Source organism: Colius striatus, chromosome 11 (genome assembly GCF_028858725.1).
Source record: "Colius striatus isolate bColStr4 chromosome 11, bColStr4.1.hap1, whole genome shotgun sequence".
Taxonomy (NCBI): domain Eukaryota; kingdom Metazoa; phylum Chordata; class Aves; order Coliiformes; family Coliidae; genus Colius; species Colius striatus.
Window position 1 is genome coordinate 19,945,857 of NC_084769.1, and position 72,089 is coordinate 20,017,945.

Genomic DNA, 72,089 nt, shown 5'->3' on the forward strand with positions numbered 1-72,089 from the left:
TACTTTGCTTTCCAAGAGAAATGTAACAAAACTGAGGTAGAAATAATGGTGGGGGCACTCCAGCCTGGAAGATTTCTAATGGATGCTAAATGAAGATTGCATTAAGGACAACAGAGCCGTACATACACAACAAAAACTCAACTTTACAGTTTGGGAAGGGAAATAAATGTACTTTGAGGGTTCCGTTTTGCCTTGTTATTTCTACTGCTTGTTTGGTCACAGTCCACTGCGTTGCTATAAACAGCTCTGCAACTCATAGCTCTGCCAGCAACCTACACTGATCCCACTCCCTACAGCTTCACCAAAATAACCTCAAAACTATGACTAGAGCCATGCAACAAAGGCCAGCAGTCACAGCTTAAGGTAATTTGCCTCTCCAAGTCCTACCAAATCTTACGTTTGACTGTTTCGGATGCTAACGTAAACCGATTAAGTGGCTCTTTTTTCATCTATGCACCTTTTAAAGACTGTATCACGTAATAATCAAGACGCAATATGCTGAAAACTCTTACAGTTTACCAACAAGAAAAATCCTTCTGCTCTGGTTTGATCTGACAAATTGGCAAAAGAACCATTTTTGAACACTGGGAAATCCTTCTGTTTCTATTTTTAAAAACTGTAAAGCTTCAGCCATATCACGCTTTAGTTTGTTTTGTTTTGTTTTTTTTCCTGGATACATTCAAAGTAATTTTCCTTGCCATTTTCCAATTGTTGAGGTAAACATACATATTTAATATAAAGTAACATTGAAGCCTAGCCTATAACTCTCAGCAGTACATAGTGCTTTCAACACATTCCTTTGAGGTACTGTACAAATCACAATCACTTTCCTGAGTTTTTGCAGACAGAACATTAAAAGAAATGAACTGCAGAAATTAAGGTCCAGATTACCATTACCCTGTTTTACCTGTTCTTAGTTTAACACCGCAGAACAGACAGGATTGAGGAATACTGTTGCTCTTAGAATAGCAAAAATCTGGTTCTCTGTCGCAACACAACCGTTCATCTCTTTAGTCCAATAATGTTTGAAGTTAAAGCTCTTTATATTAGCACATGCCACCAATGTAATTGTGAGGCAAACAAAAAATAAAGCACCACTTCAGGCACTTGACAGCAACTAAATCTCAAGAACAGCAGAATGGAATCAACACACAGGGTTCATGTCCTTCTGAAATCAACCCACTTGCACCTTGCTCCTTGGTGAGTATTGTCTAGCTTGAACAGAACTGAGCATCAACATGCGCTTTCTGTCATGTGTGGCTTTTTCAGATCAGCAGCTCTTGTTTGATGCACTTTTCCTTCAAGTCTACCCTGACTCTTTAGAGGCAAGGTAAATTGTAGTCTTCCCAGTACCCTTCGCAATTTTAACACTACTGAAAAGGGTTCTCTACCCTATGTAGCAGGTTCTGTGTGTGCCAACATTCACTACATTTTTTTTTAAAGTAGTATCACTGACTGCAACCAAACATTTTGTTCCATTCAACATACGTATCAAGCTCTTTTTGAGATATGCTAGGCTGTATCTTGCAGAAAGCATTTTCAAAGTCTTGATATGTAACTGGCCTCAACTGGCTGGGCATAATGGCTGAAAGGTCTGTGGCTGGCATGGCGTGGAGTGGGCCCACCACGGCTTCCTGACATAAGTGAGCCACATCTAGTCCAGAAAAGCCTTCTGTGCGCTGGACAAGCAGTGCAACCTCCTTGTCATTGAGACAGTAATTGTGCTGTGAGAGCAGTTGTACTATTATCTGGTGTCTCGCTGTGCTGTCAGGAAGTGGGATTAAAAGTCGTTTCATGAAGTACCTTCGAAGAGATTCATCAATTTCTTCCGGTTTACTCGTGGCGCAAATTACTACTATTTGGTCCTCAGCAGAAGTCAGTACAGTGTCCAGCTGCATAAGGAACTCGGTTCTCATCCGACTTACTGGACTGTGTTCTTCACTCACTTGAGAGGAAAGGAGCATATCAATGTCACTAACAAAAATCACTGAGGGTTGGCGACACCTTGCCACGAGGAAGGAGGCATGGACAATTTTTTCTCCTTCTCCTAACCACTTTGTGACAAGGCCAGAGCCAGTAATTTTGAAAAATGTGGCCCCCAGCTGACTAGCTATACATCTGCCCATTAATGTTTTGCCTGTTCCCCGAGGTCCAAATAAAAGAATGCTCCGAGGTAGAGCAGTCAGTCCATTGAATGCATCTGACCTTAATACTGGCCATAAAACCTCCTCCTTAATGACAGCCTTTACTAGATCCAGGCCAGCGATGTCGCTCCAGTCCACGGGAGGTCCTTGGTTGATAATCTCGTTGGTAACAAGGTCAATGAGGTGTGTATCAGTATTCTTCAGTTGCTCGTCCACAGAGTGGTTGGATGAGGTAGCTGCACGAAGTCCCGGGCCTTGCATGGGGTGAGGGAGGAGCTGCCTGTGCTCGTCACCATGCTCATTCATTACTGGGGAGGTATACTTCCCAAATGAGTCACTTGATCTTGAACTCAGTGAGTTTTTAGCAGTACTATAGGAGGGGGGTGTTAGAGCCCTACTGGACTGGCTGCTGAATTTCCTTTGCTGTTCAGAGGACATTAGCTGCTTTGTTGGCTTAAATGCTAAGGATGATGTTTCAGCACTTCTGTCAAAACCATTCCCCCTGTTTGCATTTGAAATGCTGTTGTCGGGCATTCGATACATGGGACTCTGTGTAGATCTCTGTTGGCCATAGCTGTAATTTCCATAACTGGAGTCCATTTCTCCTTGCCCTGCCATGTAGAAAGCTTTCCTTTTGAGAGAGCTGGCTGAACTGTTTGTCAGGGCAGATGGCGCGATGGGAGTCAGACCGTGCCCCTGGTAAGAGTAGCTGGGGACAGTGGTTGGGGGCAGAGGGGTGGGAGCAGGGATTCCTGAAGGCAGGTATGCTGAGGGTGGCGGGGCACCCCCAGGGCTGTACCCAGGGCCAACAGCAGTTTGAGGAGGATAACTGGCAGAAGAGTAGCTGTAACTGGAGAGATTGGAGGTCCCATTGTAGCCAGGGACGAGGGTTGGTGGCGGCGGCGGTGGTGGTGGCTGTAAAAGTCCCGAGCTGTGCAGGGGGGATGGATGAGGAGACGGAAGTGCAGGCGTCGGCTGGCCGCTGTAACTGGTATGCAAGTACGAGCCATTGTATCCTGCAGCGTATTCCTGAGATGGGAGCCCTGAATGAAGACTGGGAACAGTGTGGCTTCCGCAGGTACTGCTGGAGTAACTGGGTTCTGCTAGGTTACTGGCCACCCCAGGAGAGCTCCCGATGCTGGCTGAGACATCTGCGGGAGGGAGGGCTGCACTTACCCCAGCTTTGCTGGCGGCGATAACGTCTGGGACACAGTTCATGGCATACACGCTCTCTGAGTTCAGCGACGGCTGCCAGGGCTCGCTTTCATTCTTCCGACCGTTCACCAGCCCTGAGGGAGCTTCAGAGTAATTGCTGAGAATGGGTCGCTCAGCTGGGCCTTCCAAAATACCAGAGTATTTTTCTGCATACTTTTTCAGAAGATTGGAGGCGGTGAGAGCCGAGATGTCATCGTTGGCCCAGGCGTACTGGTAGGTGCGCTGCAGGTGCCCCCGGTAGGCTTCCACCTTGTGGGCAGGGGACCGGGTGGTTGAAGTGATATCAAAGTGCTGTTCTGGCCACTGGGCATGCTCTGGCGTCCACTGCATCTTCAAGCCTAGAGTGGCAGGAAAAAACAAAGTTAGCAGCAAACTCAGCCTTTTAAAGACATTTTTAAATGAGTTCTCAAATGCAGCAACTGTCAGCTTCTTCAGCTCTTTAAAGCGTTGTACTTAACACCATCGATCTTTAAGGAAAGAAAATGCAATGCTCTTATGAGGCATCAGTTTATTGGAGATACACACAGAGACACATTTTTTGCCAATTCAGTAGGGGGTTATTTGTCGGTTTAAAAAGATATAGGTAATGTCATATTTCTCCAAGTAATTAAATAAGACTCGGTAAATTTTAAATAGTCTGAGTGCAGATTTATTGTTAACTTACGAGGCATCCAACTGCTCTGTCCTCTCTCATCACTGTTTTATATTTTAACCAATATAAAAATATGAGACACAGCTGACAGATCACATCTAGGATACCTCTCTTATTTGGTACTGAACACCTAGTTAGCACAGTATAATGCACCCTGCGCAGAACAATATGACACAGACATAGCAGGTCATTCCATAATCCAACTCTCATCTAAAGTGGTCCACGACAGTTTCAAATCTGCTTCGTGGAGTGCAGCAAAGCAATCTCCCAGGCAGCGCTCCGTCGCTTTCATCACACAAAGCCTACAACTCGGTATGAATTACAACTGGCTCCTTTCTGCCTCTCAGTTCTGTTGTTGAGGCTCTGGAAAAAAAAACAAGCATGACTTGTCTGTCTTCCCCCCCCTCCCCGCCTCACAGCCTCTAGGGTACAAAGAAAGAGGGTTAAAAAAAAAAAAAGAAAGAAAAAAAAAAAGATAAAGAAAAGGAAAAAGAAATGAAGCCAAGTCCCTAAAAGTTCTGTGTCTTTCACAGCTGGCTGTAAAATGAAATGCCTACTGCTAAAAAAAAAAAAAAAATTAAGAAAAGAAAAGAAAAAATGAAAATGTCATTTTAAAACAATTAATCTTGTAAATAATGTGATGTGAATTATTCCCCCCCCCCCCACGTAATCCACCACACACCCATAAGAGCAATTTACAAGCGTTAAGATAACCCCCTCCGACTTGTACCTATGCATGGTAGATACATTGATGATTTTTGTACAGCTGGATCAAACAGACCTCCTTAATCTCCCTCGTATTACCAAAAGTGATTTTTGCAAACAGTCTTGTGCCCTCTGGCACAGATTCGCCGATAAAGAGAAGGCCTAGTCGAAATGAAGCATCTGTGGCACTACCTCCCCTCTGAATTACTGCAGTCTATTTTGACAGCTTCTACCCCCTCCTGTTTTTCTCCCCAACCCCTTTAGCTCTTCATTGCCTGACTCTGGCATCTGACATGGCCAGCTTAGCCTCGCTGAGCTAAACCTAACACAGCACACAGTTTGGTAACAGAATGGCATGTTTATTCCCTTCTGACTCCCTCTTCCTTGTTTGCAAAACCACTGCACCAGACACTGGAAGTTAATTAGCAGGATGATGCTGTGCTAATTGTGTTAATTTACAAGGTTTTAGTCAAAGAGAATCATGCCAGGGCTGGCACTGCTGTCATGCTTCTGACTTAATGATTAAGAAATACTGAAAACAAGGTGGGAAGGATTGCAGTAATTACACAATAAATGAATAAAGCAACAGCTTCATTTGCAATTATATTTTATTGCAGTTGCACTCATTTGCATTTGGATTCTTCATTTTTATTTTTGGATTCACGTATCTTCAAATCACCAAATGATTTAAATTTAGTCTGAAAACTGCAAAGTACCACTAATGGAGCCTTATATTTCATTAGTACAAGTACTGCAAATCTCAGTCCATGTGAGCATGCCATTGATTACGTGTGGATTTTTATTTTCCCTGAGCATTCTCTTTCTCCCTCATTTTTCAAACACTTTGACAACTTGAGAAAAATGTCTGTTAACAATTACAGAGTTATCCCATAAAAGTTAATTTGAAGAAGTGCTTTTGACAAATGCAGCTTTGAGATTGAGTTTTTGGTAGATTTATTTCTTTCATTTAGCGTTAACACAATCTTTTTTTGCTAATTGTTTCTGATATTTCAACCATGGCCCTTCAGGGGAAGTAAATATATCACAAAATTGGATGAAATTATAGATCATGCTTATGCAAAAAAAAATTGCAATTTTAATGAGAAACTATCAGAAGCTTTTCAGAAATTATACTTTGCTACATTTGGCTAGAAATCTGAGGAGCAAATCACCAAGAGTTAATTGCAAGTAATCAATATCCAAAATTCTTCTACTGTCATGAGATTTACTTCAAACTTTTTTAAAATGAAAGAATATTAATGTTCTTGTAATTTGGAACTGCCTAACAGACATACAAGTTCATTGTATCTATTAAAAAAAAAAAAAAACAAAGAGAAAAAAGAACCATCCAAACAAAACCTATCTGTGTTCTGCAATATTGGGCTTATAAGGTTACCAAAATATTGACAGCTTCTATTACAGACATGCAGAACTTAAGTAGATTGATGTTTCACTTACACACTTAAGGAGCTGATGCCATGAGAAAAGACTCTTCACAAAGAATACATTAAAGCTGCAGTGAAACTTTTGAAAAAGAAGATAAAATAAGCATGGATGGAACAGAGAACCTGGCTGGGCTGGTACTTGTACTGTAGTTAATGGATACGTTTTTGGCACATTGTCTTTAATGACTTGTAAAAGGAAGACTATTCAATTTAAAGATAAAAGAATACAGTAGGTCATAGCACAACAACATATGTCATACACTACCCACTTAGCAAGCTTTTCAAAATGCCTCTCATAAATACTTTAAACATTTCATCAATTGGTCTTTTTTTATTTAGAATGGATCATGTGCTTTTAAAATAAAATAGTTCTATTTGTAGTCACAATGGGGAGATGTATTTAGATGGTGTAAAATTCAGTTATTTGAAGTTTATTTGTCTAGATTAATTTATTTTCCTTATTACGAGTCTGCAAAAAAAGTCAGAAAATCTGAATTATCTGTTATAAGAGGAGGGGGAAAATCACATCATCAGCGTTCTTTATTTGGAATAATTGCTAGATAGACCAGTAGTTTCACACTGTCATGCTATCTTTGGATATGCTCATTGCACAATAATTGAAAGTTTATTTATTGATGCATATTAAATACCAATGCATTTACAAAGGCTGTAAAGGCAGGATTAGGCTTTGATTAGATAAGCTTAAGAGAACAGGACTGTTCTCATCACATGAAACATGAGCATTTATTCCAGCACATTGCAATCATTAGTGTTATTTGGAAGCATAGGTTAATAGTTAACCATAAGCATATTTTTTGCATTAGTTAGCAGGGAAGAAAACTGTATTTACATGGCTTCCACTGAAACAGCCTGGACCGAGGGGCACAAGGAGCCATTTCCTCAATTTGATACTTATCAGTAAAGCATCAAAATTTTGCTAGGTTTGACTTCATTTGTTAATAGTTCAATAATTGTTTTGACAAAAGTCAAATGTCCAAACTGGGGAAAAAAAAAAAGAAGTTGTGGTTTCTTTTAATTATGCAAATACTTCCCCCCTCCCGTCCCCCAATTGCTTAATGTTTGCTGCCACTTCCTCTCCACGTTTTAAATTGTATTTTTTTTAGTTGCTTTGTGCTTGGGCCGGCACACCTTCCTGCATTTCTTTTGTTGGGAATACAAATGCTGATAAATATCTAAAATCAGGTAAATAAGTGCACTTTAGGAGGCTGAGGGGTTTTTTTTTGTATAATTTAAACTCTGACATATACCATGGTCTTGTAGATAGTGTATTAGCTCAATAATTTTCTGAAAATTCAGAGGCAAAGCTGAATGCATTTTCTAAAAAATGCTTAGCTAACTTAGGAATCCTCTGAGCTATCGACATTTTTGAACTGTATAAACTATGCTGGTATGGGCTGTAAAAGGCAAAAGGAAAGGATTCTGTTCTTTAAGTACAGGTATGTACTTATCAGAGAATTGCTCTTAAGATAAATTTAATACATTACATAGGAGAGGCAGTGTAGGCTTTTTTAGCAGTATCTATGTTTCCTTGTCCTGACAGCCTTACTGTACACATTTCCTCCATAATTTTTCCAGTTGTATCTGAATCACATTTAAAGTAATTATAGTCAACAATTTCATCATTTGATTATTTTGATCCAAGTATTTCTGTTCTAATGTTGTCCATTTAGCCTGAAAATTTAAAAAAATCGAATACATAATACTTCCATCAGTTTCACATATAGTAATTCCATATGTCAGAAATCCACATACGTATTTAGATTTATGAATTAAAATAAACAACCGCCTCAAAAAAAAAAAAAAAGGAAAGAATGCCACCGTTAGGGGAAAAACAGCATTGTAATCTGAACACAAAAAGGAACAAACAACATTATATACATCCTGGGTTTCCAGCAGGGTCCAATCCTGCTGAAAGCCCGAATGAGTTTGTGCATAAAAAGAACCCTGCTCTGTTGGTACCCTCAGTATCAGGTCAAACTGCTCAGCACTGCAACTGATATAACCCTGTAAGGAAGATAAAAAGAAATAACTAGCCATCCTTTCACGTTAAATAGGAGAGTTTCTGTTGAAGGCATGGAAGTCTAGGAATATTAGCTAGGACCATGCTGGGTGAAAACACAACAAAGGACTTAAGATGTCGCATAGACAAGTCCAAACAGTGACAATCACCTTCCAATTAACTAACTTGGTTAGCAATGTTCTGCTTTAGACAAAAGACACTGGGACTTTACTAAACCTCTCATCTGTTCTCATCTGTAATAAAATAATCAAGCTAAAATTATGTCATATACACCTGTGTTTTTCTGAAGATACCGACAGAGGTTGCATTGCACTTCCAGAGATGCTGGAGAAAAAAACCTAAAAGACACGGTGCTATGGTGCACAAATAACTAGAAACAGGGCAGCACTTGAACCTTCCCAACCAGTTACTAAAATTTCAGTTCAGACTAGGGGCCTCCAATCACTCCTTCAACATACCTGAGGCAAAAGAAAATAATTCTTGTTCTGTTGTGGTATCTCTGTTTTTGCCCTGTTCATCCCTGGAATGCCTCAGGTCCTATCTAGCACAGGTCTGCAGGTTCCTTTAAAAACATCAGTAGCTCAATGAGATTCTTAACTTTAGGCATGTAGTTAAATATGATCTGAGCCATTGCTTAATGTGCTGTAGATTGTACCAAGGGCAAACAAGACAATGAAATGCTTCTGATAACTGTCCCTAACAGACTTGTAGGAGCATACTCGCAAGATAGGAAACAACTGCAAAACCACAGCTCTGAGTACCACCAACTCTCATTCCTCCAAGACTTGTAAGTGAATGTGATCCTCATCGCTTTGGATTCCTTACGGATTTAGCTAGAGACACCAAAAGACCACTGTCCCTACTCACGAAACTACTACTGTCAGCTCTGTCTCCAATTATTCAGACATTAAGTAAGTATTTACACAATGGACCATAATGATTTTAGCCAAGGGACTGCTTCTTGTGAATGTGCAGAGATCAGCTCTGCCAAAACAGCTATCAACTTAAATAGGCACTTCACTGGGAATGTGCCAGGAATCCTCAAACCTCTTAACTTTAGTGAGAGCTGAAGGTGTTAGTACCTTGAGGATCAGTCCCTGAATCCATGTTTTAAAAATCCTTCTTAAGCATGGGACAGAGTTGAATAAATGACTCATGCTGTAACCACTGTTCAAGACGTAGGGGACACAACTCCCTGGGTTTGTACTAAATATGATAATGTTTTGTAAGAGTGTATACTGTCATATGTCCCATAACAATAAAAATTAATTCAAGATAAAACATTTCATTTACACTCCATTTTTTATTAATAAGCATAATTTCAGCTGTTTGAAGATAGTACAACTGATCTCTCTTAATTGGAAACAGGAGGGATTTTGAAGAGTGGATTGAGTTAATTATGTTTAGCAGGGAAAAAAAAAAGCAGCAAGAAAACGATTCCCACATTTATTTTCTAATTACTCAGTGAAGACCTCTGCTCCAGTCCATGAGGAACTCCTTTGACGTCAAAGGACGCGGTGGGAGGATGAGCCTCCAACTGAGTTGCCCAGCTGTACAGGCCAACTTTGGAAGTTTTTTCAGTAAATGGCAGTCACAAACTCAAGAAAATCAGCCTCGAAAGTGCACTTAGCGTTTTCTTGGTAGGGATTCGTTCTTCCTCTTAGTATATATAGCCTATGCATGCCATGTGCATCAGTGGGAGCAAGCTGTTGGCAGGGTATTTACAATATGATTCTCATCTAGCAGTGATAGCGAAAACAATACAATCTTTAAAAATCCCCACTTAAATCACAAGTAATATTGATTATCACATATATGCCAACAGCGCTTAAAGATCAAAGTAGTAACAAAAATGCAACATATTTTAGGATAGCCTGGATCAGTTGAAAAATAAATTCCAGGCGTGGAATCCCAAACTAATACAACCCAATTTTCTAATTTAAATACTGTCAAATGATTATTCCTTTTAAGTCATATTTTCACACCTCACAAGAACAAATTGCAGTACGTTTACAGCAAATGAGTTCTCTCCCTTCAAGCCCCCTCCCTGCCATTTACATAAAGCAGTGCCTTTGATAGTCACAAAGACATTTCTGGCTAAACGGCCTTTAACAGGTCCATCATCTTCAAAGGCCTTAAAAAACAGAAATAAGGAGAAATAACAGTCAATGAAGAAAAGGGGAACTGGGTCCAGAGATGACACTATCATATTTTGACAGTAGAAACAGATTGAATTCATAGGCCAACCAAGCAGCAGGCCACAGATGTGGTCGATAAGGACTGTAGCTATTGCTTAGGCACTGCATGGGACCTCCCAGGATGCTGCCCATCTTGGAGGTATCAGTTTCTTTGCAGCAGCAGTCCTTAAGTGCAAAAACATTCTCAGTTCAGGGCTCTGTCCTTGCAGAATAATCACATTGATGCACTATGATTGTGTACCACAAGTAAAGCCATTTCTGCACGCGTCTGAACTCTTCCACACAGCGAATTGGTCGTATTTGTGATTAATAGTAGCTCATCTTTAAAATGGTTTACTATAGCAGTCTGCTCTCCTTGTACTCATTTGCTCTTAAAGCTTTTCAAAACAACTAGAAAACACACTAACAAAGACAATAATTGCAATGAGTTTTCACCTATTACAATGCTTCCTTTTCCTAGGCTTTAAATTTTCAAGCAGCTTCTGTCAAGTACCTCTGAACAGTACCACATCTTTAAAAGACCTAGTATATTTTGTCAATACCAAAGAAGTAAGACCATGATAATTTCCAAGAGAATATTCAGAAGGACACTATTTACTTTTCTGTAAAGTAAGCATAATATTAAAAAAACCTCACTTTTTGTAGTCTACTGAACACATGCTTATATCTAGAATGTATTTTTAAAAGATGTAATATACCACATAATCTGCAATTTATGCAAATACAAACGTAAGAATCAATATAACTATTCCAGAACAACTAGCAATTCTGAGAATGAAAAAATTCACATGGTAAAATGCAATCATAAATGAATATGGAGTCTGGCCACTTGGCACAAGTATTTATGCATATTATGCAGAAGCAACCTTTTCCTTGCTTCCCCTTCCAGAGTGGAGTTTGAGGTATATTTACCTTGAAAGAACATAACATGAATCCTTAAAAGCAGAGCAGATAAAATTCACTCACTGCTTTATCGTGTTTCTCACATAATCAACTGCAGAAGGTGAAACACAGAAGTCTGAACTTGGTTTTTAGCAAGTAAGTGAGAGGCAAAAAAGAACGATTTTTTTTTTTAGCACTAGGCAGTCTCATATTGAACATTCAGATCGTGACCTAAAGTCTTCCAGGAAAAAAAAATCCAGATGTCCAAAAATTATAATTTTCAAATGTAGGATTCTATTATCTTCTCCATTTCTACTGCTAATCATGACTCAGTAGATTACTTCCTTTTACAGGATTTTTTTTTTCGTTCATGCTTAGAATTATTGCTTTCCTCGCCATAAATAAAGCATTTGTAAAAGCTTTTTTTTCCTCCTCCCCCCCCGTCCCCCCCAAATCTTAAATCCATTAAGACAATTTCCTTCTTAAGATCACTTCCTTTTGCCAAATGAAGATCATCAGGACATACCACTCATGTCCATAGGGACAGCAAAGCTAATGAATATGTATGTTTTATGTCACAACAGAGCACTCCCCTTGTTCGGCAGTATCGACCTTCTCTTATGTGAGTAAATAACAGGTGAGCACTTGTGCATGAGGATAAATGGGGTTAAAACTGCCATAAAGGGACATACTTTATTTGAACAAAGTGAGTGCACAATAAATAGAGATTTAAATGATGTTTAATTAATTTTCACATCACATTGTTCCAAAATGTTAGAAAATAATCTTGCTCTCAAACACAAGACCAAGTTAGGTAGTAAGAATTATTTAAAATATATTTCCCTCCAATTTACAGCTGCATCACTCTGTAGAAATGCCACTACATTGTATTTTTTATATATTTTTCAGTCATCATACTTTAAAAAAAATGATGTATTTCATAGCTTTATGTATAAGCAAGAGGTTAATTCTAGAGATTTATCTAACCAGCCCTATTCGCCTTACAAATATGAAGACAAAGATCAATTTCTGCAAGTTTCAAATAGCTGTAGTCAGGTTTGACCCATTACACTCAACTAACAAGAGTGAAAAAGCAAATTTCTATGGGCCAATAGCACAATGCTCCAGCCTGTAGCCAGGAATACTGCTTTCCTTTCAAAGTGCTTACTCAAAAACGTACCAACATAGGAAAGGTATGAACAGTGGCTTTACTGAGATTAGAGTAGCTCTGCTAATTAGCTAAATGAGAACAAATACTGATTAAATGTATATATAGAAGTAATCTGATACTCAAGAAAAAAAATCCTTCTTAAGATGACTCCATGGCACACAAAGCTTTTGCAAAATTTGTTTGTGTTATTTATGCATTTTCCTTTTTGGCAATCTGCACATTAATTTTTAATGAAATAGTAAAGAGATGTTGCGTCTCACACTTCGATAAAAATATTCTATAGCCAGGACTGGGTGACATAGTGCATTAATTCAGTGTCCTTCACTCCTGGGACCTGCGTATAATTTAGTCCAGCCTGAAGAAAATAACTTTGATCTGAAGGCTGTGGAAAAAGCTACATATGAAATGAGTTTTGGTGGGTTTAGCGTTGTTTCTTATATACAAGACGACATATGAAGATAAACTGCTTTAGAATGCTCCTGACGTGGCCCAGGATTAAGAGCAGGGAGCTCTTAGCAGAGCTCATCCACTCTCTCCCTTTTTCCTGTCGTACCACACACATTTCTCTCTATAAGCATCAGAGCGGCTAACGCTGTCACACGTTGTCTTTCCAAGGAGAATATCCTGTGTAAAAGGATTGTATTATCAACCTGTATATCTATTTGGTCTCTCCATTGAAAAAAAAAAAAAAACACACACACAACCAAACAATGTCTGTATTTCAAAGTGAGAGATGACGTTGTAAGAAGGGATGATGTTATCACACAGGGAACCTGAGATTTCCACCCCAAGGTAGGGAACACCTCAGCTAAGTCATCAGAAGTGTACTAATCATGCTCTTAAAGAAAAGAGAGCTTCTGCACAGCTCCTTCCCGGGCTTGGCTGCGCAAGCAGCTGACCCTTCCTTTCCTTCCTGCTCCCCCCAAAGCAGAGAAACAAGATTAAAAGCAGAAGCATAACCAAAGAAATGACATCCTAGAAACACTAAGCTGAGCTAAATCTTTTCCCCACTTCAGCCTTTCAATTACTGTACTCTACAGATTCCAAAGATTCTTTCTTACTCATTCAATAAAATGTACCTGAATTAACTACTGGAAAAGGAAAATAGACAATTTTTCGCATGCTATTGGTTTGGGACTTAGTGTACTGTTTCCAGAGCATTTGAAAGGAACTATATAGATTGTTCAGTTAGCTTGACAAATTATCTGGGGGACAGGGAGAGGAGGAACAGGAAATTTTCTGTAGACAAATATAGCAATTTCTATATATATGCATATACATTTATATATTTTACACACACAGAGGCACCAGAGAGAGAGTGTCTTAACTGAAAAAATTAACTCTGTGTGTGCCGATATTTTTGCCATATTCCTGGAGAGAGTGGGGAAGGAAAAGAAACTAATTCCTAGTATTACATGTTGGTTCTCTTTTCTCAAAATGAGCAAAGTTCATCCTGCAACAAGAAAAGTCAAACCATGTCCTGAAATGCACAGTATGTCATCAAGGTCCACAGGCATTGCAAGGGGCAGAAAAGAGTAATGTGCTAGCTTTAAAAACAGAAAGAAGTTATAGAGCCCGACTGATAAAATGTCACTTTACTTTGCCGCTATCTCACAAGTTCAGCCTTTTCTCTAAGCAGCCTTGAAGAGACAACAAAAATCTAAACCATGCAATGATCATATCAATAACTAGCTAAGCACTAAGGATAGCTTAAATAAAAATAAACTGTGTTATTTTTCCTGTAATTTTGTCCATAGTGTTATTGCATACACAGTCATCTAATGATGAAATAGTTTTAAAATTTGCTTCAGGGTACAGAAGTCAAGCTCCACTGATTAGCATCTCAAAGCACACTACAGGCACACATTTGTATAGCTGAATAATAGCATTGTGTTTGTATGATGTTCTAAAAAACAAAAAAGCACTATTTTACTTGATGCTTGATGATGCACAGTGATGAAAGTTCTTTCTCTCACAAAATACAAGATGTATCACTGCTAACTGTAAGAATTTCAAAGAGAAGGTAAAAAGGTAACGTCGCAAAGGAGCCAAGAAGGGGTTTTGGTGTCAATACGAGACACCTAGACCCTGAGGTTCATGTGCTTGATTCTCCTGTCACTTCTCTGGTTTGAAGTCACAAAAATGGCTGAAGTTTACAATTTATCATGAAGGAGATAAATGTTCCCCGCTTTTTACTGTATTATTTTCTTTCAAGACAATAATTAGTCAGCAGTTAATTACAGAAATGATATTTTGTTATCCAGCATTAGGGGTTTGTGCCACATGTTTAATAAAAACTCATCACAGAAAATATTTCATTAAAATTGAGAGAGAGTTTTGATATTGCTACACTAGCTCAGTTTGTTATTTGTTTCCTATGTCTAATAAGGTGGTTTTCAAAGTTTACTGAATGTAAACCTTCCTAAAATTTGCTGTAAACTGACTGGACAGATGTCTGATTTCAGTCACACTCTGAGACTCCAGACCAACATATCACTTCCAGTAGCACAGCATCTTACATTTGTGTCCTTCTATTATTTCTCCAGGCATAATTTATCACAAGGTTTTAGTTACAAAAGTCTCCATCCAAGATTAAGTTAAATAACAATATAGAAGTGCATCCATGGGAATTTAGTATTAAAAATGCTACACGCTATCAACAGGAACTTTAGGATTTTGGTAAACATTCAGCAGCTATCACGTTATTTTTTTTTCAGGTAACATTTTTCTTTCCATCCAGAATGTGTAAGTAACATACAGGAATGACCTCAAGGAAAGGTTAACTTTAATACAGTTAGTCATACTTAACATCCAAAATTAGGTTCATAAATAATAAATATTCACTGAAGTATTTCATATCAGTGGTATAAATTTATAACACTTCATTTTTACATTGAAAATCATGTTTTAGAAGTGAAAAAATCAAAATAGGTTGAATTATGAGGTACTGTGAAAGCTGTGAGAGTTTTGTGATTGCAAGTGAAAGATTTACAGATCTTACGGATCTGTAAAAGATTTACAGATAGCAATTGAAAGGTGCATTACACTAATCAGAGGAATGCATAACCTCTGCAAAGCAGGTAGGAATGAATCATTTTAATTTTCTCTCTTCTTATGGCTCTATATTCTTACTCAAGGGAAGCAGAGGAAATCTAAATATGACCCTATTTAGATATATTAACTGAAAAGCCTTTGTAGAATTTTTAAGCAAACGGGATTGTGCTTCCAATGCTGCCCATATAGTTTTCCAATGTGTTAAATTGGATGGCTACTTGGACAGCTCTCTATTCATTACTGAACTGTTGGAAAGGAAACACAGAGGTGGCATTTTCCTTTTAAAGCATCTAATGCCTTGTAACCAGATTCCAAAGCATGGAGGAGAGATTTCTTTCTTTTTTTTTTTCTTTTTTTTTTTTTTTTGCTAGACAAGCTGTCGTAATTGAAATGAAGTCTAATCAGACTCATTACTGTTTTCAGCAATTTGCACCACCAAAGATGCTTATTAGGTAACAGTGTTTAATAAACCGCTCTTTAGAAAACTAGCAGTAATGAGCTCTTAACAGCCAATCTTTAGCGTGAATGTAATGTGAAAAGTGTTCCTAGCGCTGAATAGATTTTCACATTTAGTAGTGTCATAATTAAGCTCAAGGAATTGGTAGCTGTGATGATAGATTTCCTGCAATATAGACTTTTTTTTTTCCCCTCCTTGGAAATATATTTGAAAATACTTGGGTTTCAATAATATTTACTGAGCAAATTTTAAAACTAGTTAAAAGATTGTAATAGACTGGATTAGCTCTGTAAATGGTTCTTAATCAGAGTGTATTTGGGGAATCCATACAGTACTGTAAGTTAGGTATCATCTAGCTAGCATGCATAAAGTTAATTCCACCTAGCTTTGTTTGACTGCTCTTCCATCACCTAACAATTTCCAGTCATTAATATACAAATACTAAATGTTGCTGTCGACAGCTGAATGATAATGAATGAAAATGGCCAATAAAAAGAGATACTTGAAGAAACACTTGTCAGTTCTCCTTCCACAGTAACAGCTGAAAATGCTCGAGACAGAATAGAGCAAATTGTTTGGTTTCAAAATAGAATTATGGATGTATAATATGGGTATATATTTATGCATGCACATACACACAAATACGGCTAATGCTGTTTTTCCTACACATTTCACATGCCATCAACTAGTATCTACATAGCTCCAAAAACTCCAGTTCCTAATGTAAAGAACACCACAGCTCTGGAACTGTAACATTGTGATATATATTATTCATAAAACACAGCCGTGAGCAAGAGATAAGTTTTCATCAATAGAAAGTTCAATTTAACTAGATGTACACCTTGCTGCAGTGGTCATATCAATAGTACTACTAACAAATGCTGAAAGAAGCAAAAAAGAAAATAAATTGTATGTATAAGCTCTAGCTAATTAAATATCCAGAGAGAATCTTGAGCAATAGCCACTATTGTCTCACCAGATTGATTTAGGCCTGACATAATACTTTAAGTTATCAATAAGAAATGACCAAGACTTCTTTTTCGTCTCCTGCTAGGAGAAGAAATACATACGGATGCAAGTGTTGTTTTGCTTACTAGAGATTCTGTGTTGGCCGCCAAGACTTTGGAAAAAAAGTGCATAAAGATAAGTAATCAATTACGAAACCACCAAGAAAATGATGAAGACTAATTCTCTTGAACTCAGATTTTCATATCAGACTTCCACATTAAGATGTTGAGTTCCTTTACTGAATGCGTGCTCTTACTACATCTTTCTTATACCCTACCTCTCAAACTTCACTAATCTTAAATGCAGCCTCTAAGCCTCCATATCTGTTTGCAGTTTTCTGAATCAATAGGACTATGAGAACTGAGACTACCAAATTAATATCAGTTTCATTTGATTTTGTGGTATGTGCTTCTTTGTACTACAAAGTGGAAAAAAGAAAAAAAAAAACCAAACCAACTCAACCCCACACCCAGAACTCATTCCCAGATGGGGTTTTGTAGCTTTCAGATCAAAATATCTTCCAGTTTCTTAAGTCTGAGCTGAATTTGTACTCAAATCCAACACTTTTTAGTGATGCTGCTTACCCTATCATGCAATTCCAAACTCTGCACCTTTAAGCCACATACTTAGTTTCTGCTCTCTGTAAAATAATATAACAGAAAACCATAAAATAAAATGAAAGAGACTCCACAGCTGCTTTGGACTACCTCCTCTTGTACTTCTGAATAATGCATTAAATTTCACATCATTTGTGACAACCCCACACTCTAAGATACAAAACATGCATTTTGTACTGTTGATTTTACTAAGCCCCGATGCTCTGAAGCCTCAATTGCTCATCAATAAGTCCTTCAGTATTATACGTTATGATATTTTCAGTACCTTAAAACTAAAGCTGACAGAAAGGCAGCATCCACAGGGTGTACCTTAGGCATCATTATAAAACTATGGTTGCCATAAGAGGGGAACCTTCAGTGCATTCCTTCTGCAGCCTAGCATTACCACAAAAAAAACAACCCCAACCCCATAACCAAACCTCTAGAAACTCACAGCAACAACAAACCCCACTTTTCAGTCTCAGATCCATCAGTATTTTATCAAACCTACAAAACACCAGTCTGCTCACCTAAGATGTTGACCCCAAACAATGCCTGACTTTCAATAGAAATCGAGACTGTTCCCTCTGATATCTCTAGCCTGCTTAACGTGATCACAAAAGCCTTCTTTATCTGTCTCTTAAAGGAGCTTCCACTGAATAAGTAGGACCTATTAAATTTTACACTACTTACAGACTGCTACCCCGAGATGGAGTGTTACATATACATGAGTGCAGACTAGCATAAGAAATTGCAAAAAAGTGTAGGAAGTCAAAGAAGGAGGTGAAGCTACAGAGGCAAGTTAAACTGAAGGAAGAATTTGCCCCGAAACAGGATTCTAAAAGAAAGCACAGGGAGAAGAAAATTAAGACCCACATTGAAGTTAAGGCGCTGCCATCAGCCATTGCCTCCAGTGTCTTCACAGGGTCACGGCCAAGCAGGCGGAGACAGCTCTAGTGGTAATGCTTGTTGTTATCAAAACCTAAGGTGAGCCCTGGAGTGGCTTGTCTTGAGACAACTCCACCAAAAGACAGCATAAATAGCAGAAACTGGAGTCCACGTGCACCTTCTACAGTAGCGTAGACATTATTTTCATCTCCATCAGTGAAATTCCAACATTATAGCCCAGCTTCTCCCAGATGGGATCAGCTATTAATCACAGTTTGCCCTTCAGTAAAAGGTACCATAAACAATCCATAGGGTGCCTTTGAGTGTATAACACCTCAGATTTCTCTGTTCTCTTGTTTATGGCAATTTTGCTTAGAATTTTTTGTGGAGGGTGGCTTGGATGAAATATTATACAAGATTGTTTCACTTGGTGTTCTGCATTGTTTATTCGTGGGCTTTGAAAAAAAAAAAACAAAAAACAAACACAAAAAACAACACAACCTCCCCACTTGCCCAACAAAAATAAACTTAATTGTTCCAAACAGAAGCAACTGCTTTTCCAAACAATTGCACATAAACCACTTCTGTGGACTGATGAGGTTACCATTCTATTATGACACATTTACAAAAGCTACATAATAGATGAGTTGCAGCAGATGAGAACATTTGTACAACAGAACTATGATCCTTTGTATTATGGCAGACAGTATTCCCTGCACTTCAGATTGGTTTAAACACACAGATATGCTTAGTAGGTGTGTCTTTATAGGTAGAGTGGTCTAGTACACAACTTCCCTCACTGAAACTGCTTATGGAGATATCTCCTTACAAAATGAAGGAGGCAAAAGGAACAATATCAGGTCCCATATAATACAGTTATGGGTTTGTCTAGTGAATGGGGGTTAATAAAGAAAATATATGTATGAGTGAGGAGAGCACCCACAGGTTTTGGAGGGATTAGGGTAAGCACAGCAGAACCTAGCAGCCCTTGACTTCATTTTTCGTAGACTTTATTTTCTGCTTTTCCACTATAGAGCTTTCTGTTTATTTTAGCATAACTCTGTATCTTTGTCATTAAACAATCAAGTTCTAATAAAAACCATAATGCAAACAGCCAGTTGTGTAATGAAAAACAACACAGGGTTGAAGGAGGGTTCCTGCCTGATCTCAGCAGCAGATTAGCTTATGCCCTGCAGCATGAGATGGGAAATATGTTACTCACTATTACAGTTTTGATTCTGTATTTCTATTTTATATGAATTTTTAAAGGGACACAATATGAGGCTTTGGTTCAGAGAATCTCTCTCTCTGTATGTATCTATGTATGTACGTATGTATAACTGTACACATATATTTTATTTCTGCTTCCAGAGCAGGGATGGTGTTTGTCTCTAGTGATGGCACAATGTCTAGTCTGGAATCTGCAAGACAAAAAAAGCCATGTTTTGGACCATCCCAATACAGATTATGTCAACTGCAATCCCATATACATGTCCTTTTAAGTGGCCCTTTTTCTCAGAAACCATCCCACTGTACTGCTGTGTACTGCAAGATTACTTCTGCCTAGAGAACGACATAGTTTTATTCATAAAAGTAGAAACCATTCAGTTAATTGCTTTTTTATACTCAATAAATGTTAACAGTTCATTCACTGGCAGCAAGCCACAAGTTCTCCAAAAGACACAGATCTTTCAGATGCATCTTCCTGTATCCGCCGACATATATAGTCCCCTTCCCTCCTTCACCCTTCTGTAGTTCTTTACATGCATTTCTGCACTGTCCTCTATCTCAAACTTAAAGTTGTACCAAATCAAGAGCAGCAGTGTTAAAAGGTGGTCAGAAAATAGGACAGCAAAAGTTTTTGAAGTTAAAGCAGCATCCTGTTCCTACCACCTATCAAGCATATTTCTGATTTCTTCATGTACTGAAGGCCAGGTTGGCTGATTGTCATTCACTTCAGGAATTTAACTCTTCAGATATAGCATAGCTCTTCAACACACTTGTCCCCAAAGGCTTGTGAAATTCATGTGGAGAGATCTCATCTCGGTCTATGTCAGCCCAGTCATTGAGAAGCAAGTGAATGCCTAACCTACTATACCAGCATATGGGGTTAGTTGTCCTGAAGATGTATCTAGTATTGAGAATAAACCATGTAGGGTAAGAACAAGAAACTTTAGTGCACAAAAGACAGGAAAATGAGGCAGAACATCTGTACTCAAGTACTTGCTAAATATTTTCTAAGGTTAAGGAAGGCTTAAATTTGTTCAAGGACTTAAAGTTTCTGTTAGTTGTGTGGATTTTTTTTTTAAACCTCTCATTTATTTCATTAGGCACATAATTATTTTGGCACCTTATGATACAAAAATGTTGTGTCACCTTTTCAAGAATACATTAAAAATATTTAAAATAAATATTCTATATTTGTTTCAATGAAAATTGCCTTAGGTTGTATCCATGTCTTGTTCAATCTATGTATTAAATGGAAAGTTTGCCATGGCTGAACTAAAAGGCAGTTGATAATAAATGGTTAGAGGGCATGGGCTGATATTTAAGAGGTAAGGTTGCACCAAGGTAGCTTTGATGGGCCATTTTGTATCGAGGATAACCAGAAATGACATTTCTTAAAAAGGTCTGGATTGCTAAAGAGGAGGAATGGCCTAAATGCATCAATGAAAACTGCTGCTGAGCATGACTGCTTTTTTTAATATTTTGACTGTTTTTGAAAGAAAGACATTCATGTTACAAATGTTTTTTCAATAAATCTCTGGTGAGTACTGGGCACTTCCAAGATCAGTTACACAGCATACTCTTAAAATGATTAAACTGTCTCTCGCAGCACTCTAAATGATAGACTGCACAGAAAAAGCTCTAGTGCCCCACAAATTAGGATTGTAGCAGTAGTTGATAAGCTAGAATGAGCTCTGGGCCGTTTTAGGACACACCTCACTCTCATTACTGTGCTGCGCCTCTTGGAAAAATTTTTCCCCTTGTGTAAGGTCGTTCAACCAGATTAAAATATCTCACTGTGATGTTACCTCTTTATAACACCTCACATACTTGGGTATAGAAGTGCTGCTTACAGGATGAAAAATGAGCTTACTTTTATATGCATTTCATAAAGGTATCATCTGTATGATTTAGTTGAAAAAGAAAGTTTATATTTCTGGGATAGCTTGATCTAAAGCCACAAGTTGCTGTGACAAGAGAATTTAAATTGAGTGGTTTCTCTGTTCCCTCCTTCAAGTTGTTATTAATGTCTATAATTTAGGCCTATGTTGCTAACATGCATGTGGACATCTCACTAGTCATATGAATAAAGCTGCATAATTAGTGGTATAATTTGTAGTCTCCAACTCTTTCTCCCACTTCCCTTTCCCCATGTTCCTTGAAGAGGCTGTGATTTATGTTGGTGGCAGATTGTGCCACCGTTACTCACAGAAATACCCTTTGCTTGAGATTTTTTGAAATTAGTGACAAAAAATAATCCTCCTAGCAGTCACCAAGGATAGGGATATAGCACACCAACTCCTTTGCTGCCCACACATGGGGGAAGAATGATTGTGTAGCTGAGATGGGAATTTGGGCAGGTGACCGAATGGTTAACTACGCTTATCCTTTCATCCTCCAAACTGACAGAGACTTCTTTACATTCTCTGAACTCCTTTTACAGAATCTCCATTTGACAATTTCTAAATGTGCCCCAATGTGTTCACCAAGTTCATCTCTATTAACAGGAAATGAAACTGAAATAAAGAGGTGCTTCTCATGTTGACTGCAAGCATTTCAGATTCCATGGCAGTCTATGCCTTCCCTGTGCATTTCACATGGATGAGATAATGTGTGAGAAGAAAAACAAAATTGTAGGTTCAGTAATGTCAAAAACTGATTTATGCCAAAATAGAGATGTCAACAAAAGCAGAATAAGTGACAAGTGTTAAATTATCCAAAGAAGTAAATTCTGTAATTATTTACCTCTCTGGCACATGATCCTTAACAACCTCCAGACCTAAAAGGAACAGCAGGAACTACACACAATTTGAAATTCAGTATTTTTTGCCCCACGACTTTTTGCCCCCCCTACTTTTTTTTTTTTTTTTTTAAATACAACTAAGTGGCACCAACAGTATTTCAAATAAAATGTCAGCAGCAAGCCCCACAGCTGAATATGCTGGGAGCTGAGTATATAGTCATCTGCAAATGGACAACTTTAATTCGATTCCTGGCACCACTGGCCACGCTGAGAATTATTCTATCTCTTCACACCAGGGGTTTGCTCTTTTAAGCATTGCTCCCTGAAGGGAAGGAAAAACTAGAGAAAGAGGATTTCCAATGACCCTGCACAGATGAATGAATGTGTCAATGGTGAATATTGGTTCGGCTTTGAAATAGGGAATCCTGCAGTGGTTTCTCTGCTTCATCCCCACTAGTGAGTTCCACTGTGGACTTCAATGTGTAGGAGGCCTTTAGGGGACAGATAATAAATGGAGAAAAAAAAGGAGGGGGAGAGGGAACAGAAAATCAATACAATTCTTAAATTATTTTAAAATAGTAGAAAAACATTTCTCTACCTATAAGCTTTAAAGTATTTCTTAGATAACTTTCTCAAAGACGCACATCTCTCGGGCCTAGCTGGATACAGAAATTGGTTCTAGAAAAACCTTAAATAAAGAGTCCCGACCCAATAGCCAACATTAAAGGCCAGTGTGCTCTTTTAGCACATATTTAATTTTGATGGGTTTCCATTTGTTCATTTGTTTGTTTCTGGTGTAAAGATGACGCAAAAACAGTTGTGAAATTGTTAAAGCACTCTCTTTTTCAGTGAAAGCTTATTCTTTCATTTATGACTGATTTCACAGAAAAAATGGTGACATGTACAAATCAAAAATGGAGAGGAAAGATGCTTCTTCTCCCCTGCTTAACTCTTCTGTAACTCAGATAAACAAAAGAACACTTGCTTAAGCAGTAGTGGAATATACATTAACTTCTACAAGCCTTTTAGTTCATTTTCATTCAACTACCCATCAATCAATCTCACCATGACACAATATAATTTCCTAATCATGCCAATATTCATGCTTTTATCTCTTTTTAAATCCAAAGAACATATATTTCAATAAGACAGAAGTCTAATTATTTAAACATGATGGAGAATAACACTTCTCTGAAGCCATTACTTTTATGGGTTTAGTTCCTTAAAAATCCCACGTAATTTAATCTCTATAAGCAAAATTTATATAAAAGAATAACACAAGCTTCCAGTATAGCTGAATTCCCAGTAACTGCTGCTTTTTCCTCCCTTTTTTCTACAACATTTTTGTTTCTAAAAGTGAAACCAATATATACAAAGTGAAGCATACTATATCTCAATACATTCAGAAACACAGAAGAATGAGTGCATCTTTCTTCTTTCATGTGTGATAACTTTAACACATAGGAAAAAAACCCTACAAAACAAAGAAAACCTCAGCGACTTTGCAAAGGTTTCTGTATCTTTGAAAATGAGGTTGGCATTCAATTGCTTTCTATAGCAGAATGGATGTTTTTAAAATATAGTAAATTTATGCAAATTATATATGCCCATTATATAATTGCTAACAAAATATTTACAGCTACCTCCACTTTAATATCACTGAGAATTAAAAAAAAAAATCACTGGTTATCAAAAGGGACATACACTGGACAATTTCAGTCATTAATATAATATGCAGATAATGAATATTTTTGGATATTCAGGGGTATTAGCTATTCATTTCATAGATGTTCTCAGATATGATCCTGTTTCAGCTAAGAAAGTATTTGGGGTAATCAGATTTATATAGTGTACAGCATTTCCTAAGGACGCTGCCTGGGATTTGCCTCTTTTTAAATAGTTGAGATGTTAATGTTCTTTTAAGACTACTTTTTAAATGCTGAGAAACATCTTCATGAAGAGCTGTGCTGATTTCCAATTATGTAAAAATTAATTTGTTTAATCAAGCTACAAGAAGAACGTGAAGTTGAACTGGAAAAATTTCATCACATTAAGTAAAGGATTATTACTCACAAGAAATATTTTCAATGTCAGACAGACTTGCAGTCAGAAACTAACTATACTTCTTATAGAGAACCCTATGTGCTGATCTCTCCTGCCTGGCTAGTTTTTCAGAGCCTTTCAAAATGCCACCAAAATGTACTCTAAGCACAGTGTTGTCTTGGTTTTAAATTTCATTCGCTTAAATCACAGCCAAAGAAATTTCCAGGAATAAGGCTTAAACAGAGTTACCTTTTATGAATGTGTATTTTCTTTTACACAGTATGTGAACTGGAAAAGGAAAGGAGATTCCTAACAAGTTGCTCTGCCTCTCTTCTCAGTATTATCTAATAAATAAGGATGTTAGTTCATCTGGCCCACTCTCAGCAGTATGATAATAAATGTTTCCCTTTTAAAACAAATTTGCTAACTTATGAAAAAAAAGTTGTAATATTTTAATGTTGTTGTAATGCATGAAATCCTTTCATTTTAATATTCATGATTATTATTATCAAGTAAATTCTGTTGAAAAAAGGGAACAAAACTTTGGCATAATTTTAGGATGACAGAATACAGATGAGAACTGCTCCCATAACCTCTCTCTGAACAGTGATATATGCAAAGTAATCCAAAATGAGTTGCTTTCCAGTCCCTTTACAGACTACTTGACATCCACTCCTCAAGTGTTTCAAACCTTCAGTTGCTGACTGTAATAGTGCACAGATGGAACAATATTTATTCTGTCAGTGGAAACTAATTAGGATGACACTAACTCTGAACATTAAACCAGGAGAAAAAAAAAAAATCACACTTTACACAGTGCAGCACATGATCTGGGAGTTTACAAATAAAAGCTATAAATTTTAATATATTTCTGTTACATGGGAGGTGTGACCATCTTTGCTGTTGCTGCCACACACGGTAGCAGCTAGGGGCTTGCAGAGCCATATCTGGATTTGCGTACAAATGCCCCCATTTCTACCATTAATTCACTTCACGTCAGAAATTGCATCCCAAAAACTTCCACTCTGTAAGAACAGCAAGTCAGACTTGCAAATTATTTCACATTACTCTTCAGTCAGCCACACTGCCACTGTCCCCCAGAGGTCAACTCCTCAGCCTGCAGATCTAGCTGTGCCAATGACATGAGCTGGCCAGAATGAAACTCAAGTCAGGGAAGTGGCCAGCCACACCATTCTGCACCTCTCCCTCAACTCAAGCTGCAGGCTTTATGAGGTTGGTTGTTCTTAAAAATAAAATATTTCATTTGATAAATCATCAGGTCTGACACATATGTGCAACCTCTATCTAAGGACTGGCCCAGAGCTGCTGAAAGACTGAAGATCAGACATGTGACCTCAAAACAGAAACTGGTGATTTTTCAAAACCTCGCTAGGGATCTAAATATGCATCTTTTGATGCCTGAATACCTTTAAATGTCGTCTTGACTTCTGATGTCCATGAATGTGATAAACTGATTCAAAAATGCTTAATGCTTTGAAGAACAACATAGTACAGCTCAAATTCACAAGATTAAAAACACAGTGTAGAACACAGTAGTTTGGTAATAGACTCAACTATCGGTCCAATTGTCTTTCAACACTATTCCCTTTAAATGAATGGACACGTCAGGAGACAAGTGGGTTTGATGTGCATTAAGTATGCATGTAGATCCACCGTCCTAATATCTTACTCTATAATAACTAACCTGTATAGGGAAAAAAAGAGAGATGATTATGCTTTAAGTAATGCTGACTTTTGTAATTTGGAATAGCAAATTAATTGAGACACAAGGAACAGAAAAAAAGAATATTAACTGCAGGAGTTTACATTTTAGAATACATCATAAAAAGAGTCACAGAATCATAGAATGGTAGGGGTTGGAAGGGACCTTTAGAGATCATCTAGTCCAATCACCCTGCAGAAGCAGGTCCACCTAGATCAGGTCACACAGTAACGTGTCCAGGTGGGTCTTGAAGACCTCCAAGGAAGGAGACTCCACAACCTCCCTGGACAACCTGTTCCAGTGCTCCCTCACCCTCACAGTGAAATAGTTTTTTTCTTATATTTAAATGGATTTTTTTGTGCTTCATCCCATTATCCCTTGTCCTGTTGATAGATACAATAGAGAAGAGTCATCCCATTAATTATTTTTCTGCTTATATAAGATAAACTGGGCTGAAATACAACTGCTTGAGAAAGTGAGATCTCAAAGGCATCTTGTCTGTGCAACGGCATTATCTCCTAGAGTTGTTTAAAAAAATTAATTTGGAAGGGCTGCTTTCTGTATTGGTAGTGTTCTTCACTTTGCATCTCTCACCTACAAGGAACATGCTGGTGCAGAATTTAATTCTGACTCTGTTACACTAAAGGATACTATCTATGTCTACTGATCTGTTTTTTTCTAAGATCAATGAGATTAATTTCAGAATTGTATTATTTTAATGTAAAAATGCATTTTAAAGCACCTTCTAAACTGAGATATTAATGTGCTCCATACACTTTCTTTACTCATATCATATCATACCATACCTCAAAGGCTGCTAAACTGCAATCTTACATTTTAAACAAAAATATTTTTCTGGAAACTTAATTCAAAGGCATTATTACATAATGAGTAAACCTGCAAAAAATTATGAAGTGCATCTTATTTCTAACTGATGATTATATCTTCTGTGATAGTATCTCTCCTGAAAGCATACCTTGGCTTAACGATAAAGCTGGAAGTTACTCAAGTGTATTGTAGCCAACTGTCAGATTTAAAAACAGTCACAACATACTATTAGTGGCATTCAGCCAATCTCTTAAGGAACACAATGACCCGAACTTTATTCTGAAAACTCAGTTTGAAAGCAAATCTATTCCCTAAAGTAATTTTCAGCACTGCTTAAAAAGCTTGGAAAAATCAGATTAGAGTAAACCGGGTTATGTAGATGTTATGAGAATGTAACTTCTAAAAATAACTTTACAGATCAATTCAAGTAGAATTCAAATACAGAGATCTCACCTTTCACATAGCCCTGCACTTCTATGTTCTGTAATTCTGGTCCTAAACTATCAGATTGATACAGTCTGTATAGTTAGTATAGTGTCTAGAAAGCCTGGGATATAAAACAACTCCCATGCATTGAAGATTTATACCTTGAGAGGCTTATGTGAACACATTACATACAATATCTGATAGAACCGCTGCACTGTTTGTTATATTTTGAAATGACTATGGATGCCTAAGGAAAAAAAAAAACCATTTTCTCAAACAGGCATGCATATGTGTTACTATAAACTGTAACAGGGCACAAATTTTCTTCCATTTTTTTTTTTAAATGCAGTATTCCTAACAGCATTGTAAACTTCCAAGAGAAATAACACAGAATCTTACAGATGAACGAAAATAAAAAAGGAGATGATGCTGAATACAGCCAATGAATGAGGTGCAACCATTGAAAGCTTGCCATAATCACAGAAAATGCACCCAGGTAAATGCTTAATAGAAACTCCTTTGAGCTAACAGGAGTGACACATAATCAATGAAACTCCTATTAAAGCATTATTAAGATGTAACCTTGTTTATTCTAAGTAATACAAAATGTACCCACTCACACATAAAAGCCATTCCTGCACTATCTAGCCTATCACAGAAATAATCAGATATAGACTAAAGGAATACACTCACAGACACTTCAGAAACACTAATAAATAAACACTAATGCTTCAATATATTTGGTCCAGAAAATAAGTTATATTTTATTAATGTATGATAGCATATATTGAACTTATTCTTCCTCAACAGCATTGATTAAATGTCTCCATAAAATTGATTCCAAAGGATAGCAGTTTACTACTTTGTGTATTCAAATTAAGTTACTGCTTAGCTAAAATATCACATTCAAGGAAGAAATGGAGTTAGTCTCAATGTGTGGCTAAATAAGATAACTTGTTTCATGCATAGCAAGTCTTACAGATTTACCTGTCTGTTGATTCATGACATCTAGCTCATTACCATAGCATTAGGAGCCATCTATACAGGAGAAGTACCGTGCTTAATTTCACTTTCATCTCTCTAGTGCGGAAAACTATGTCAATTTAAAGCACTGCTTACCTTATTCACACTACAACTGAGAATTTGAAAGGATTTTGCCTACACAGAAATTAAGGAGCCAGGTCATTCTCATAGGTAGCATAGAGGGGAGCAAAGATAATGGTCATGTCCTAACCATATGTAAGATAACAGACAACAGTAAAAAAAAATCTAATTTTGTTTATCTGATCTGTATTTTGCAGTGTTGCTAAGTACATTAGAAGATGTAAAACTCACAAATAACAAAGCAAACAGTTCCTCAATATAAAATGAATCTACCAAACACATGAGCTCAAAAAAAAAAAAAAAAAAAAGTTGTAATGGCATTGCACAGACAGGATTTTAAGTTTTGGTTTCCATTTCTACAATTTTCAACCTTTTGGCTTAGACTGTTTTCTCTTTGAAAAGGATATCCCCAGCAAACTCAAAGAATTTCATCAACTCTCTAGTTATTTGGTGGTTTTCTGCCATTTTCTTATTAAAAATGTCTGTGTTAGCACTGTAAAAATCGGAACTCTCTTTGTTAATCAGATACATGTAAAAAATGTCCTTATAAAAATATTCTCCACAGAATTTATTTCTTCACCCTTCTATGAAATAATGTATTATTGTGCATAGAAAAATGCCTAAATCCCTTTTGTGGCCAAATATACACAAATGTTCTTCTTTTTATTACTTTTTCCTTCCTTCCTTTAACCTAAAACACAAGACAATTTGACTTACAACTGCATTTTTCTTCTGACATCTCTGTTTTATGATATTTTTTCTTAAATCTCTTCCAGAACTCTGCAGAGCTGATACACACATCAATGTCTACTCAAAGTAACAAAAGTGCAATCCATCGGAATTAAATGCAGTTGTGTTTTGACGCTAAAATAATCTTATAAACACTGTTTCGCTGAGTAAAAGCGGTAAGAAAATCTCAGCAGGCTCAAGCAAAATCTGTTCAGTTCAAAGATGCATCCTAAAATTTTGACCATTTTCTACTGAAAAGTATTCCTCTTTTCCCCTCCCTCTCAATGCAAAAATTGTTTATTTAGAACATGCCAGTTTTACACCTTGAGAGGACAGAGAAGAGGACATTCTGAAGATGGAGAGAGGACAGCAGCATTTTTTCTCATAGTTAAAGACTGTAAGTTACAAAGAGGATGATTTTTGGAATGAACCATTTGTAGAGAATAATTGTGAGCATGTAGAAAGAACAAAATCTAGGACAGTGAGTTCAATCAGGGATGCAGGAGAGACATTACTAGTTCTAAAGAACTTCAGTTCTCACATAGAGCTTGGGACAGTGATCCACTTCAGAAAAAAGCAAAATAGTTTCCTTCCTCCTCCACATTTTTTGCAATAACTCAGAGCAGTCAATTCCAAAGCAGGCTAAAGCTTGAGAAATTTAACAGCTCAGGCATAAATCTTCATTCCCAAACCTTTCCCACGTGCCATGATTACTACCAGTCATTCTTACTAATTAAGAAGAAAACAAACATTTCTCACTTCTTGCTGTGAGTGAAAAAATACTTCCTGTAAGATGTACAGATGGGAACTTATCTGGCAAATATTATTTATCTCCAGCAATAAATGGTTATACTAACGAATAAAGTGGGACAGGTCTCAGTCTCCAGCCTTGAGGACAAGTGGCACAGTATGGAAATCCGTCATCTTGAGCCCACACGTGAATGTATGTCCTGGCTCCATTTAGTTTCTATGATGTAGCCTGAAAGATTCCAGAGGCACAGCAAAACTTTCAAGAATGTCACTGACATGAAGTTACTTAGTAATGACAGTGAAATATTTACATCAACTTCCTATTTATTAGATATGTATTTTTTCCACGTGTAAGATACATGGTAGGTCAACTTAAAACACAGTGAGAAATATTCCAAGTTTTCCAGAAGTCTTTGCTGAAACTTTTTTTTATCATTTTTTAAAAAGAAATTTGCAAAAAAAGAGAAACACCTATCAAAAAACCCAGATGACCTCCCTTCAGAAAGGTTAATTTTGCGTTTTATTTTTGCAATATAATTTGCATGAACTTGCCATTTCCCTAAACTTTTCTTGAGATCTCTCTTCTTCATTAATGAGTGTCCATCTACAAACATATTAGCTGTAAACTAAAAAAGAAAAGGAGACTGTTAGGAGCAGCACATATTTTCCACATCTGGGTTTGATTTAAAGGAAGGGGAAAATCAAGAAAACAGGGATATAATAATGGATTAAAGAACAGAGTGGGAAATATGATGGACATCTAGAAGAAAATATTGATTTTGATGCAAATAATCGTCAGATAAATGGCATGGCTCATGAATAGACTAATTAGGGTACTGGATCCAATCAGTAAGAAATACTTTAAAGGTTTGTTGCTCTGAATCTATGTATTCTTTAAAAAATGGAAAAGTTTGAAGTGCTGCAGGATGTAGAATGAGCTATTGCAGGAAAGAAAAATACATTTAAATAGCAATCAGGGCTGGAATGCAGATGCTGAAATGCATGGGTTCTTTATGAAAAACGAAAAAATAGATGGAAAAGACTATCTGATGACATTATAGACTGTGAAGACATAAAAAGAAATATGTTGTATAAAGCACTTTAGTCATGTTAAAATAATAGACATAAGAAAAAAAAAGCAAAAAAAGTGTGCTGGACCAGTCCTAGAAATTATACATTAAAACTCCCAGATTATATCTGGACTTGGAGGGAATGGGGAGGAGGCACCAATATTTAAGGAGGTAGAAGAGGTGAATTAATTAGACAATAGACCATTAGTTCAAGGTTTAAATACATATATATATATATATATACATATATTGCAGAAGAATGGGATGCAGTTTACAATGGATTTATCAAGGGTAATTAATGCCAAACTAATTTATTTGATAATATTGCTCATTTTAGGCAAAGAAATTACTGAATCATCTAACTGCACATCTGGCTATATGTGATAGGTTACCTTATGCATTAACAGTTGGAAAGGCAGGAACTAGTAAAAGGACTACTTTTAAATAAAGTAAGGAAAAAAATATTAAAAGTGGTATAATGACTCGCAGTATTGAAAGGGCATCTACTGAACTGGAGGAAGCTTGACAATGAAGCTCCTCAGAGATTGGTTTGCAAATCTACCTTAAATTCTTTACTGAATATGAGTAAGGAGTAGGGATACACAGTGGAAACTTGTAGATTATGTAAAATTAGGAAACATTTTCCAGTAGAAAGAAAAATCAAAACATCATACAAGTAAAATACCGTGTTTCACATAAAGGCAGGTAATGGATAGGAAATAGTAGTACTAAGTATGAACTAATAGTGAAAAAAATGCTATAGGTTGAAACTTAATCACAATGAAAAGGGAAAGGAAAAAACCTGAAATGTGTAAGATGACTGCAAAGTGGACTTTCACCAACTAATTTGATACAAATATGGAAATAAGCTACGCAGCTATAAAATATAAACGGAAATTTTCCAATTCTGATTTTCTTCAGGGAAGATTAATTTAAACTCTAAGTAGAACAGGGAAGAGCTACAGGGATGAAACTGGGAATGAAGAGTATACGTTCACAGAGAATTGAAGACAATTGCTTGCTTGCCATGACTGAATAGGAATATGATTCCTCTGCAAATATATAATCACGAAAGCATATACACTGGAGATGAACTGTTTAAGTCAAAAAGACAACACTGGCACAAGAACAAATAAGTAAGAAACGGCCATAAATAATTTTATGCTGCAAATTAGAAGATTTGTAACTCCCAGGGCAGTAACATTATTGAACAGCTAACCAAAGTCCTGAAGGACAAAAATAATTAGCTCATGTTAAGACACAGCTTTATCATTTTATGTTGTAATATATAGTGACAGTAGGGAACTGGACTTCAAGGGTCTGTAGGCCCTTTTCTATTTTATACATTCTCAGAAGCATTATAGAGCTCTTTTTAGCCTGTGGAAAACTGGTGGGACTAGGCCAGTGATGAGAACATAAAGAGAAAGACAGGAAATATTGACCTGGTGCAGAGCCACACTAAGGAATGGACTACTGCTTAAAACTAGGACCAACACCTCTATATGCATCTCAGAGAACAGGCAGAGTACTTTTCTGGTTGTTCATATTTCAACATGATTTTGGGTAGGGAAAGGAGTACATAGAAATAATAATACATTTATGCTCACTTCTTTAGCGTAACTCATGTCCTTGTTCTCAGTTACCTAAAGGTTAAGCTAAGAAGAGCACTGCAGGGGCCAGCATTCCTTCAAGTTGCATGGCAAAACCATTCATCTTTAAATAGTCACCACCTGTTTCATTCTAATTTAAATACTAATGCACTCTTTTCTATTTTTTCTTTATTTTAACTAATAATGATTCAGTCACACCCCCTGGTATTGGTACCTACACTGGTAGATAATAAAATTCTGTTGGGCTACATGCAAAGACCTCCAAAATACCCATTTTGTAATATGTGTATTTCTGTTGGGTTTGGTGATTGGGTGTTTTGTTTATTTGTTTTGGGGGTTTCTTTTATTGGTTATTTGTTTTTTTTAACATGTCTTCAGATGCTGCTTAGAGATTGTGAAAAAGTGGTTTTCCGTTTATGAACTTTAAGCATGTGGCAGTGATCAAATGGGTACAGCTGTCCTTTAAGGACATTGGCAATTATTGTCATCATACCTCCTGTTAGGCAGTTCAAATTGCTTAAAACTTTGATAATGATTACTTGACTGCATTTAAATGAAGGTCGTTTACCCTTCCATTCCCTACTTATATAGCATCTTTCGTGCAACACGCCTCAAGGCCCTTTCCAAAGAACACTAATCAGTACACAAAATTATATTGAAGCAAATAACCTTGTCACAAATTCCATTACACAGTAAAAGCTAAATAAAAAATAATAGCTTTCCTGTCTATATTTAAAAATATATATCCACTTAGTGTCAAGCTTTTCAAGTAGAAGAGAATGCCACAGAAGAGCACAGATCATACCACACAGCAAGGAAGTGAAAAGTAAATCATTGGTACAACATATTCAAGCAATACTCACCCTACCTTACCAATACAATGGGTAACTGCAAAACCAAATATTTAAAAAATGCTAGCTCATGTTAAACTCAAAAATTTTCAACAGGAATTTCAAAGGAACAGCTGAAACCACGTCCATGAGGGTCAACCAGACAGTGGAACAGAAATCACCTTGTCTTACAATAATAACTGCTCTAAGGTTTGATTGAAGCAAGACTTGCATCAATCTGACATTTACTTAAAGGAGAACTGTAACTGTTTTTCTCAGCTTGCCAGTTCAAAACAGAGGAAGGATTTATTCCCATAAATAAAGGTAATTTCTTATCTAAGTACACATGGAACCTCCTACACTAGCTCAGACAAGTGAATGTACTTCCCTTGCTTGCAAGTCAAGACACAAGAAAAGATGACTGATAACGTCACTTCTGTTCCATTGAGGGATTTTTGGCTACTTACTGGTAACCCCAACACTGACTGTAAATACAACAGTCTCCACAAAATCCAGCAAGCTTTTTGAGCTGCTAAAATTGACATAAGTAAAAATATCAAGTAAAAACAGCCTGGAAATTACTTTTTCTCCTAACAAAACAAGTGACTTGATCCACTTTAGCACCAAACTCAGCCCTTGCCTCGTCACAGGTCTGGGATCATAACAGAAACTGCAGAAAAACTATGCATACAAAAAACTAAAGTGGCAAAAATCTTAGTTCACTGATAGATGAAGCACTGCATTTATAGCATTATCTGTGCTGCCAAATATTGCATACAGCACAAAAATCCAGTGATCACTCTTGCAGATATGTTCTGTAGTAGTTTCTCATCTGAAAAAGCAGAAGCAAAATGAAACCAACTGCAACCATTCTGAAGAAAGAAAATATCTAAAAAAATCAAAGCTTAAGAGCCACCTTATATTCCATGTAATTTAACTGTTTTTTTGGCTGATAGAAATAGTAACAGGGAAGGGAAAGACAAGTAAGATTAAATACAAAGGAGAGCAGAAATGATGTCCAGAAATAAGAGACTCTCTCAAAATTGTTACCCAAGTATTTGCACTACTGCTGGTTGTAGCTTGTGAAAATTAAGACACTAAGGAAATAAAACATAAAATAAAACACAAATTAGAAAAACAGAACATTTACAAAATTCATTTTAAAATTACAGAGAAAATAACTGAAATACAGATAAATAAATCTCTGTGCTTAAAGTGACGAAACAGTCTTTGCTCAGAGTCCTGACTGCCAACATTTATACAGAGTTTGGCGTACTATATGGTGCTCTTTTCACATACAAAAACAAACACAATTTTCTTTTGAAAGCTACAAACCTCTTCAGCAATTCCAGCTGAAATGATTTATTGGCCAATTGACACTTCTTGAATTAATTCCTCTTCAAGTATAACCTAGGAAATTCCATCTCCTATCAGTTATGTCAAATTTGACAGCCTCAGGTGAAATTTCTTCTTTTTTAATTATTTTATTATCCCATTAATTCCTCCAATCCATTAGTTACACTCTTGTGTCCCCCTCTGAAGAATTTTTCTTCTTCCTTGATGTCTATACAAGAATCTCAAATAAACAATGTCTTCCCTTGGCAATTTCTTCGCTATACTAAATATGTTTCATTTCTGTCATATCCCTTCAGAAACTAACCAATGCTTATGCATCAGTTTTTCTCTACCTTTCCTTTAATGACAATTCCAGAAGGGGGAAAAAAAAAAAAAAAAAAAGCAAACCTCTCTCAGAGCTAGAGTTAGAAGCGTCTGATTTTCACTTCTGTGTTCTATGATAATTCAGTACTACATGTGCTTCCCTACCTCCTGCCAAAAAAGTACTTTTGAAAATTGTACATTGCAAATCACATCTTAGCTGTTGTGTACTGTTCCTCTATATGAGGTGACAATAAAAAGTGAAATGCACCATGTTGCAAATCCATCAATTGAAAAAGAAGTGTGTGTTTTGGTGGTCACACTGAGGGAAAAGGTACAGAATGGATACCACTGTCCAAACTGCTGATCCCTGGGACAGGCTGCCCAGGGAGGCTGGGGAATATCTGTTCCTAGAGACTGCCAAATCTGAACAAGATGAGGCCCTGGCTGACCTGATTTAATTTTGAATTAGCCCGGCTCTGAGCTAGATGTTAGAGCTAGATCACCTCTAGAGGTCCCTTCCAACCCAACTTGCTCTCTGTGAATCACTTAAGAATTTTTTACCATTCCAGGAATACAGCATGGTACCTGAAATCAGCTGTGTGCTGAATTCTCCATTAGATCTTGTGTTGCGCTACTAATTCCCTTACAGTCTGATACCAGATGCAAGACGCAGCAAGACTGAACCTCTACCCAGAGCAGTATTGTCAGGAGGCTTAGGAGATTATTCAACTTCTCTTGGACTGTAACCATATCTACAAATTATAAGAACAGAGATGGATAGATCAGACTGGAAAGGGGAGACGACCTCAAAGGAATATACAAGACAATCATCAGAACAGTGGTCATATTGGCTGCAATGGGTTAAGAAATGTCACTATGTACTGTTTTGGATAATTCCAGAAGGATAATGGTCAGCAAAGCCAAGTATAGTGTCACTATGTTTGCCAAACAATCCCAGCTCATTCTGGAATTTAGATTTCAGTTGTTTTTGAGAAGGGATTAGGTACATACACATTGCTTTCCCCTCAAATAGAAGGCAAAAATGAAGAGTTAATACATAATCGAGAAATATTGTTGTCAATCTAGTGGAGATTAGAAGTGTCTGCATTTTCACTGACTAAATTTTCTCAAGAATATCCTTATTTCTGCAAACTGAGTTGAAGTCTCATATATTTCATCTTCTTCAAGACGTTCCTGTCCTTTTGTTACTCAGTTATGGCAAATCATCAGACCATTGTAATACTGTTTCCCTGACACAAGGATCAACTCAGGGCTTTTGGGGACAGTCACTGCTCATAGCAATATAGAGACTACTTCAGACACAACTGGAAATGGCAGAGTCCCTTTGGGGTTGATGTTTGCTAGCCTAGTACTGAATATAGAATAAATATGTTAAGAGCTTCAAGACAAGTGTAGTATGCTTCAACAAAAAGGAAGAGTAAGAAATGACACTATTAAGAGCAGTACAATAAAAATCAAAATCTCACTCAAAAATAAGTAGCACAATTAAGCACAAAACCTGAGAGAACAAAGAGGTGCTCAAGGCTGCCAAAAGCGTAAACCTAGAAAGTTCCTTCTTCAAGATATTGAGCATTGCAGCACTAAGTTGGCAAAATAGGTACATAAATCACTGCAAAACCTACGGTGTTTTCCAGTAAGAACGTCTACCCTCAAGTCAAATTGGAATTTCTGGAATTGGTGTTTAGCAATCAAGACAGCAGCTTACCAAACTGGCTCTTTTAAAATACTTTTCCTTAGAGAAGATTCAAGTTGGTAAAGTCTTCCATAATTACATTTCCTCTGGAACTAATTAAAGGATAACATTTTTCATAATTCTGTTTTAAAAAGATGATTCACAAATGTTGCAGAGCTACAATTAATTTTTAGAACTTTAGGCTAGGCTGTCAGACTATTGTAACACTGGAAAGCATTTTCAACACAAGTTGAATATACACCAAAAAATGTGCAGATCATAGGCTCTCAAAAGGAGGCAAATATTTGTATGTCTTCTACCATTGTTTAAAATTTTTGAATAGGTTCTCCTGCCCCCCTGCCCTGGTGAGGCCTCATCTCGAGTCCTGTGTCCAGATTTGGGCTCCCCAGCTCAAGAGGGACAGTTCTAGAGAGACAGGGTAAGACAGACACCAAGATAATCAGAGGACTGGAGCATTTTCCTTATGAGGAAAGGCTGTGGGATCTGGGACTGTTCAGTCTGGAGGAGACTGAGGGGGGATCTCATTAATACTTACAACTATTTAAAAGGTGCATGTCAAGGGGATGGGAAAACACTGTTTTTCTGTAGTGTCCAGTGATAGGACTATGGGTAATGGACAAAAGCTGGAACACAAAGAGTTCCTCTTAAGGAGAAACTTCTTTACTGTAAGGGTGACAGAGCCCTGGCACAGGCTGCCCAGGGAGGGTGTGGAGTCTCCTTCTCTGGAGGTTTTGAAACCCACCTGGATGGTTCCTATGTGACCTGATCTAGGTGGACCTGCTTCTGCAGGGGGATTGGACTAGATACTCTTTAGAGGTCCCTTACAACCCCTACCATTCTGTGATTCTGTGAATCAGTTTAGACTAGGAATTCAGTTTTAAAATCCGAAGTATTTAGAAACACTGTCATATGTCATTCAACTCTTAAATCTTATCCACTCAGTAAGAAAAAAAAAAAAGTTAATGTAAAGTTATATGGTTGAGGATGCAGTGATTGTTTTGATTATCCAACAGTCACAGTTTTTGAGTATTTGATAGTCACAGAAGCAGGCAGGTTTATTTTTTACTTTGCTAAAAAGATAATAGAAATTATTGCCTCTGCTACAAAAGCTCAGAGAGCTTGACTGAAGATTGCACGTAATTCCTGTAGTATCGTCTTCATTGTTGTATGTCAACCCTCATGCCTTTCAGCTGCTATCATATGATAGATACTCTGTCTTAAAGGCGGTCACTACAACGCAGCCACTTCTGGAGTAGAGTGACATGTGCTATTAACACATGGCAGATTATGATCCCTCTGCAGAAGAATGCTGTCTATCTGAAAGTATTACTGAAGAAATACAGGTGATCTTCAGCAAAAGACAAACGTAGCATCTTCATGACAGAAAAAAATCCAAATCATGGAAGTCAAAACTATAAATGCTTAAAACTGTAACTACTTATGATCTCAGTTATTCAAAAGCTTGTTTATCCAGTAGCAAGGCAATCTTACTACACTGTCTGGAGAGTTGGTTTAAGGTATCTCAGTGGGACTTAGAGCATCCAGACATAAACTGGCTGAACTGTTAACCTGAAAGAAACCATTCAGTATTGCCCTAGAATTAATTAGTTCCACTTTAACATGGAAAAGGGTTTCAGTGGGAAAAGTGCCAAAATGAGAGCCATCAAAACAGACCTCTGGTAATCACCAGAGAGCAGGAGTATTAATCTATCTGATTAATCTGTTGAGCTGTAATAGTTCCTCAAGGGCAGTGTGATGAGTTGGTAAGTGAACTTCGTGTCATTCTTCTGTCCCCTGCTCCAGCAGGATATAGGTCTGGCAACAGCAATGCTTCTTATTTGGCCTGATAGGTACTGGTTGAAAGCAGATGGATACTTCTGCCAACCCTCTAGATGCTACCTTTGTTGAAAATTTTGCAATGCTTTCACCAGAACCATAGTGTCTTTGGAAATATTAAGTAGGGACTGAAGCACCTGAGAGGAATAGTTATCAATGACACAATAGAGCTATCATAGAAGTCAATCCTGATATAAAATACATTCAGGTAATAAGGTCTGTCAGAAGAAGTCTCCCTGCTAGGAAACGTTTTGCCATATTTAAGCAGGTGTGCTACATTAGTACACCTTAAAAGTTTTGGCATCTGCTGGGTATCTGAATGTTGTGAGATACTAGGTGTGGGGAGGGAATGAGATTTCTCTGCATTTCAGAGAAGATCTGAAGAGAAGAGAAGATCCCCTTTAAGGAGGATAAACATGTTTATCTCATCTTCTGGTCCCTAAAAGAAAACGTATTAAAGCTGTCTAAAACTGATGTGTCGGAGAAAGCATGATGGCAGAGACAGTGTTATCTGCCAACCTCCAGTAAGGATTTTGGTGACTGAGCAGAAATGTTTATGGAATCAGAAAACTCCTACAAGCATTTGGATTGACACCCATGTGCAAAAACAAAGACAAATGCCAGTTATTGCCAAGGACAATTTGCAATTAAGAATATCCCATTCAAAATATGAGACATTTGATACATTATTATCAAATACACAGAAATAGAGAAACTGTAACAAAAATGTAACATATCAAATTATTCCAAGAAAAGACAAAATTATCTCAGTGACTTACACTTCAAAAAAGCTGCTGCTGCTGAAACATTAGGAGCTATAACTGTTCAGATTCCTGATGTAGGAAATGCTCACACAGTTTCTGCCACCTTTTAAAAAACAGTCTTTCCTCCTGAACTAAACAGAAACCTATCCTTTCTTAATCAGCTAGTCTACACTTGGCAGCTGCATATGTGTAGAACAGTTCTAAAAGGGAACCAGGTCAACAAAGGAAGCATCTGTTTTCTTTTACTCATGACTTCCTATTTTTCCTCTGTGCATTACACACTTTCCCCCTCCTCTGTTGGCCACCTTGTCTCTGGAATCACACTGGGAGTCAATCATTTTGCAGTCTCTGACCCAGAGTATTGATTCAATGCTGTGAAAGACATCATTCAGTTATAATCAGCAACAAACCCACAAAACTATATTATTACTTCATTCATTCATTCACTCCAGTAATATGATTAAACACCTTTAACTTTTTCCATCAACTCTCTATGGTAGTCATGTCATGCCAGCAAGACAAAAAGTAAAGGGAAAAAAAAAAAGATAAAGTCCAAACAGGCCTTTCGCAGCATGATCATGACATATAACATATTCCCCTCTGCAAAATAGTAGTAGTCAGTCCTTTAATATTCTCCTTTAAAAGACAAATTTAGTTTACCTATAATTTTCCAACGTACACATGGCATTCCCTTAACCTTTTTAAATAGACTTGTTTCCTATTCTTTTTGGTGTCTTTATACAGAAAACAGACTCTCATGAAATATCCCATTAGTCCCACTGCTGAATTCTGGTTTCATCTGATGTCACCTTTCATTACCACAGGCAATTTAAAGCTCAGGCATTCTGCCATAGCTGACGAGTCATAAAAGACTAAAAATTACTTCAGAAAAATTATTTCTCAGAAAAAGTCTTGGAAGAATGTGTAAGTCTCCTTTCTCCATTACTTTTTTTCCTCATAAGCAATTATTCCAAAACCTGAAATGTTTTCCCATTTGTTTAGCTTCACAGAAGCACAGAATGGTAGGGATTGGAAGGGACCTCTAAAGATCATCCAGTCCAACCCCCTGCTCAAGGAGGTCCACCTAGATCAGGTTGCATTAATAATTTTAGAAAAATATTATACACAAAAAGTGAATTCTGATGGAGTCAATCCCCAAGCTTGGACATGATGAAAATACAAAGAAAACAGTTCTATCTTCCCTTGCATGGCTACCCTATGCGTCAACACAATACAGATGGGAAGAAGTAAAAACAGTAACAAGTATTTCCAACAGGAGAGGGAAAGAATCGTCATCAGAGAAAGAATATTTAATAAATTTTTTTTGAAGAGAATTTACTTTAGTCACAGGAGAACAATAAAGATGGAAAAACAAGCAATTCAAATGGCATGTTGATGGATCTCAAAGCTTTTCTCTTGCAGAGCCTATTAAAAAAGTGCACTGAGAATTACTTTGCTTTGTAATGTTCAATCGTTTCATATTTGTATCTCTATGATGAAAGGCTGTACCTAATGGAATAAGTCCCAAGTTCTAGAGTCTTCACTCGATAATCTGTATACCTGAATTATGAGTTCCTCTACCAAGGAACCAATAAGTTTCAAAGGCTTGCCTTTTTGTGGAGACTCAGCACAAAGTACTGAAAAGGGCAGAAGGTACTGCCTGAAACAGTCATCATCCTAACTGCAAAGGATAATGAAAAGAAAATCTGCTGGCATAAAGGACAAAAATAATATTATAAAGATATATCTTAAATCATGAGCCAGACATTTCACACGAAATTTTTCCTGTCTGCTGCCAACTACAAATGCAGATGATCTAAGATGCCTTCTTCCTGTCTTCTAAAGTCCTACTAAACACATCAAATTCAAATCATGAGAATCTCATATGTATTAGAATGGGAACAGTAGCTTCTAAGGTGAGAGAAAAAACTCTGAAGGGGGAAAAAAATAAGTTCCCTTACCCCAAGGTGAATCCTTTAGTCTCTCTTCCTCAATTCCATCCTTCTTAAGATGAAGCTTGGAAGAAGAATCCATAGTTAGATGGATACAACATGGTACTCCCACCCATTAATATAAATCTTTCAGCGAAAGAGAACGCAAAGGAAGAGTGAAAATGGTTTAAGTTGAGCTGAGAGTTAGTTTTACAGCAGCCAGTCAAAAAGTCAAATCCAAACAACCCCTTTTCTCTCACTCTTATCAGAACATAATCTATGGAATGTTGTCGATCAGAGACTCAAACAAAGGAATTTTGAACCCAGCCTAAACAACTTGTCTTATCTAACTGAGAAGCAGTGGGGTAAATTGTAGTAACTCATACTCTTTGCCTAAGGATTTTTAAAGTGATTATATTCAAAGATGAACAGCCCATTTAAACAACAAGTTCTTTGGGATCTTTAAGGTTACATGAAAGTCTAGAATGTTTGTTTAGCTAACATCTACAGGGAAATTATGTGAAAAGGTTGTGGGGAGCTGAGGTTTATACCAGGAAACATATGTGACTTGGACACTGTATTATGACTGATTAATCCCATTCCACTACAGCAGCAGGTTGTAAGATACTGTTAAAATACACTAAACTGTTCCCAGTGATATGTTCCCAAACAATGTAAGAATATTGTCTTTGATGTGAAGTTACATTTCTTCCTCCTTTAATAGTTCACAGTGTTGAAAAACTACTTAGGTGAATGGCTAGATATCACTAACATCTTCTTCCATGAAATATCAGAAATTATTGAGGTCAAGTGACAGAGATATGGAGATCAGCGGGGCAGAAAATCAGGGAAAAGAAAAAAGAAAAAATATAAAAGTGAAACATACTAATAAAGTACTTTGACAGAATCACAGAATCTTAAGAGTTGGAAGGGACTTTGAAAGATCATCTAGTCCAACCTCCTTGCCAGAGCAGGACCACCTAAAGTAGGTCACACAGGAACTCATCCAGGTGGGTTTTGAATGTCTCCAGAGAAGACTCAAAAACCCATCTGTGCAGCCTATTCTAGTGCTCCATCACCCTCACAGTGAAGAAATTCTTCCTTGCATTTCTTTGGAACCTCTTATGTTCCAGCTTGTACCCATTGCTCCTTGTCCTGTCATTGGATATGATTGAGAAAAGTCTGGTTCCATCCTCCTGACATCCGCGTTTTACATATTTGTAAACATAAATGAGGTCACCTCTCAGTCTCCTCCAAGCTAAAGAGCCCCAGCTCCCTCAGCCTTTCATCATAATGGAGATGCTCCACTCGAGCTTACCCATCTTTGTGGACCTGTGCTGAACTCTCTCAAGAAGCATTAAATCCTTCTTGCTAGTCAGCAGAACCTTACGCGTCCAGAGTATTTTAAGTGTCTCATCAGGAATAAATATACATCAAAGATATTCTGTGTCCACTGTTAGGAAAGCTGGAAGTGCTATGACACAGTTACTTAGTTTCAGAATTTCTCCACTCAGAATCTGTGATGACAAGAGATCTGCCTTTCAACAACCATTTCATTTTCATGATAACTGCCCCAAATGTTTTCCAATTTAAGCCACGTTTTATAACAAATTGTGCTACTGAAAACATTACAGGAATTCAAGTCATACTACTGGTTAATGCAGTTTCTATAAGTAGCAGTCATAATAAATAACTGAAATTATATGTTTCGATGATTCACAGTGAGGGGAAAAAGCCCTACTGCACCTGGCTGATAGAAGGACAGATACTGCTAAAGACAGGAACATTACTATCAAAATGTGTATTGGCTTAAACAGAAGACTGGGAAAAGATCTGGGAAAGAACAGAATTACAGCTCAGTTGTGTCTGGGAATCCATGATGATGTATTGGAATACAACGAATAATATTTAAACAAATGTTCCAAAGCATTGGATTCTCTGAAGATCTATAATACACTAACTTGTTGTCCTTGCCTATTTATATGTTGCAGGTATTGTAACAGCTCTTGTACTTCGCAGCACACTGGAAGCTCATGCCATAGATACTTTCCCCAAAGGTTTCAATGGTATCAACTGTAGCTCTTCCAAGGGAGACCCAAAAGTTACTGCTCATTCGCCAAGGCTCTGTTGATATTCCTCAACTCCAGGAATCCTTTCAAACTGTTTTGTGCTTTCTGGACAACATTTGTTGATTATTGGTGACAGAAAAGATGGTTCATTTTACCTGCACCATGGTTGTGGAAATAACTAAGCCAGATACCATGCTGGACTTCCTTAAAAACAGACCAAAAAACCCATGAGATGCTGTTTCCTCTGCTCTGTGCAAACACACACACAAAACTGTTTTGTTTGCAATAAATAATTAAGATTTACATATGAATTACATATTCTTAATAGACTGTTTATCTAATAATATCATTGTTAAAACTATGGGGGCTGGGCGAACCTACGCTCCAAATTCAATGGCATAACAACCTTTCCCTTGGACCATGAGCTTATTTCTTTAAGTTACAAAAACAAACCCTCCTGAGAACTGGAAAACAAATTTATCACATTATTGTTGGCATCAAAACAGAGGAATTTTTAATGTATTTCAGCTAAAATAATGATCCAGTAGTCTGGGGGAAGGGATGGCAGTCAGGGCAAGGAAAAGTGAGCAACTTTCCTCAGCCCAGAGCTACGAAGCAGGTTCTCCACAGCTCTTGTCCATCATCCATCCAAGTGCGTTGGGCTAGCAGAGTGGCAAGCCCTGTGGCAGTGAGGCTTGCAGAGGTAGTGTTGGCCATCAGGGTCCAGCAGTTTCTGAGAGCCCACCTCAACTGCAGTTATAAACTCACACTATGGCCCTTCTGACACCAGCTCATCTTGCTTTTCATCATAACACATTTGAAGAGCTTTAGGCTACTTCTGCAACAGCCTGTGTGCCACTGTACTCAGGATTGAAAAAGACAACAGAAACAGCACTAAAAAAATCAGATTGGCTATGAGCAAGTCACTATCTCCTGTTTGGTATTGAAAACATTTTCCTTTAATGAAAAAAACCCAAATCAAACAACCAAGGAAGATGGAAAAATGGCTTTCATCAACAGAAATGCATGCAGCAACCAACAAGCTGAATAATCACAAAACAGGGAAAAACCCTGATCCAAGCATTAATAATTCAATTAGTATTCATTGAAATAACATCGATTTTAATTAATCTATTTCACATCTCTGTTAATATTCTACGTGCTTTCTATTACAGCTTAAAAATCATTAGTGTATGAGCCTGCTAAGTATTCGTATCTTTAAAAATAACAAAAAGGAGACACAAACTTGCCAAATAAATATTTTAAAGCCTCAAGTAGTCACTAAAAGAAGAAATGTAATTGCTTATAATTATGCATTACTAATATGGAATACATTAGTATGTTGCCAGTTGCATTATATGCATAATTTGATTCATTGAAACTTCTCTATATTAAAATATTGCTAAAAATTGCATCAGCCACTAAATGTATACACTTACCAGCTTGTATTTGCACAATACAATATCTGGCACTGTTCGGCAACTCACTGAAACAGAACATTTTTCATTTATTCTGCTCCTCTGCTTTGAGCTTATCCAAAATACACGGGAACAAAAAAAAAAAGTACACGTTTCAGTCTGAAGTAGGCTCAGCAGATCGATAGAGAGTATCCATGTCCATCACAGAGCTTTACTGGAGATGACGCAGAACAGGCACATTTCTAAAGGAAACGTCTATACCCACTGTAATTCCTAAAACTCTGTTAACCACAGCCAGCCAGAGCCAGAGAGCGGTGCTTCTCTGTTTTAGGACATAATTTCTCTTTTCATGTTGGGTAATGTTCACACTCTGGCCCTGGCCCTTCAACATGGTACTTTACCAGTGGGTCCCTACCAAGACAGACAAAAGATAAGACAAGAGATTCCTAGGCAAATGCGATTTGATAAGACAGCAGCAAGACCAGTCTGAGCTTGCTTGTATACTGAAATGATTTTTTAAAGAGATAAAATAAATGTGCTCCTCTTTACATTGTCCTGACCTTACTATTAATGTCATAGTGATATAGTGAATCCACAATTATTGTTACTATTTTATTTTATTTATTTTTACAGTCCATTGAGGAAATTTTTGACTTTGCAGTCTGATGTTCTTCAGTCTACCTGAGTAACTGCAAATTAGAGATATGACAGTCCATGCGCTCAGTTTTTAAACATGTGTTTTTTGCTTCCTACAGGTCTCTAATTAAGCTTAGTCAATTTTTATTAGTTTCTACAGCTTCAGATTTCCTTGCAAGGCAATAAAAATACTTTAAATCTTTTCATTGTCAGTCATCTGTCTTTGCCCAAGAGAGCCTTTCACATCACAGCTTTTACCTCATTCTCCAACAATGCTTATACTTATTCTCTTAATTGATACTTGTTTACACTAACGATTTCTGCTATGTGTGAAATACTTTAATGTGTAAAATAAACTGTAAGCTGCAATTCTCCATCTCCACCCCAAACTCAATATCTAAATGCTACAGGTTACTCCACATTTCTATATGCTCAAAACACAGCAGTGCAGATTTAATTTAGTAACAGTTATGGTCACCTTAGGTGTGCTAGCAGTTCAGCAAGGGGCACAGCCTGCCACTGCACATTATCACAGGATAATAGGACAGAAGAATTTATATTCCAGATACTTTTCCAAAAAATACCATAATAGGCTTATCAACAGCACTCAACCAAACACAATATAAAACTCAATCACAAGTTTATTTTAAATATGCATACCTATCTATACTTGTACAGATAGCTATCTATATCTTTGTTTCTGCACCAACTGGAATACTGAGAGATGTTATCTTTTCCAATGGTGTTACACACCTTGTATGCATATTCAATTTGCACTATTGCTTAAACCACAGCAATCTTTGCATATTATGTCTGTAAACAACCTCACTGCACTTCAGTTTCCACAGAAGTATATATTTGTTAAAGCTTTTTTACCTGAAAAAAGAAAACCACTAATAGTACCATGGGAGTTTCAAGAAAGGCAGGCAAATTATGATCACATTTACCATCTAATTTGCTCTCTGAGGCTTGTTCAAACAGTGCAAACATTGTGCTCCTCTTCTTCATTTGTTCTGACAAGCAGGATGACAACTAATCACCATCAAGAGCTTTCCCACTCTCCAGGACCCTGTTTTCTGTTTATCCAATTTGATGCCTTCCAGCCAAGGAAACTGTTAGCCTTCCCCGCCACCTCAACTGAGAAGGCCAGCTCTCCATGGCCGGATTTCAACTAGAAGTCTTGTAGGGTGTGAATCTACATTGCTAAACAGGAATAAAATGAGCCCTTTCTGCTGTGTGGCGTGTGATAGCACCAGCAGTGGGTTCTGTATAGGGTGACAAAAACACCCAAGAGAGGCAAAGAATGTTGGAGACTGACACAGAAAACAGGAGCCTAAAGAAAGGAAAGGAGAGGCATCTTCTACCCTCTTCCTTCTTTTTCTCCAAAAAGATAGATGTCTGATCTAGGAATGCATTCTGTAATTACCATGCAAATCTTAAAATGTACAAAAATGAGATCAAAGAAAAGCAAAAAAAAAAAGCAGTCAGATACTGGAAAGTTACTTCAGGGATGTCTGTCCTTTGATAGATCTTCTCTCCAAAACTATTGCACTGATTGGCCTTGATAAGACTCAGCCACACAATCAAATTACCTTGGCTTAACAAGTTAAGTCAGTGTCATTGTCCACATGTCTTCTCTTCACCCAGAGCATAAGCAAGACAACAAAACTGAAATGAAAGAGGACTGAGCCGTATTACCTCACATGTTCATTGAGCTAAAATAGTTCACAGCAAATACCATTCCTTAGCAGATGCATAAGCCATACAGATTTCAGATGGGACCTAAAAGGGAAAACGATGTTGAGACTTTGATGTTTATTAACATTAAAAGTACATATGCACATACAAATAAGGACTCATTACATCTCAATCTTACTAAAGAGACATCATATCAAAACTGGGCAATGCGTGAAGAAACATGGGTGGCATAAACAATCACCAAAATCTTCTTCACTTTAGCTGTCCATGCTGCAATATTTCTAATGGCATGAAGGAAATAATGTCAACAAGAAAATTACTAACTCTGGATTCATCGATTTTAAGAGATTTTAAAGCTCACAGTGACCAAACTCGTAGCAAAAATCCTGTCTTTACAAACATTTGAAAAATACAGCTAGGCTCTAATTGACAGAAGGTACACACTCTTGCCATTACTTCTGTCCCTTTGCCTGCAGGCAGCAGCCCATAACCCCAGCGAGTGTCACCAATGTCACTAACCAGTACCACTGCATTGAATTTAACTATACAATATACTAACACTGAGAAGCTGCCTGGCTCAAACTCCATGCTACTTTTTGAAAGACTATTTAATATTTTCTTAGATCTTGCAATCCTGCTGCTTACACACATAATTAAACAGTTTGCACTAGAATGCATTTTGAGTCAGGGGATTGTTTATGAGATACTGTGAAAACTTGTCCTAACAGAGAGAGAGAGAGTGTGCGTGTGTGTGTGTGTGTGTGTGTGTGTATGTAGTGGGGTATTTATTTTTTGTGATATTTTGTTCATTTGTTTGGGTTCTTTTCTGCTCACAAACACTCTCCAAGTATTTTTACACCCTTTCTAACATCAGAAGAGTTGTTTCTTTCTAAAAGTTCACTCCTTTTTAAAATGCATACTCAGGAAGAGATGTAGAAATAAAGCACCATAGATCATAGAATCATAGAATGGTAGGGGTTGGAAGGGACGTCTAAAGACTATCTAGTCCAATCCCTGTGCTAAAGTAGGTCAATCTAGATCAGGTGATACAGGAATGCATCTGGGTGGGTTTTGAAAACCTGCAGAGAAGGAGACTCCACACCCTCCCTGGGCAGCCTGTGCCAGGGCTCCCTCATCCTTACAGCAAAGAATTTTTTCCTTAAGTGGAACTTTTTCTGTTCCAGCTTTAGTCCTTTACCCTGAGTCCTATCACTAGACACTACAGAAGAAAGTGTTGCCCTATCTTCTTGACATCCACCCTTTAGGTACTTGTGAGTATTAATGAGATCCCCCCTCAGTCTCCTCTTCTCCAGGCTGAACAATCCCAGATCGTGCAGCCTTTCCTCATAAGAAAGATGCTCTTGGTGGACCTGCACTGGACTCTCTCTAGAAGTTCCCTGTCCTTGAGCTGGAGAGCTCAGAACTGGACACAAGACTCCAGATGAGGCCTCAGCAGGGCAGAGCAGAGGGGGAGCAGAACCTCCCTTGACCTGTTGGCCACACTCTTCTTGATGCATCCCAGGATTCTTGGTCATGAGGGCACATTGCTGGCTGATGTTTAGTTTATTACCAACCAGGACTCCCAGCTCTCTCTGCAGAGATGTTCTCCAGCAGGTCAATCCCCAGCCAGTACTGGTGCATGGGGTTGATCCTCCCAAGGTGCAGAACTCTGCATTTGCCCTTGTTGAACCTCATGAGGTTCCTCTCTGCCCAATTCTCAAGCTGGTCGAGATCCCGCTAAATGGCAGCACAGTCTTCTGGGGAGTCACTCAGTCCTCCCAGTTTGGTGTCATCAGAGAACTTCCTGAGGGTATGACAAGTGCAAGTATCTTTAGAGCTTTGTGCTTGACAAAGGGATAAAACAGGCCATGTGCAGCCTATGCCATTTCTTAAGAAAATACTACTTGAAACAGAAGAATTTTGCAAACTTAAGACTGCAAATATTTCAGTGAAAGGAGACATAATAAAATTCTTGGGAAAGAGTTTGGTATATTTTTGGGAGGGAAAAAGGGGAAAAAAAGCCATTTCCCTTGCTCTTGCTGCTTCCAACAGCATTTGTCTCTACTGTATATTGAGAGCGTTATTGAGCATTGGAATGGGCTGCCCAGGGAGGTGGTGGAGTCACCCTTCCTAGAGACGGTCAAAAGATGCAAAGATGAGGTGCTGAAGGACATGGTGTACTTTACTGATGGGCCTGGCATTGTGAGGTTAGTGGTTGGACTAGATGATCTTTAAGGTCTTTTCTAACCATAATGATCCTGTGATTCTGTTACATGAAGGCCTTCGGTTTGTTTTCTATTACAGTGATAAATATCTTCATGGCAGTGAGAGGTTCTCCCACACTGCTCTGACATTCATGCATAACATCAGTCTATGGACCAGGTAGATTTTAATGATTTCATGCTAGATCTGCCTAATGGATTTTAGATTAGACTAGTCCAGTCTCATGTCCGTATACAATCCTGATAATTATCTGAGCCTGAAGATGTTTAGTGGTAGAGCTGAACTACTTTCTCCAAATACTACATACGTTCTTTCTAAGGGCTATGATACTTAAATGGTCCATATAAAATTCACAGATTTCTTTTCCTTTAGCCATAACTGCTATTTGCAAGTGGTTGTTTCAGCCGTGATTTTAATTTGTAAAGATCAGTTAAGCCACTATCCCCAAATTCACATGACACAGCAGAGCTGAAAAAATGAGCTAATGGATTTTTTTCATCTTGTCTGCTTCACAGCATTAACTTGAAGGATCTTAAATTCTGAGCTTTTAGATAGAGATGGATGTTTGCAGAAAGAAGATAAAGCCCAGAGGTAACTAACAACTACTATCTTGTGCAACTTCAGTGATGTCATCAGAATTAAGGGGGAGGTAAACCTGTGTAGTTTTGGCAGCCATCACTTTTCTGCCAATTAGAACAATCAGACTCTAAATTTCACCTTGAGCTAAAAGAAATTAGCAGTGTTATTTTGGTCAAATGTTTAAGGAAAAAGCACTTGAAGCATTAACTATAATTGCAGTTTTCCAAGTTACTTACATCACATTCCCATTGTCTCATTTTCCTACATTTACCACAGTGAATGTATTTCAATGAGCAGCATTACAACTGCTTTGTCTGTCCCAAAGGAGAGAGTCTCAGCTGCTAAAGCAGCAAGTTGCCAAAACAGCTGAACTCACCTTCACTACAGAATCTTTCTGCTGCTGTGGAAGGTACTTGGGTGGAAAGGAGCTGGGCAAGTGAGAAGACATAGTAAAAAGACAACTGATTTCAGACATCCTGCTCCAAGCAGTAGGGAGAAAAGGACAGGATGCAGAGAGAGGTGAAAGTTAGACTCAGGGTCCCAGAGAAGGAAACAAATCTGAATCCTTTGCTGATTCTTAAATGACTCATAGGGAGTATGTTTTAAAAAGTGTTAGAGCAGCAATGAGGATCTTTATAAGGAAATGAAAGTTGTCTTCATGGGAAGCCTGTGCTTTAGGAACAGAATTTAATTTCTAACTACAGCCACTATATCATAAATGAGAAAAAGCTGCAAGTTTTTCAGGATAGTTAATGCTTGCTGAAGATGATGGGACAGGTAAAATTCAAATAAAAATGTAAGCAATATATTTTGAAGTGTAATAACTTCAGCTTTAATAGTTTGAGAGATGCTCTTTCAGTACTGCAGATGTGTAGAGCACACTCTTCTGGTCTTTCCACTCCTCCAAGCTCTGCATGAACTTCTCTAAGGCCAGTTCAGACTCAGAGTACACGTGTTTCCAGCAAATGCCCTTCTGTGCTGCATGGAATTTGGATGCTAACTCCATGAGAAGTGGAAAGCCAGAGCAACCATGGCTGTACACAGAAAAGGAAGCACCACTGAGCAGTCACAGAACACTGAGAACCATTGTTTAATAGAAACTAAACTCAAGAGTCGACTGAAGGCAATGGGAATTTTGTCATCAACTTTGACTGGACCTGGATTTTCTCTAAAATATTATCAAATAAGCAAAGCCAACCAACTTCAAAATGCCTCATCATCATGCTTCAGATGCAATAATCCTAGGTGGTGTTTGAAATAATTTTAGATTACAATTCCAGGTGGAAGTATTTTCAATGTGGTTTTCCTTTAAGGACAGGTATCCTTATAAAACCAAGAGCAGTATTTCTTGCATTTGAACTTTTTTTTAACAGGTCAGTAGGTTACCTGAAATTAAACAGCCCATGTCCTTGTGGTGACTTACATACCACAAAAAAAAGGACACGTAAGAATAGACTGGAGTAGAACGGAAGAGGTAAGAGGACTAGGAAATGCAAATGTTTTACGTCGTCTTAGTATCACCAGGTAGTTCTCAGAGGAACCAGCAGCTACACAACTATAGAGCTAAGTGCAAATACTAATAATTCTTATTTTTTGTCTGTACTCAATATGCCTGAGTTAATTACTAAAATGAAGTTAACAAATGTGCTAAAGTAAAATGACATCTTGGTTTTTAACCTTCAAAAACGCCACATGCACATCCTATACATTGGGCCAAACACAAGATGGCACATCAAAGAAAGTAAGAAGGATTTACTTTCTGTTCAGTTACTTGCACAGTCTGTCTCTAAAGCAAAAATAATATCCCTAAGTCCTGCTGAAGAGAGAAAAGCTTAGTTCTGTCTTTAAAACAGGCATTGCTATAAGTCCACTACCAAGACATACAGATTGACAGTAGAGCCAGTGCAATAGCAGCACGTCAAACCAAAGCATCCTGACTGCAGGGCCACCACCCCTGCTTCTGTGTATAATACTGCGTGCACATGCTGGTATAGGGTATTGTGCACCAGCCTGGCCAATCCAAATCACGCTCATCACAGCATCATCATTCTTCCATTTTAAGTTAAAAAGCCAACTAAACCTACACTGCACAAAGAAAGCCCTCTGTAGTAGATTTTGTTCTGAGTTCAATAAGAAAGGTATTGTATCAAGTGGCAGTAGCCAGGCAGTCTTTATTGGGCTCATAAAAGATTATGATTTTGCCCTATTCTCTATATAAGTGAATTTCTTAAAATATCATCTTTTAAATGGCACTTCTTCTTCTCATGACAGTGTTTCTTTAATATATTAACTTTCTCACATCCCATACTTTGATGGTTCGGCAATTTTCTAGCTCATTTTAAATCAGTTTTTGACAAAACAATACCAACAGTTCAGTAAGTGTCCCAGCTGAATTTTACAATTTATGTTTCTTTTTGAAATACCTTATTGCTGAATAGCTTTAGCAACTAATAAAATTCTTCAATTTTAAAGCCAAGAAATAGCATTCAGAACTAAATTCATGGGGAAGGAGTAGGACTAGTAAGACTGAATGTAGATAGTAGAATTTGGTTTTATCACTAGAAAAGTTTTATTAAAATCAGTAATGCATTGGAATTTGCAGACTTTGTGCTTTCTAGTTATATTTTTTATGCTTATATATTTACATAAGTGTATATTTATGTATGTGTATACAGATACATACACATTACATTAGGCATGTGTCTGTATATAAGCCATTGCTGTTAATTTTCTCTGTTCTGTTCTGATTAAACAATAATGAACAAAAAATATAGTGAAAAGTCATGACTGTGAAATAAAATTTATTCTTATGTGCTAGATATGATGCAATAACTAAGCTGAGTAGAGCCCTGGTGGACACATCAATGTTTACATATATTGTGTATGTTAATAGTGAACTACTAGTAGCATAGCTCCCCATCTGTGATTTGTGATAACTTTGCATCAGTAACACCACAATAACTAATCTTTATAAATGACGAACTCCTCTTGCATTCTCACTTTGGAAAAAATAAATGGTTTTACTAAGAGCTCATCTAAAGTGAGGGACGTGAGCAGAGCTGCATATACAGCTCTTTTGAAAACTTACCACAGTACAGTCCCTGTATGTAGCTTTCCCATCTGAGACAGGTACCAATTTTTGGTCTGCTTTAGTACAAAGCAAAACACCTCAGGTTAAAATTTCCTTTACTTCAACTATGGTACTTTTATTCAACTTCCAATCGAGACAAATAAATAATGGTTGAGGGTAGGACTTTCCTAGATGGTTCTAACTTGGTCCACAGAGGAAACTGGACTTTTGCAAGAAAACGAAAAAAGCTGCATTTTTAAATCAAGCTCTTTAAAGATTTCAACTAACGCACTTTCATTCTAGTATGGACAAAAATGCTTAAACTCTACAGCTCTGGCATTTAATATTAAATGCGTCTTCTCTATAGTCTATATGAGAATTTTTTCTTTAAACGTGGGCTGTTTTTTTCTTAAATATTTATATTGAAGAGTGAGGTCAGATCCAGAACTCCTAAAAAAGGGCACCACCAAAAGCCGTCTAAAAATGACACCAAGAGAAAGGCATATTAGACATAAAGTTTGAGAAAGGAGAGCAGTTATGTTTGTCTTCTCCATTGGTAGTATTTTGGTGAAGGAAAATAACAGCCACAAATTTCTTCTTATTTCACCATAATTTATAAGATGTTTTGGTCAATATGTATTCCCATAAATGATACATATCACAATCTCAAGTTTAATTTATTTCATGAAGAGGAATGTTTGTCTCCTTAATCCCCATTGCCTCCCAAAAAACTGTATTAATAATTTTATTTTTGTAACTGTCCTGGTAAATATTTGGTTACCATTTCTATTCTTTCTAAAATAGAGAAAATGTCTGGATACAAAATAAAAAATATTTCCAATTTCTCATATCATTTGAAGCAATCAGTACAAGAGAGAAAACTCAAGAACTAAAGCCCTGTGAAGAGTCTGCCTTTGTGGGACTCATTTTAGAGCTGGCTACCTTGGCACTTGGAAGAATAAATGCTAATTATCAAGGTCATCATGGATTTGTGTGATATTTTAGGTTTTCTTTCTGCCTTTCTATTTACCTGAGAAATAAAAGTATTCTTCCTAAAAACAGTATTTTAAAATTTTGTAATATCTTAGAATTATACTAGAGAGCTACCTAGACTTACTCTGTTCAACAGTCTCCTCTCTCGATTTTCAAAGGTTACAAGAATCAACTACTACAACTTCTGCATTGTGAGATTAAGCTACTGTCCTTCCATTATAATATGTCCCTCCACTGCAGCATAACATTTCTAAAGCATTAGACATTGGTATCTTCTTTGGGAAACCTCTATACTTAATTTTCCTATTCACTTACATATTTGCAATAAATATAAAGTAATCCTAAGGCCATAACTATGAGTTAAAAAAAAAAAAATCTCAGCCTGTTTGCAGTAAAGTAGATTTGGAGGATAGACTCACATAGGCAACCTTGATATATAATCCTTTTTCCTGCTATTTATTTGTGATGGATGTCCCATTCCAAACAACTCTCACTGCTGGGCCAAGAGGATTGGGGCCATTTGTACACCATGCAAAGCTTCCCAATTCACTTCAGGTCCACACGGAAAATGGTTGTTGGAAGAACAGCAATTAGGGTAGAGGGGAAATCTTTTGAGAACAATCTGCTAAAAACCATCTGTGAAATGACTTGTATTAAATCTCTCATGCACACTTCAGGATTTCTAACTGAAACAATAAAATAAATAAAAAAAATATAAAAGAAGGATTCTCTAGTATTATAATCAGTAATTTATTTGAAATTTTGCACATGTTTTTTTCTATAAATGAAGTGATTTTGATTAATAAAGTATTGGCAACATAACCTCAGTACTCAGGATCCACTTTAATGCATTGTTTCCAGATCAGCTGAAGAAAGATCTTATACGTAGACACACAGGTGCTAGTGTTGGGAACATACCAAGTAACAGATGGATTGTACAGAATAATATTCAAGAGACTTGGACCTACACACAGGTATTCTTCATGCCCACACTTTTCCTGGATAATTCTGGCTTACAGTCTGCAGAAACAGTTATAGTTGGATAATCTAATTAAAGGAAAGACCTTTGGGTGAAGCTAAGCCAGCTAAATAACTTTTACTGTTACTGTGGCATGCTACTATTAGAGAAACTCATGAAAGTTTTCCCTCCCATTCCAAGGTTGTCACTGGGCTACTGAGACAATAATAATAGGCTTACAAGAGGTGATAAGACTACAGTCAAATGGTGATACCATGGCATTCACGGACAGCATTTTGCTGTCTTTCCTTGTGTCTTTAATATGTCTCTCCAAAAGGGTTATCTGCAGGAGTCCTGAAGAGCTCTCATTTTGGAGAAAGATACAAAATATAGTGTAACTCTCATGTGCATGTCAGGTGATGAAGTTTCACTGCACATTTTGTGACAGAGGAGTGAGAGAAAGGTATGTAAAATGCCCTCCAAAAATAAATAGAACAAATATGCTGCCTAACCAACTTTTACTTCCCAGACTAGGGAGTAAGACATTGAAATTCTGTATCTGTAGGACAAAGGTGCCAGCAAAAGAAAAAGGTAGGCAGCTGCTTTACATGAAACTGTCTCTGAAGCACAGGAAATACCTATCAGTTTTCAATAAATTTAGTTGAAGGTGGTTATGAAGGTATTCCAGAATTTGAAAAATGCTGTTCTCTACACTAGTGTGATGAAAAAAACTAAAATGACATAATTGTTCAAACCAAAATGAGAGAGAAGTGCATTTAGAATTGATCTCAGATTGAAAGAGGCAGCCATGCAGTTTAGTAGACATTATTGAAGGCAAGAATTTTCTGACGGAAAGAACGGATACATAATGAAGCCAATAGTGTTTCAAGATTAGAAAGAATTAAAAATATCATAAGAAACGTTAAAAGCAGCATTGGCGAAAACAGTGTACAGATTTCAAGAAGGAATTCAACAAAAAAGCCTCTTGGAGTTGTACTTGCTTTGATAACTATCATGTGGAAATATACAGGTAAAAATAAAAGAAAAAATAAAGGTAAAAAAAAAATATTGCATCATTTTGCAGACAATCAACAAGAACCCACAGAGCCTGTACGGTAGGGACAAAGAAGTGACAGTAATGCAAAGAAGAATTACTCACGGAAGCAGTGAACACCTTTGTAAAAGAAAATTTCTCTTGACACTTTCTTCAACCAGACAACTTGATGACTTGACTTAGGTAATATAATTTTGAACTGGAGTGGAATGAAAAGAAAGACAGCATGGCCAGAAAGTTCTAAGCAAGAATCAGAATTTTTGAAGACTAAAGCTAAGCAAACACTTACATTCCAGAGAGTAGAAGAAAAAAATCTAAGAAAGATATTAACTGAAAAGTTGATTTAATGGCGAGGTCATCATTAACCAGCTCTATCAGACAAAAGATATAATGATGCTTTGGAATGAACTTTGGAATGAGGAACACAGGTAAACAACTTTTACCAGTTCCTGATTTACACCTCAACAAAGTGTTTCTAATGAAAATCTTCAAGAAGTCAATCAATGTTTCATCTCTCTGTTGGGATTTGCCTAAGAAACCCTTTGTCTTTTCTATATGTGACTGAGAATATTATTGGCATAATGAACTTACAATGGTATCATTTAAATATACAAACATTTAAAGCACTGATAAAGCTAGAAATTACTCATTTAATAAATTTCAAGACATCTAGCTATTAAGAAACCCAGAACTGACTGAAATGGATCTTAAGCTATCTCTGTCCTTTGCTAAAATTGCTCATTAAAATTTCCCTCCTTTCCCTCCTTCCCAGGTAGATATCGTTGGGTATTTTTTTTCCTTTTTCAGAAACCTGCAGGCTGACGTCAAAGCTCGAAAAACTCTGCAGTTGTAGACACTCACTAGAACACTGGACAAACACTAATTGCTAAGGATTTTGTCCAGAATGAAACAAACTTACTGGAGTACTTACACTCTAAATCATACAGGAATGAATTTTCAGTGCAGCATGGGAGTACATTTAAATACTCAGACTTTTCTAAGATATTTTGAATGTATATAGAAGTATATATTAAAATTATTCAATGGTTGAAAAAATAGATAAGGGCTGGAAATACCCTGAACCAGCCTAAAATGAAAGGCCAGAAATGGAATCTTCAGACTTGTCCCACATGCCAAAAACCACAATGAATAATCAACATAGGCAATACAAAATATTGACACTGCAGCTCTAAGTAGGATAGTTTTGTTTATGTTGCTTGGAAAAAAAAATACACTTTTTTAGATTAATATTCTCATTTTGTTGAGATGGCAGTTTCTAATAAAGTGACATCTAAGACGGTGATGGTGTGTATGCAATGTTTGTACTAGATACAGCACAGCTGAGAGTAATATCTGATAAAGGAAAACTTATTAAGCAAAAGTATAAGTTGGTCTAAGTAATGGAGTGATCAAAAAATGTTATCCTCAAGTTTAATCGATTTAATAGACAATAATAATGCAGATACTGAAAAAGGTGCCTAGCTAGATTCCAATCCATGTTATAACACAGCAGTATCACTACTTTCTTTAATCAATGCAGGCAAGTGGTGGTCATTTTTAAAGTGCTACCAGACAACATAAAGAAATTAATAGATAATGTACACATCATATTAATAACATTTGAGGTTTCTTCCCATTTCTACTGCATATAATGTTATCTGTGTGTTCAGAGTGGGAAACATTATTTAAAAGCCTGAACGGATGCAAGTGATCATCCTAAGTTTGCTGGGTACCTTAACATTGGAGGAATAGGGCACTCTATTTCCATTCCAGAAAGGATGACAATAAGAGGCATCAAGTGTACTTTTTTTCCTAAAGGAACCTTGGACAAGTAACAATAATGCAAATTTAGACAACTGAACATCAAAACACAATCCAGCCAGAGAACATGGGCTTTGTGGCTTTGATTAATACTGTATTCAACTTCTCAAGCCTAAGTAACAGTGTAAAACATCTCAAAGTCTAACTGGATTAGGTAATAAAATTCACTATTATGCTAGTTGCATATAATTTGAAATTGTGTTGTATGCTAACTTGTATTTTCAGCAGTACTGTTACAAGAAACTTGAAAAGGAATGGTATCTAAATCCCATACAAAATAACCAGATGGAGCACTGTAAAGCTCGTCTACTTCAAGAAGAAACTGTCAGATAAAGTGCATTTTTTATAAGCATGCTATGAAACCGAGTGACCAATGACAAACTCATTTCCCAAACTGCTGTACACTCTTCAGCCATCATCCAGGATGTAGCCTTGGACTCAGTCTTCTGTCAGCGGAAGAATATTCCTAAAATAATATTTTACACTGATTCAGAATTTAAATGCAGTGTTTATTACTCAAGAGCCTGGCAGCTGAACAGCAAATGTGAGATCTACCCTGTGAACAGTATGTACTGTAAGCTGAATTGTTAGAATGAAGGAAGACTACAGATGAAGCCAAGACTCCTGGTGAGATCTATCAGATGCTTATTAGCACAAGAGATTTCAAAAGCTACATGACAGAAGGGATAAAACAACAGAAAATAATCGCAATGTATACTCAGGGTGGAGACAGAAATATTGGTGCTACATGTGAATATAGCTAAGCAGAACAACTGATGTAAAAAGAAGACAGAACTACTGCCCTACTTCATGGGTCTTTATGTTCTGACTACCTCATACAAACTGTAAGGCTAACAGTTCATCTTCATCCTCCTTCATTCAAAATCATCATCCAACTTTCTACTGAAGGCCTCCCTTTCTCCTCATCTGCCAAGAAACCTGCAAAGAGGTTATTAATGTAAGGCAATGTGGAAAAGCAGTTGAATGAAACGGTGTCATGACACTCCAAGTATGGTGGAAACTTCTTCCAAGAATCTCTATATCAAGTCATCTTTGATGTTTATAGTAGGCTCACAGCTCCACCACCCCAGTTAGCAAACTTCTGTGCATATCTACTGAAGAGGAAAGAAAGAAGAATGTCTTTGCCTCAGGATAAATGAAGAGGGATTTCAATTATGTCTGTTCTTGACAATGTATAGTATGATAGTAACTTGCTGAAGACCAAGTTCCTGGCAAGATACAAGGGGAGAGAGACCTTTCAGCATAACTATAAGTTTGTTAGGATGTTAATTAAAATCTATATTGATTCACAGAGGAAAGTATACAATAGAAAATTGGTATATACTATGGTTGGTGCTGGAAAGTCATTCATAAGAGCACTCAGGCTCCACAGGAACCACAGTGGTATCACTGACACAATAAAGATCCCTAAAACTAAATAAGGTACATGACCATCACAGTAGTATGCTGACTTGAAAGGCAAGGTGGGGAACTATGATTGATTCTATTCTCATTCAACAGCATAAAGCAGAAAGTAGATAAAAAAAAATGATATGAACTACATGTTTATAAAGACTTTAAAGAAGAAATGACTTAAGCAAAATCATTCATTTAAGGGAATATTCAATAGAAGCAATACGCCAAGAACTTTGTCTAAAATTTCCTGCACAAAATTGTCAGAATCATACTGGGGCTTTGGTTTTTTTTTTTTTCTTCATATTATCACTGAAAATGTTGATTTTTTTCAGTAATGCAGTATAAACTATTTTAATAGCTGCTGAAGGTTATATAGGATGTTTTTTTAAAAAACAAAACAGGTTCTGTGTGTCACAGGGATACAGACTATTTCATGAATGCAAAGATCTTTTTATTTTAGCAAGCTAATATTCGAATAATTACTAATAAATCACACATATAATGCACAGAGTTTGCCTTTCTTTGAATAGCTGGAAAAGACAGGAGATTTTAGAGTAATTTTTACTAGGGGATGCTCTTAAATAACCATGACTATATACAGTAAAGGATCAAAATGTATGGTAGAAACTGCAAGGTCCAAATTGTTAATCCAATAAATGGATGACCAGGAAATGCAGCATGTATTTACAGTGTTGATTAGAGCAAGAGAATTGAGAACATCCTAAAACACATGGAGCCCAACAATGCAATATACCCAACCAATATTTATTGCTGCCTCTGTAGAAGCAATTTCCATTTTGATGTGTTCTCTCACACATGATGTTCTGAAACAGTTAAGTAACATGAAAAATACAGGTTCAAGATTATATCTGTCACAGATGAAAATACAGCATTTATGCAGCGTTACATAATAAAGCTACTGGTTTATGGAACCAAGGCTCTCTTGGGACTGCCACAAATCTACGTATTGTCATACTGTGATAGATTTTAACATTTACATACATGAATTAAAAAGAACCCACATTAATAACCAAAACAACCAAAATACAGCTATTGAGATGAAAAGGCTGAGGAAATTTAACAGCATCATTTGGTTGTGGTAAAGGTCACTATTAGTTCACTAAATGTGTCTGGAAAGTCACCTACCTTAGCCAACATTTTATATTGAAATCAAGGAGTCTGATAAAACCACCTAATTCCAGTGGGGATGTCAACACTGAGGGCAGATCTGCATTTGTTCTGTACTTAAAAGACAGCAGAACTGCGGGGAGGGAAGAGACTGCTGACAGTTCTTTGCACATTTATTTTAGAAACTAGGAGTGAATTAACTCTACCAAACTGTTTATCTGGCCAGTATGTCTAGCAAGTAATTTCTAAAATTGTACTATGCTAATATAGGTGAACTTATTAACACTGATTTTTGCTGAATAAAATATCAGCTTTGTGAAGATATCAATGCTAAGCATGGAGCTCCATAAATTTACGGAACTCAACAAATTTAGGAGATTATATGACATGGTATCTGCAATAACAGATGACTTTACTGATGATCTTAGAAGTGTCTTTCACTCTTGTTTTCTGAAGTTACTACATGTAAATTAGATACCAGGTTTCACTAGTAGCTTAATCCAGTTTTGGACATGAATATTCAGAGTTGAAACATGAATACATCCTCCCACCACATCATCCAGACTATTTATTAACTATTTCAGCTCCTGAATAAGTCCTGCATATTGCCATAGTCATCACTCTCTCTTACGCTTTAATCTAATAGCATAATTAGTCCAATGAAAGATTAGACATTGAAATTTCTAACATTCAGAGGTTTAAGTAGAGTTCTCCTTCCCGTAAGTATCAGAGAATGCAAAAAAAAAAGCATCAACCTCACATGTCTTAGCAGTAAGTATTATATATCTTCTACCATATATAAAAATAAGTATGAAGGCATGTTACTACAAAAAGCTGTATCTAACCCAACATTCTGATATCTCTAAACAAATATGTAGACATATAAAAAACATAAGTGTACACATAGGCTTCCATATCTGTATATATTGCCACATGATTTTAGAATACTACATTTGATGTGTGCAGTATATTTAAAAAAAAAAAGATGGAGGCAAAGGACCCATAATTAATTTATAGTATGCACTTTTTAAAAACATTTTCTAAGATCTTGATTTAACGTACCTGACATCCTATACAGCTAGAAAGTATAGACTAATTTTCAAAGCACAGAAGTGAGGCACACAAAAAATCACAAAAAAGCACAAAATCTCAGGCTTCCCATTTTTTTAATAGTGAACTGCAAAGATACCAGCCTTATTCTGGTGTTTTCAGTTCTTGACCTCTTTTTCCATGGAAATCTCTCCATCCCTCTACCCCAACAGAAAAACAATATATTCAATCTGGGGAAGCCACCTATGCTTTTTTAATAGCCTTGCCTGACAAAGAATAGGTCTTGTAACAGATGAGATACATAAATGAAAAGCCATTCAACATTTGAGAAAGGTGACTAAATTCACTACTCTAGCGTCAATTTTTAATTCTTAGGTTTCTTTTTTGAGGGGTTTTTAAAGGCCATTTTTGAAATGTTTGAGATGCCTGTCTTACATTAATGTTATGTCCTCTGACATCCATGCAGTGATAGATAAAAAGATGGCATTAAGGTTTAGCAGTGAAATGTTGCATGGTGCGAAGTGACCCAGTCTCATTTAACAGATTACCAAAATGTAATCAAAATCAACCCTGTGATCTTTACAGTGGCAAAAACAGTGCAGAAAGTGGACAAATATAATTTTAAAAACTTAAAAGATCAATTGAAATGAATTACATTTATTTCTAACATGTGAGTCCTTTGCAGCTATCTAGTCCTTGTAAGAGCATCCAAATTAAGAGTAAATTTTAGTACAGGCAGGTTCAGCTTTCTCTACAATTTTATCCTACTACTATACCTAACCCAAAACAAATGTCCCAAACTCAATTAATCTGTTTGATTACAATAAAAATAGTCCTTGCTCCTCACCTTAGTTTCAGTATTTACTGTCTGATAAGTCATAGTTCACAGGGAATGCATTGTCTAGCTGCATTCAGAGCTGGGTGAAGAGAAAAAGAAAACTCATACCAGCCTGATGATGTGTGTGCAATTCAATTATACCAGGATAAACTGCCTTCCAAAAGAAAACTTTAGGAAGCACAGTTTGTAAAAGAGATCTAGACTTAATTGATAATCACTCAGCTTAGGTTTGATTGTTACTAAGATTTTCACACACCTTTCTCTAATGTGTTTTCTGATAGCTACTGGCAAATTTGAGATACTTTCATGATGAACTTTGTCTGTAATCCGCTATGTCAATTCCTCAGTTTCTAAATGCTCACATTTAGTCCTTCAAAGCTATTCACTGAGAGCTGCCTCACCTGCCACTCTGATTGCAGTGCCGCCCAGACCCTCATCAGCTCACCTCATCTATCCACTGTCACACAAACTTGGGCTCGATTTGTTGAAATGGAGGAAACTTCTACTGGGGTCGAACAATGTAATTTGGGGCTGAAGCTAAGTGAAGCTTGCTGGTTTAGATCGAGCATTGGATGATATTCTGTCAAACAAATCCTGAAAAAAAAAATCCAAAACAAAACTTTGAATTCATGCCTGTATTTTGCATGGAACCACTCCTTTGAAAATAATTTCCTAAGTGTTAAACAAACAAACAATTTTGTTTGAAAAAATTAAAACTGCCAAATAAATGTAGCAAAATGTAATGAATCTCTGTTGCTTTGTTTCAAAATGCCAATTCTGTACTAACTGTAGAGATGCTTGCCCTTACCGCTGTAACCCAATGTTTAGATCTCATGAAATTATGACACTGTACAGAACACAAACATTACAGCAATGCTGGAAAAGAAGTTCAGGCCTATAAGACATTTGCAGTATTGTCAGTTTAATTCTGGAGTTTTACTTAATAGAAACAGTCAAATTAAGGCAGCACAAAACTGAAATAAAATGTTTTACCCTGTTATTTACAGATGCATGAAAGAAGAAAGGATGAAATGCCAAATGTACTTTTACATCTACTATAGAACATTATGTAGATGATATGGGGTAGCTTACTTTGTTGTAGACAGTTTAGCCCATGTGATTCATGGGCTGACTCTGTGTACACCAGAAAAGGCCCATAAACCAGTATTTCACCCCAGTGCCCCAGTGGACCTACCCCAGCCAACAGTTCACAGTCCTTACTTTATGTAGTAACTGGTAAAGTGCTGGCAGCATTTAAATGGACATTCTTCATCTACTAGACAGAAGGAACAGTGAGAGAGAGTTAGTGAGGGGGGAGGTGACAAAAGCTGCAGAGTTAAAATACACACAAATATCCACAACTTCAAAAATGTACTATTAATACATCAGTAAGCCTTATTGAATGAAGTTTCTTACCCACTCTGCCCAGCTTCATGCCACTAAACACACAACTTAAGACCTTGGAAAAAAGTTCCCATCATGTGAAGTTAAAAAAACCCTCTGAATAATAAAACAGCAATAAAAATCCCTTACCAATTATTCTACTATGTTCACAAAATAGGAATAGTGTCTCTTATGCCCTAATTTTATCATTTCCTTTGCCCCACGTTAAAACATCAGTATAATTATCCTTTATAAAGATTGACTGAGGTCCCTATGAAAATCTGTTCAGGGTGATTATTTAGTTGTTTTTTTTATTTGTGGAATTTAGAAAATAATGTTTCAAGCTGTTTGTTGAAATAACTGCCTGATCTGCTTTAGTATTTCTGTAATTGATAATTAAATAGCATTTGCTAATAAATGGAGAGTAAGGTTAAATACTGTAATTACCAACTTGCAAGAAGAGTTGAACATGAAAGTTGTGCAAAGAAGTTCCTAATTTTGATGTATTTGGAGCTAATTCTCAGGATTTAATGATTGCAGTGTACCTGGAAATGTAAGGCACAGCAACATAATATTAGGGAATATTCTTTGACACTTCCATAACACATTTAAGGGCTACTGAAGATATTTTGTTTCTTAACAGTAGTTTTACATTTAAGTTTATTATTTCACATTCTGATGACTTTCAAAGCACTGGACTTCACACGTGGCACAAATACTTTTAAGAAGAGAGACTTCAAATAACTTGCCATTTTTACCTAAAGGAAGGTTTGCAGTGCTGAAAACTTGTCTGCTTCTTTCTCACTAAGTGACCTGGTCTGATAGGTTAAAGAAAAAGAAAAAAAAAAGTTTTTCCCCTAAAAGGCATTTCCAAAGTTCTCTCTACCAGAGATCTTAAAAAAAAAAAGCTATAAACATAACTTGACTCCGTCTAGGGCAGCATCTCAATTTCAGGAAGTTCAAACTTCTTTACATACTTAATTAAAACCATTCTTAAATACAGTTTTCCTCATTGAGACTTTTAGCATATAAGCAACACAAAGATTGCTACTGAAAAGTTATCTTGCACACAGTGCAAACAGATACAAAAGCAACTTAAACTCATGGTAGATTCCCTCAGTTGAACACTTTTTTCCAGTTCTCTCTCCAATGATTATTGACTTAGCAGAGGTAGAACACTTATAATAAAACTGCACTTGTTGCCCCTCAGCCTCCAGATGTTAACCACAATCACCACCACCATCATCATTACACAGCAAAAGTGGTAGAGGAGTCTGATGAGAAAGCCAGGACAGTACCAGAGGTCAACCTCCAGAAGATGCAGACAACCACAGCATCCCACAGCCACTCTCTTGCAGCTCCAGAAACACATCACCAGGGTCTGTCTCCCTGTCAAGCACCTATGAGCAAGCCCACAGGGCCTTTCAGGTCAATGACAATCTTCACCTATGTTCCTCAGTCCTTCCTAACTGTTAAACGTTGCTAGGATAGAGCAGCTCTTTCTCATTCTACCACACCAGTTAAAATTTGTGATCCTGTCACAAAAAAAAAAAAAAATGTAGATAATAAAGTCTACCATTCTCTTATATCTGTCTTAACTACTGTATTTCTTTTTTGGCAGATGATTTTTGGAGGTACCACAAGTTAGACTCTTCTCCCTGACTAATTCCATGAAGACTGTGTATTGGAAGGTTTTACTTTTATAACTATTTCCTTTTAAAATCTATATAATTCAGTAGCCATAGAAGCATATGCACTCCTATGAAAAATTACAATTTTAAGACATTTCCAATCTATGAAATTTGACAGTGGAAAAAATATTACTTCTCTAAAAGTTGACAGAGTGCTTAAAAAAAACCCTAAAGGATTATCACTGCCTATTAAGTGTGATAGTTTGAACAATTTCTATGGAATCCTTTCTTATTTTCTTCCTATTAGATTCATTAGCATATTTCCAGCTAATAACTAACAGTTCTCCGCTGTATAAAAAAAGTCCTCCTTAAATCTGCTTCAATAGCTAGACGTTATGGCAATCAGTTAAAACTTTCTTATTTCTCATTCAATAGCTTAACACAATGCAGACAGTTACACCCTTTTGGAAACTAACCACCCTGCTGAGCGCTACAGTCCAGTCCTGCAGTGGCCATGGCAGTGTGCACACACATTCCTCCTGCCTCAATGCCTGCAGCTCCTGCATAACTCCACACTTATGGGATCTCACAGTCTTCTCTGTCATTCATTATTGACTTCTGATAAAAGTCAGATACTTAGGCAGGTCTTCCATTTAAGCTCTCAGGGCTGCTTTGTGGCAGTTCTTCATGCAAGAACCCAGATAACTTATTTAGACCCAGTTTATCTCCCTCCATGACTGCAAATGATTTTTTTTCCTATTTATTTTGTATTCCTTTGATGGGAGACAAACCATTTTTCCACATTAACAACTGCCTTGCAGTACTGTGTAGTCACTTTCCAATTAGTAAACCACCAGGTTAACATGCTTCATTTTGTCATAAGATCATGCAAAGGCTTTCTTGCTGCACAGTAACAATGTTCTCTCCTGCTGAGGAGGACACAGGCTTGGTTTAGTTGGATGGTATTTTCTTCCTCTAATTTTCATTTCTGTGAATACTGCCATAACACATAAGTTACTCTTAATGCTCTCTAAGTGTTGTTAAATGCTACACAAAGTTTACGTGGCAAGCCTCTAATGCTTAATGCATTAGATTTTCTACTTTAGTAGTTGTTCATCTGGCATGATTTCTTAATGGATTCTTCTTTAAAAGAGCTAGATTGTAATTAATTGCAACCTGTGATTATGTATATGAAAAGGATTGGTTTGAACCTTTACCCTGGACATACATCAGGGTGAAAGAAAAGATACAGGTTATGGCTTAATAGTTTTACTTGGATAAATCATGACATTTCTTAATAGAACCAAACAATTCTATGTTTTGCTCATCAAATTCTTCTTTTTCTTTTTTTTTTTTTTCCAACTGTGTCAATCGGGTATCAGAATTGAGATATATGCACTTCACTAAATGGAAATATGCCTGTACGCAGCACCTTCCTTTATCATAATTCTTTTCCTTCTAGTTATTAACCTTCCATTCCTCAGAACAGGATAAAATGTCATGTAGTTAGTCAGTCCATGGGAGAGTTTTCCCAAACATTAAAAACCAAAACCAAAACCCACTCTGCCGCTGTTCAGTTCTGTTTGTGTGGATAGAAGAAGTTCTAAGAAGCTTCACTACAGAGTATATATTCATATCAAAAGTGTTCTCTACCGGTTAGTGAGCAATTTTAAACCAGTGCTCTTTTTTTTTAATCTCTGAGAATAAAGCAGCAACATATTTAAAGACAGAGAACTGGAGCTCTAATTTTTCAGAGTTCTGTCACGTATTCACAGGAGGGCTGCTTTGAACTTGTCAAACTAACTCTTGAAACATCAGATTTGAAAAACAATGGGGTTTTTTTATCACACAGATTTTTGCAGTCCATGTTTTTCAGTCGTGATGATTCGGAGTTCTGTGGACAGATTTCCAATAGAGTCCATTGCAGGATCTGAAAAGTGCTATGGAAGTCTAGATCCAGTTTAAAAAAGAAAGCTGGTGTTATTGTGATCAATCTGCTACTGACTGAACTGGAAATGATTTCAAAACAAATTTCTTGTTTGGTCCCACTACCTTTTCAAAATGTAACCCTTTTACAAGTTAACCTTGGAGCTTTAATAACCTTTTCTGAATACCACAAGAATCACTGTCTGCCAGATCACAGTGTTTCTCTAAACAACTTTTCTCAACCTCTATTCTGCCACTTGCAAAATAAGGTGAAACTTTTGGAAATCTGTTTATGAATACCTAATTTTGAATTACTGATATTTTTATATTGCCTGATATATTTATATCAGTTGTAGTACGAAGAGAATGCAGTTTTATGGGAAGTTCCAGCCACAGAACAGTCTGAGGCATAATTTCTATAGTTTAATCAGAGTGATGTTAAGTAAATAGCACAGAGAGAGATCTGGGAGTTCTGACTGATAATAAACTAACCATGAGCCAGCAATGTGCCTTGATGGCCAAGAAGGCCAATGGCATCCTTGGGATGCATCAAGAAGAGTGTGGCCAGCAAGTTTAGAGAGGTTATCCTCCCTCTCTGCTCTGGTGAGGCCTCATCTGGAGTCCTGTGTCCAGTTCTGGGCTCCCCAGCTCAAGAAGGACAGGGAACTTCTGGAGAGAGTCCAGCACAGGGCCACCAAGATGATCAGGGACTGGAGCATTTTCCTTATGAGGAAAGGCTGTGGGATCTGCGACTGTTCAGTTTGGAGGAAACTGAAGGGAAACCTCATTAATACTTACAAGTACTTACAAATGCTTACAAAGGTCAAGGGAATGGGGTGACACATTTTTTCTGTAGTGTCCAGTGATAGGACTAGGGGTAACGGACAAAAGCTGGAACACAAAAGGTTCCACTTAAGGAAAAACTTTTTTACTCCAGAAATGACAGAGCACGGGAACAGGTTGCCCAGGGAGGTTGTAGAGTCTGTTTCTCTGGAGGATTTCAAAACCTGCCTGAACACGTTCCTGTGTGACCTGATCTAGGCAGATCTGCTTTAGCAGGGGGGTTGGTCTTTAGAGGTCCCTTCCAACTCCTACCATTCCATGATTCTGTGAAACGTTTCAAAGTCTTCTTTCCTTGCTCGGTATGATGAAATTGTTCACCTCTCCAGAATCATTCAGACAAACTTATCATAGTAAAAATATGTAAAAATAGCTAGGCTTGCTGTGTCTATTTATCGTTACATGAAATACTCTGACAATTGAAGTTTCAAATTATTGCTGTTCTAGTCCTGTTTTAAGAGTAAAATTGAAAGGCATATGTCTGATAAAACAACCTATAAACACTCTGAACACCCTCTCAGAGTCTGTGAACATACATCAGCACGTTCATTCCCATTTAGCAGGGGATATTAGTCCTTAACAGGAGTAGATCATGTGTAAATGCCAAAAAAAACAGAGTGGAAGTTGTATTTCACATTTATTATTTAAAATATGCACACCACAACTGTCAATTTAAAGGAAAGCTTTACAAGCATCCGGAGACAAAGGAACAGGGGCTCAGCAGTAACTGTGCCAGCCCTACATGGCACCATTTGCAATATGGTCCTGCACTACCCATGCAGTGCTCCATTTGTAGAGCTGGATCCAAACCAACTCCTGTGGCTCAGGCGAGAGGATGGGATGAAACAAATTCCAGCTCTCTCTAAAACCCACATGCAGCCCCTAAAGCCAGCAGACTATGCTCAAGAGAATACCATGCAGGAGGCAGCAAGGGAGTCCAGGGGCTGCTCTGACAATAAGTACTCTCAAGAAAATTTTGACTTGCCTAGAGAGGTGGTGAGTTGGCCTTTAGCTAGGCTGAAGGAAAAACACATTGGCCTCTTTCACGGCTGAGAGAGCTGTTGCAGCAATGGCTTTCAAACAAGATTGTAATAAAAGTCAAGAGAACTGTTTGTCTCGACTTCGCCTCTGTTGCTTTTAACTGAATTCTCTTCACATGTGTTCTTACAGAACTGAGGCATCCAGTACAGAGACACAAATCTCAGCTAAGGACTTTGCATGCTATAACCATACAAAGCATAGGTGAAGGCAAAATTTGCATTCAAAACCAATAACAAAAAAGCAAAGTAAAACACTTGATTCACATCAACATCAAAACTGAAGTGAATACACTGCAAATAACTCATACAACTGTCAGCAATCTTCACTGGAAATGAGTACTGACACCTTTGCTATTATATATTAAGTATTCATTAGAGTAAGTAATAAAAAACAGTATTTGTAACTTTATTTGAAAGTAGTGCTGAAGTGCATAGATCAAGCCAGAACCAAGTATTCCAGATCCAAAACCTATCTCTGACATGGAAATCTTCTGCTTGCTTAGAAAATTTGCTCAAAACCTACATTCTTAACTTTGCTGAAAAAGACTCTTCCACTCAAATAGATAGGTAAGTCTCCATGTTTTGAGCTGGGCACATGCACATTTATCAATGGGATCGAGGCTTTAACCCTTCCTCTTGAGGCCCCAGTAATAAAGTGGGGGTAACCACACATACCTATTTTGTAGGATATTCTCAAAAATTAATGCTTACAGAGCCATCAGTAGGTGAAAATCATTATGGCTCCCATCCTGAAATTGCTAATGCACGGGCTGCCTGCACGTCAGGCCTGACAAATGCTGAGTCCTCTGAAGGTGCAGCAGCTTGCTTGGGCCTATCAGTAAACTCTTAAGAGTTTAAAACCAAAACCAAACCCTACTATATTAAATGTGAACACAGCACAATTGTCAAATGATCCTGCAGGCCAGAACCTCTGAGTGTAAGCATGGAAAAACATGCCTAACAAAATACAGTACAGGGAGATACAGATATATACGTATAAGGATATAAAAACACAGCTATTAAGCCAACTATTCAGTATTAACTCTGTGTGCACACACTTACAAACACATGCTCCCAGGCAAACACATACCTAAGTGTATATAGAACCTGAGCTACAATGAATCAATGACTGTATGCACATAAACGTGAAAATACAGACACGCAACTGATATAGATTACATCCTCTATCCTTCTCTAAAACTAACTCTCATCTGGAAGAGAAGGCTGGAAAAATATTATATTTGATGGTTCACTTTGAAAAATGTAAATGAAATTAAGAAAAGATCTGAGTCAAACCAGTTTGCTCATCAATATATCCCACAAAACCAATTTAACTGACGTCAAATTCAAATAATTCACCTGACGTCACGCTGGAGAAGTCAACCATGAACACCTCAGAAATTATTATTTTGATCCAATTGTTAGAACAGAATTATAGCAAAAAACTGCACTTTCCAGAGCTATTAAAGCAGTGACCCTGGCAGAGCATGCTTTTGTGCTGAACTTTTTATATCACCAAGCCTATTAATCAGGTGGCAGTTCAAACTGATGCACTTTATATAGTTGACCTTGGCCAGTGCTTTAATTACTTGGTATTAAATGGTAATTAAGACTTTTCACATTCAGGTTTAATAAAAAAAAAATCAGTGTAAAATCCAGTAATTTAATAAAGAGTTGTGTTCTTTACTGTGCTCCAGGCTGGACACTGAGGATGCAGCAATTTGCTATTGACAAGCACTAAAGGAGCAGGTCATTTCACAAGTATAGTGTGGACAAAGGTGAACCGGGCAACTGATGAAATCTGTGGCCAAGGCGAAATAGCAATCTCTGAGCCAAATGGTAATAAAGTTACTGAAATGAAGCAGTGTAGCTTCTGAAGTGAACTGTCATAAGGAGGATATAGGTTTCAGGATGACTTAGCCAAATTAAAACATTATTCCCTGAGAGCCAATCAAGGTGGTTAGCCCTACCTCTGATTTTGTATGCTACACCTGAAAAGCAAAAGTAAGCATGTGAAACAGCAAGAAACACCAGCAATTGTAGCTAACATTCTATGAAACAGTGACCATCTCTGAGAAAGTATTTACCAAATTTGCAATAAGTGGGACAAAATAAGAATCATGGTATAATGTTCCTTTCCATACTATCAAATCATATCTTTGTATCTTCTACAACATGTAAGAACAAAGTAGAAATGCAGTCAAATGTCGCTGTCCAAGACTCCCTGCTAAATCAAAGACAATTACTTCCCTCAATAGCTATTAAAGGCAGATAGTTTAATCATTGGGGAGGCAATCTAGTGTATAGGACACTGCAATAGGAGTTCGGAGATGTAGGCTTAACTCGCAGCTCTGCTACTGACCTGCTATATGACCTTGGGCAAGTCTCTTCACATTTCACCGCCTCTTTGTGTCCCTATTAACCTTTGTGCATCTCAGCTATTTAGAATGTAACCTCTCTGACGCACAACAGTCTCTCACTACATGTTTTTACAATACCATCACAACAAGGTCACCATCTTGGTTGAGACCTCTAAGTGCTACAGTAATCCAAATAAATAAGAACAATATATCCAATTATTCAGAAACGCACTTACATTTATTCAATTTTCCCATAACATCTGGATAGCTGAGACATCACCGCAGATTAGAATGTGCAACCTGCATCCTTTTAATTTTAATGTCTTACCTGCTGATCATGTAATTGAAATTTGTATTGATTTTCATAAAACTAAGAACACCTAACCCACTGCCTGAAACACAAACAATGGAATGAGCCACTGGTGCCCAAATTATCCAGAGCACATAGGAAATAAATCATTTGTCTGAAAGGAGAAATAAGACGGCCCACCTAGTATAAAGTTTGAACCAGCAAA

The 72,089-nt window shown here is 37.2% G+C and overlaps 1 protein-coding gene across 1 annotated transcript; it reads right to left on the bottom strand.

The window, feature by feature from the left end:
- Window positions 1–1,448: 1,448 nt before the first annotated feature.
- Window positions 1,449–41,528, bottom strand: FIGN (fidgetin, microtubule severing factor). The gene is made up of 2 exons (XM_010197261.2): window positions 41,474–41,528; window positions 1,449–3,697 (listed from the first exon to the last, which is right to left on the bottom strand). The coding sequence occupies exon 2, from the start codon at window positions 3,687–3,689 to the stop codon at window positions 1,449–1,451; it is 2,241 nt and encodes a 746-aa protein (XP_010195563.2). The 5' UTR covers window positions 3,690–3,697; window positions 41,474–41,528.
- Window positions 41,529–72,089: the final 30,561 nt, after the last annotated feature.

What these genes read in the sequence shown, in the direction of transcription:
- FIGN (XM_010197261.2), bottom strand. Translation starts at nt 3,689, where the DNA reads ATGCAGTGGACGCCAGAGCATGCCCAGTGGCCAGAACAGCACTTTGAT.